The sequence below is a fragment of the Papaver somniferum genome, chromosome 3 (genome assembly GCF_003573695.1).
Source record: "Papaver somniferum cultivar HN1 chromosome 3, ASM357369v1, whole genome shotgun sequence".
In the NCBI taxonomy this organism is placed as follows: Eukaryota; Viridiplantae; Streptophyta; class Magnoliopsida; order Ranunculales; family Papaveraceae; genus Papaver; species Papaver somniferum.
The window spans coordinates 146,047,857-146,119,945 of record NC_039360.1 but is presented as its reverse complement, the minus strand read 5'-3'; the positions used below and the strand labels follow the sequence as shown (position 1 = coordinate 146,119,945).

Here is a 72,089-nt window from a genome sequence, read left to right as displayed (position 1 = left end):
CCACATCATGGTTTTCTGGAACACCGGGTATTTTGATCGTTCTCTTTTTGCTAATGTAGCAACAACTTCCATCTCCGAATGTTACAGGACCTCCTTCATAGTCAACCGATGATACAAACCAAGTGAGATCTCCTGTCATATGTCGACTACATCCACTATCAAGAAACCATTGAAAAGTTGATGTAGATATTAAAGCAAAGGCAATCATACTACTAGTACTTCTCGATTTAGAGTTTCCTGGTAGAGTTGTATGAACTTTTAGGGAGTCATACAGTTGTTTAGCTTTCTTACTAAGATTACTTGCAACATTAAGACTCTTTTGAAAGGACATACAAACTTGTTGTATATGATCGGATGGACCACAACATGAGCCTATGCTTTGAAGATTATCTGACTGGTTCCTTGTTATCAGTTTTGTCAACATCCTGTCGTTGATTACTATCTGACTTATGACTTTTCATGAGAGAGGAACAACTGAGATTTTTCAACCTTTCAAGGGAAGTATTTCTGGATATCAAATCCTTAAAAATCCCAATTTCAGCAACAAGACCATAGTTGATCCGGATTTGTTCATCCAACCCTTTTTGAAGAGATATCAGTTTGTCAGACCTTTTCTTGCGGTTGTTTTTCAAACCTGGTGAAGCGTTAATTGAGACTTTATAATCCATAGAGTCAGATCGCAACAAACACGGACTTGTTAGGTCTTAAACGTGTTTGCATGCTCTGATACCAATTGAAAAAGCGGGGGTCTAATAACACCACCCAATATTTCGATTAGCAATATGTATGGACTAACTCCGAAACACTTTGCTAGAGAATCAACTAGACAGTCAGACATAATCTAGATAGAAAGTATCTCAAGGAGTTATTTTCTCAATCTCTCGATTTGATCTTTGCTCAAGCAAATAGAAATCTGCGAGTCTTTATCAAAGAGAGATAACTTGGACGGTACCAAAGACCAATGTCCAAGGATCAATCAATATCAATCAACAACCAAAGGTTGGATTTCCAATTGATGATCAAGAACGCACAACCTGTATTATTTCAATTATATAAAATATAATGCGGAAAAGAAATAACACAAACACCAGAAATTTTGTTAACGAGGAAACCGCAAATGCAGAAAAACCCCAGGACCTAGTCCAGATTGAATACACACTGTATTAAGCCGCTACATACACTAGCCTACTGCAAACTAACTTCGTACTGGACTATAGTTGAACCCCAATCAGTCTCCCACCGATCCAAAGTACAGTTGTATTTCTACGCCTCTGATCCCAGCAGGATATTGCGCACTTGATTCCCTTAGATGATCTCACCCACAACCAAGAGTTGTTGTAACCCAAAATCACAGACTTGATAATACACAGATCTGTCTCACACAGAAAAGTCTATAAGAGGATAAATCTGTCTCCTACGGATAAACCCTAGGTTTTGTTCCGTCTTTAGATATAAAATCAAGGTAACAGGAACCAATTGATAATCCGGTCTTATATTCCCGAAGAACATCCTAGATTAATCAATCACCTCTCTACAATCCTTCCTGACTACACAAGCGGATTGTCGAGGAATCACAAACATTGAGAAGAAGATGTTTGTGACTTCTTTGTCTTGCCTATCGAAGAACTCTCACTATCTCAAGACAATAAATCGATCGTACTCGTACGATAGAAGATGCAAGATCAGATCACACAACTACGATAAAGTGGTATCGGTCTGGCTTCACAATCCCAATGAAGTCTTTAAGTCGTTAACCTGATTTTAGAGAAGAAAATCAAAGGTTAAAGGAGATCGAATCTAGCGGGCGCACTAGTAGCACACAGACGTGTGGGGATTAATTTTGCACAATGCTAGATGTCTCCTTTATATAGCCTTCAAATCAGGTTTTTGCCTTAGTTACAACAATCCTTATTCACCGTTAGATAAAAACTTGATTTAGATTCAAGCTAATATTTCTCAACCGTTAAATCGAAAACTTAGCTTGTCACACACACTCGGGTAGACGTTTCCCGGATTCGTGAAACCATGCCCAAACGTGTACGTGTATGTTGGTTCAACATATTAACCCAAAAGGTTAACCATATGAGCATTTCATATTAACCTTGTTCTTCTTCACCATAACTAGTTCAATTGACTCAAATAAACTAGTTAAAGAGTTGTTCAATTGCTATGAGATCTTATGTAACTACACAAAACACAATTGAAACAAAGATGATTCGATTCGATTGAATCGACTCATGAACATTACATCCACGGTTTGCATAAAGCATTCGTTAGTAATTTAATGTTTCATGTTCATCGCACATCTTTAGATCATAACCTCTTAAGTTCACAAACAAGTTCGCAGACTTAAGTTAATCGGTTGAGTTTTCCAAACTCAACAGAAATTCTCGGGATGAGAACTTCCGCCAGTTCGCAGACTGGGTTCGCGAACTCAGCACACACACGAGTTTTGGAAAATCCCAGCAGAAACTCTCGGTCGAGAACTTCCGTCAGTTCGCGGACTTGGCAAGCCAATTCCACAATCCTCCCGATTTCTCTTGATCAACAAAGGTTGAAAACTTCGGTTCAAGGAATACATGGTTATGTAATCTAAACTCTCATTTCAATCATTGAGACATTCTCAGAGGACTCTATGTAGCCGTTATTCACAGACCGATTCACGTGAATTCTAATTTCTCGAGCAATCTTCACCTCTAAATCCTTTGGTAGCTAAGAATAACCAGGTTAGTTCTTCTAAAACCTTCCATTTTACTGTGAATTCTAATTTCTCGAGTTTCAATTTATACTATCTTGTCAATCTAAATTTTGCTTGCCATACCCTAAATTTTTTATGTTTCTCATATCCTGCTGTTTCTTATTTTTGGCAATTCGTCAATATTGCAGCTTGGAATTGTCAAGGCCTAGGCCCTAAGCATACCAGACAACAACTTGAAAAACTGGTTTTTTCCCTAAATCCTGACATTTTATTTCTTTTTGAAACAAAAAAAATTGAAAAATTTTGTGGAAAAAACTTTGAAAAAATCTATGTTTTACAATTTGGTTTGTCAAGATTCTATTGGTACTGCTGGAGGTTTAGTTGTTGCTTGGCATAAGTCCACTAAACTTAGAGTTCTTCACGTTCAAAATAACCAAGTTAACTGTAGTATTTGGGATGAAAACACTAAATCTGAATGGATCCTCACTTGCATGTATGGTAGCCCTTATAAAGATAGTAGAAAAGATGGATCTTGGAAATTAGTAAATCAAATGGGTGAAACTATGAATGTGCCTTGGTTAGTTCTAAGTGACCTTGATATTATTATTCATAAGGATGAAAAAAGAGGTGGCAATCCTGCTAATGATGCTGACATTAGAAAATTTTCTGCCATGTTCAATAACCTAGGTCTTAAAGACTTAGGTTTTATAGGATTCCCCTTCACTTGGTCTAATCACCAGGATGGTGATTCCCATATAGAAGAAAGACTTGATAGAGGAATGGAAAATGGGAAATGGATTACACAATTCCCAAATGCTAGTTTCAGACACTTAAATCACTCAGGTTCTGATCACTCTGCTGTTCTTCGAAACACCTCCATTCCCTGTCAGAATAGCTCTAAGCCATTCAAATTTTTTGGTCTATACCAAGAAGAACAGAAGTGTAGAGACATCATCAAGTCTTCTTGGGACAAGAAATTTAATGGTTCTAAAGCTTTCATTTTGGTTAACAGACTTGCCAATGTTAAAAAGGAAGTCAGTCTGTGGAATAAACTTGAATTTGAGAAAATAAAACACAATTTGGTCCTCTTAAATAGAAAACTTGAAACTATAATGGAAAACCCCAATATTAGGATTAATGATCAAAACCTTATTAATACTAAAGCTGAAATCCAAAAGCTCGATGATTATGAAGAAGAATTTTGGAAAATTAAAGGTAGGGACAACACCATAAAGCTAGGGGGATAGAAATACCCATTACTTTCACCAAAATGCCATCATAAGACAAAGAAGAAACAATATTAAGGGTCTGTATGATAGCAATAGTATTTGGATTGAGGGTAGAGATAACAAAGCCAATTGTTTGAACGTTTATTTTGAAACTCTCTTAACCACTTCTAGGCCTGTCATTAATAATGATATTGTGAATCTGGTTCCTCCCTCCATTACCGACACTTAAAATAGTAAACTCATGGAACCTCCCTCTGAAATTGAGATCCATGATGCTTTATTTGGTATGCCACCTAACTCTAGCCATGGCCCCGATGGCTTTCCGGCTTGTTTTTTTCAAAAAAATTGGAATATAGTTAAAAAAAGATGTCATTGAAACTATCCTAGCTTTCTTCAACATTGGTCATATGTTAACTAAACTTAATTCTACCTATATCTCCCTCATTCCCAAGGTCCTTCACCCAACTGTCCCTAGTGACTACAGACTTATAAGTTTGTGTAACCTTGTTTATAAAATTATATCTAAAGTCATAGCCAATAAAATTAAACCCTTCCTTGACAGACTTATTTCTCCATATCAATCTGCTTTTGTTAAGCAACGTCTTATCTCAGACAACATTCTTGTTTCTCATGAGATAATACATGCTATGAGAAAGAAAAGGAAGAGCAAAAGTGATTTCATGGGTTTAAAAATTGATATGTCTAAGGCCTTTGACCGTGTGGAGTGGAATTTTCTTATTTCCATTCTTCGAAGGATGGGGTTCTGTGATGCTTGGTGTAACCTTATTTACCAATGCATTAGCACTTGCCAATCTGCTATCCTGGTAAATGAGGTGACTTGCAAACCCTTTAAACCTTCTCGTGGGCTGAGACAAGGGGATCCCTTATCCCCTTATCTCTTTATTCTTTGCATGGAGTCATTCTCTAGGACTATCTCTAATGCAGAAGAAAATGGTCTGTTCTCTGGTTTCAAAATTAACAAAAATTGTCCTTCTATCAGTCACCTGCTCTTTGCAGATGATTGCTTAATTTTTGGCAAAGCCACTACTAGTCAAAGCCAAAACCTATTAAAAATCCTTGAGGATTATGGCAGTACCTCAGGGCAGATGATCAATTTCTTTAAGTATGGAATTTTCTTTACACCTCACATACCCAACAATAAAGGTAGAGATATTATCAATATCCTTAAGGTTAAGAAAATCAGGTTGGATGACAAATACTTGGGTGGTCCTCTTTTCACTAACAGATCTAAAGTTGCTTGTTTTGAAAATATTTATGAAAACATGGAAGGTAGATTAAAAGGATGGAAAAGTGAATCCATGTCCCCTCCTGGTAGAGGTATTATGGCCAAAGCAGTCCTAGAGTCTGTCCTAATTTATACTATGTCCACTTTTATTTTGCCTAAAACCACTATTAAGAGAGTTGTCAACATTATTAGGGATTTTTGGTGGGGTAAACTTGGTCCTAAAAAGGGTTTTTATATGGCTAGCTGGAGGGGTTTGTGTAAAACAAAAGAAAAAGGAGGTAATGGCCTTAAAAAACTGGATATCATGAATTTATCTTTGATTGCTAAAAATGGTTGGAGACTTTTCCACCAACCAAATTCTGTTGTTTCTAAAACTATGAAGGGTAGATATTATCCTACTACTCATCCGTTCCACGCTACTTGTAATGACGGTTCTTCCTGGGATTGGAAAGGGGTTTACAAAGGTCTTATGATTATTAAAGATCATAGCATTTGGAAAATAGGAAATGGATGTCAGGTCAACATATGGAAGGATAATTGGGTTGCTGATGATGAAGGTAAACCTATCAGATTAGTTAGTTTAGGTGTCCACGATGATTTCAATCTTGTAAAGGATCTTATGAATGATACTGGTTGGAACTTGGAAATCCTTAATGCTCTGTTTGCTTGGGATGTTGTCACCAAAATCTTAACTATTATCCCTTAGAAAGACTCTGAAGATGTTTTAAGATGGATCGACAACCCCCAATGAAAATTCTCTAGTAAATCTTTATATAATCTTCTGGATAAGAAATCTGATCAACCAAATGACACTTTACCTGTAAAAATTGGTAAGTTACAAGTTATTCCTAGAGTCCAGTTTTTTACTTAGAAATTGAAAAACAATATGTTACCCTTTAGTGGTATCCTGGCTAGGTATAGTCATCATGTAAACCCTATTTGCACTCTATGTAATAGTCATATTGAAACAGGTGAGCATTCCTTAATGTATTGTTGCTTTGCTAAAGCTGTTTGGGCTCATTGCTCAATAAACCTTGAAATTGTATTTACCGGTTATAACAATTTAAATTATTGGTGTAAGAGTTGGTTCTTGAGTGGGATCCCTCCAACCCAATGGGGGTCTTGGGCAAGTTTGTGTGCAACCATCTGCTGGTTTGTCTGGAAAGCCTGGTGTGATTCAGCTTTCAGAAATACCAATCCATGCCCAAGACAGACAACAACTCAGATTATCAGTCACTTGAGCTTGTCCAATCAACAACTGCAGGGAGCAGACAATAGACCAGCTACTAGGAGTCTTGACGATGAGGCTCTAGCCTCAACACTGAACTTATCCTTTGCATATAATGCGGTCTATGATTCTATTACGGGTCTAACAGGAATTGGTGTTTGTATTTTAGGTCCAACAGGAGAAACCCTCGGCAGGAAAACCAGAGGGGTCAGATCTCATGACAGAGAAGAGGGAGAATGTTTAATTGCACAGGATGCTCTGGATTGGGCTGCCCAACTCAATTGCAGAGTATTATACTTACTGGGAAGCAACAAGAAGATCATCAATGCAATGAAAGGTGAAAGTAGAAGCACAAGTTGGAAGACCAATGAACTTCTAGATAATCTAATTTTAAGCTTAAACTCTTTTGAACAAGTTATATGTAAAACTACTAAGATTAGTAACTCCTCCGATCTACACAGACTATGTCTAGTCGGAGTGAGATCCCAAAGTCCTCAAGTGTGGGAGGCATCTACTCTTACAGCTTTTTGTCAGTAAACTCTTTTTTATCTATAAAAAAAAAACAAAGTTCGAAAACTTCGGTTCAAGGAATACATGGTTATGTAATCTAAACTCTCATTTAAATCATTGAGACATTCTCATAGAACGCTATGTAGCCGTTATTCACAGACCGATTCACGTCAGAGCAATTCTCAAAGTGATTAAAACTTTTCATGACTTTCGTCACTAGGTGAAGATAAACTTGATCAAAGCGAAACGCTTTACCAACACACGATTTCGAGATAAAAGATAAGCAATGAATGCTCAGCTCAAAATGTCAAATGTGTATGATATAGTCTATATAGCATACGACTTTTGTCTCATAAGAAGTATGAGATATAAGAGATATACTTTTGAGCGATAGATAAGTTCAAGTCTCCATATACGTTTTTGTTGATGAAGTTCCCCAGTTCCTTGTATAGATCTTCGTCGTTGTATGATGAATCGCCGTGAAGTCCTTGAGCTCAACTATATTTTTCTATCCTAGTCTGAGACTTAGCTATGTAGGCTAGAAATCAAGACTTATAGTTTTGATCACTAACATTGACAAACATGCTTGAGATAGCAACGCATGCGAGGTTGACCGAGCTATGCTCTAACAAAGTGTGACAGTTGCTGGAGTCAATGAGTGGGGAAGTGGAAATCGTGTTAAAACCAATTGCTCATCGTGCGGAGACTTGGTTGATTTTCCATACACTACTTTTCTAACTCCTCCAACTGATTCCACGACTTGCTCACATTCTCATCGTGTGTATGAACACACTTGCCGTAGACCGCCAGACCAAAACCCTAGTTAATATCCCCCCATGTAACACGATTGATGTTTTTTGATTGTGAGTCTGCAAGGAAGATGTGTATTTAGTTAGTCAGTTGCTGACTTCATGGGACGATGAGTCCTTGTATTGTTGAGTCGAACATGATTTGCAAATGTTCTAAAACTCATGAATAGAACGTGTCTGTTGAGACAAAGGTACAATTCTCGAGTAAATGTTGATAGTTAAGGTGAGCAAATATTGCTCATTCGATGGATTGTTGAATATTGATAGTTGAACCAATATTCCTTAGTCTGAACCAATATTGCTCATCTGAGCAAATGTTGCTCGTTTGATGAATTATTGGTAACATGACCAAATAAAATATTAATTTAAAATACTGACAACTGAACTGAGTATTAAAATGTTGATCACGGGATCAACGTGAAATTATTAGTGTTTGAATCTGCTCAGAATTATGTTTTGCAGAGCTTTGGATTCGAAACCCTAATTTTGATCAATTGCTGATCAATTGATGATTTATTGAAAATCAACCACAGAGTGAATGAGGGACCGGCTACATGGGATGACGGATCGACCATGTAGCGCCTAGATGCTCGAGTGAGCTAATACCAAAGTCTCTGGAAGACCAGTTGGTGAAAAGATGATTAAATGCTGGTTTAATCATTCATTAAAATAATGTTCGTCTTAACCTTAGGTGATAAAACCTAATAAATTATGAAGAGATGAAGGACCGACCAAGGGGTCATGAAACCGGCCTTGGTTGGTCATGGGATCGACTTACGATCGTTTTATGAAATTCCAAATTGTTTGGAAGAGTTTGAACCTAATGTAAACAAATTAGGTCAAATAATGAAAAAGTGTGGGACCGGCCTCTTGCAAGCCAAAGAGCCAACCTTGGTCGGTCAAGGTAATATGCTCATGTCACCACAGTGTTTGTGCCTCAGTCCTAAGAATTTTGATATTTTCTGGCGTGCATTTGAACAATCATTTGAGAAAGGTTTTTGCTCAAACTGAGGAAACTTCATAAGATGAAGGAAATAATAATAATAAAATAAGGAATCATGAAGTGTGGGACCGGATATGGCCAAGGCATGGACGGCCGGCCAATAAGCCCGGTCCCATGGCACTTTTCCTAATTTTATATTGTTTTCATGATTTTAGGGAAATACCATGAAATCAAGGAGTTTGTTGAAATAAAGGAGTTTTCCTTAAAGTGAAGGAGTTTCCATGAGATGAAGGAAACAATGATAATTAATAATAATAAAATAAGGTGCGTGTGGGCCGGCCACATACTAGGGCATGGTCGGCCGGCTAGGGCCCAGTCCTGTGAGTCTTCCCTAATTTTATGTCTTTTCCTTGATGTGAAGGAAATATCATGAAACCAAGGAATTTCATGGGATGAAGGAAATAATAATAATAAAATAATAAGGAATGCAAGGTGTGGGACCGGCCACAACTAGGGCATGACCGGCCTGCTAGTAAGCTCGGTCCCGCGACACCTTTCCTAATTTTTATTATTTCCTTGATACGGAGGAAACACCATGAAACTGAGGAGTTTCCTTAAAATGAAGGATATTTGTTCAAATGAAGGAATTTTCATGAGATGAAGGAAAAATAATAAAATATGATAAAATAAGGAATTAGGTGTGTGAATGGCCACGACATGACTGGCCGGCCAGTGGGCCCAGTTCCCTAGGTATCTGACTGGTCGGCCAGTGGGCCCAGTCCCCTAGGTATCTGGGGTTTCCTTCCAACTCTCTTGACCACGGTTGCTGGCTTATTTCCTATCATTGACGAGATGGACAAGAAGAACTTGCGGGATGTCAAGAATAAAGATCTTTATAGATGGAGTGATATGATTTCGAATTGTGAGCTCTTGAAGTTCAATGTAGGCTGGCTTCATCGTCTTATCGAGATCATCAAGATTGATAGGTTTGTCGTTGTTGCCAACATGATTTCCTCGTCGACTGCTATCATGGAGGAAGAGAGACCATTAGCTTTGGAATCAGTGAGGGTTGACAAAGCAATTGAAGATCTGAGGATATGAAATGAAAACTTGCGAACGAAGTTGAAGATGATGTCCAGTAAGAATTATCTGTTATTGGACGGTGTGATCTAGATGAGCATTTATGATTGTTGTTTTCGAATAGGTTTAGGCTTTTTCTTTAGGTAGAATAATAAATCATGGTATGAAGGAATTTTGTTCATTTATGAAATGTTTAATGAACAAAGGAGCATTTTGCACGCTCTTTGGAGGAACATAAATTACATTTTGAAAAATGCTTGAAATGATGAAAAGGTAATTGTTTTCTACGGATCAGACATAATATGCTTTGAGCCATTTACCGTTGATTATATTTCCTTCCACTCCTCCATCAATAGCTAAGATCTTGTAATATCCACTGGATACTGCCTTGATGACTACATATGGTCCTTCCCATTTCGGAGAGAACTTGGGAGCAGACATATCTTGTTTAATGTGCTTTGCTGTCTTTAATACCAAATCTCCTACTTGGAATGTTCGGGGTTTTACCATTTTGTTGTAATCTCCGGAGATCATTTGTTTGTATGCTTCCACGTATTTTTCTACCTTAGCCCTCCTCGACTCAAGCATGTCTAGTTCAGCGATTTTTGAGTTGGATACTTCGGCTTCATCCCATTGTACTCCACTAGCTATTGCGATCCTTGCTGAAGGAATTTTGATTTCTACTGGGAGTATGGCGTCGGCTCCATAGACGAGAGAGTATGGTGAAGTTCCGATCGAGCTCCTTGGTGCGGTCCGATAGGCCCATAAAGCCATAGGCAATTGTTCATGCCACGTTCGAGGATTATCATGAATTGTTCGGCTGAGAATTCGGATCAAAGTTTTGTTGGTGCTCTCTGCTTGTCCGTTTCCTTGGGGATAGTACGGTGTGTAGAAAACTTGTTCGATGCCGTATTCCTCGAGCAATTTTGTCACGTGCTTGTTGGCAAAAGGAGTTCCATTATCGGTGACAATGCATTTAGGAACACCGAATCTACATATTATGTATTCTTTGATGAAGGCTGCAATCGTGACTCCAGTGGTGCTTCGAAGAGGAATAGATTCAACCCATTTGGTAAAATACTCAGTTGCAGTGATGATGTATTCATGCTGCTTCGAAGATGCTGGATTGATTATCCCGATGATATCCAGTCCCCAGCTATAGAAAGGCCATGGACTATTCGAAGAATTCAATGGGAGACAAGGAGTGTGGATGAGATTACCATGGACTTGGAATTGATGACACCTCTGAACGTGCGCAACTGCATCGTCTTCCATGGTCGGCCAATAATATTTCTCATGAATTTGGAGAAATAATTTCCTTTTTCCTTGATGTTCTCCATCATGCATTTCTTTTAGAATTATTGGGATTTCATGCTCATCTAAGCATCTGAGAAGTTCCCACCAAAGATTTTGCGGTATAAGATTCCATCAAGAAAGACAAATCTTTTAGCCCTCTGAATGAGTTTGATTGTTTCTTTCTTTTCCAATGGAAATTCATTGTCTCGAAGGTACTTGATGTAAGGTTCCCTCCAGTCCCCAGTGTGATGGGATGTCAAAGCTTCTAAGTGATGAGGAGGCGTCTAGAAATTGGGACAAGATCTTTGCAGAATTATTCATTGAGTCTCCATGGAAGGCCAATAGTATCCCATCCTTTGAAGCTTTCTGTAAAGTGTTACTAACAATGTCTGTCCGTAGATTACTTCATGTATGCGTTTGAGTTGTTCGCCTGCTTCGTCGTTTCCGAGGCATCGTGATAAAGACCCATCAGGATTTCGATGGTATAACGCTCCGTGAAGCAAGAAATAATTCTTTAATTCCTTGAGACTGACTTTCCCTTCTGAAAGAGAACTGCTCAATTCATGAATAATAGGCGCTCCCCAATCATTTGCTTGAATGTCTTCAACTTGAGCAAGCTAGGTAGATGACACAACACGCTTCTGTACTATGATTGTTTTCTCTGCTCCTTCGAATTTCAGCTTGGAAGCGAGAGTTTCTAGGCAGTCAACATGCCTGTTGTTAGTTCGTCCAGTATGGACAATCGTTGCATCAGCAAAATGAGTTAATATCCGCTACGCTTCAGTTCTGAACGGGACGAGCGTGATTTCTTTGAGAGAGTATACTCCATTCATTTGATTGACCAGTAGTTTTGAATCTCCTCTTATCTCAAGGTGTGTTGCTCCTGCTTGCTTGGAAAGGGACAAACCTGGTAAGAAAGCTTCATATTCTGCTGAATTGTTGGTGCAGTGAAAATCCAACTTGAACGAGTGTGAGAAGACTTCGCCAGATGGAGATACTAGCACTACGCCCGCTCCTCCAGTGTCGTTTCTAGGGGTGGAGGATCCGTCAAAGTATAAAAGCCACGTCTCTTCTTTGATAACTAAGACTTCCGGAAACTCGCCAGGCACATCTTCATGTAACATTGTTGCATCTTCTCCTGGAAAAGCAGCGAGCAAGTCTGCAACTGCTTGGCCCTTGATTGCTTTAGGAGGTACACAAGCTATGTCAAACTCTGACATCTGAAGTAGCCACTTTGCTGGTCTCCCTATCAGGGCTGGCTTTGATAGTAAAATATTTATTGGGTCGGCTTTGGAAACGAGCACAACTCTGTTGGATAACAAATAGTTCCTGAATTTCTGGATTGCATGCACCAATGCTAGACATTCTCTTTCGGATTTTGGGTATCGGAGTTGAGCGTCTCTCATCGTACGACTGAAGTAGTAGATCGTACGCTCGATACCTTCTTCGTCTTCTTGAGCAAGAAGTGCTCCAATAGCGACATCACTAAAAGCTGTGTAAAGTATTAGTGGTCGTCCTTGCACCGGAGATTTCATGACAGTGGGTGATAATAGTATCTGCTGTATTTTCTGGAATGTTTCTTGTTGGATGGTTGTCCATGTAAAACTTTCTCATTTCTTCAGTAAAGGGGTGAATGAAGCAATGAGTTGAGCCAATCCAGGAATGAAGCGTGGAACATAATTCACCTTGCCCATAAAACTCCGGAGTTCCTTCACAGTGCATGGAGGAGGCATGGTAGTAATATCTTTCGTCTTGTCTGGATCGACTTTGATTCCTTCTGCAGTGACCAGGAATCCTAAAAACTTTCCGGAGGAAACACCAAAATCACATTTCAGAGGATTCATCTTTAATTTGTATTCTCTGCATCTTTCAAAAACTTGTCTCAGAACTTCAAGGTGGGATGCTCGAGTCTTCAACTTTACCACCACATCATCAACATTGTTTTCCACTTGCTTGTGCATCATGTCGTGGAATACGGCAGTCATAGCTCGTTGATAAGTAGCACCTGCATTCTTGAACCCAAAGGGCATCACAGTGTAGTGAAAATTCACAATGGGAGTACGGAATGCGGTCTTGTTGGAATCATGCTCGTACATCTTGATCTGGTTGTATCCACTGTAACCATCCATGAATGAGAACATACCGTGACCACTGGTTGCATCAACGAGCATATCAATGTTGGGCAAGGAAAAATCATCCTTCGGACAACATTTATTCAGATTCCTGAAATCAACACATCCTCTGATTTGACCATTTTTCTTCTTGACAGGAACAACATTTGTTAGCCATGTTGGATGTTGAATAAGTTTGATGAATCCTGCTGCTAGTAGTTTCTGAATCTCGACTTTTATTTGCTCATCGACTTCGTGTCTGAACTGCCTAGGCAGTTGTTTGACAGCTTTGGATCCAGGAGTGATGTGCAGATGATGTGTGACTAATTTATCGTCTAGACCAGGCATTTCTTCGTACGTCCAAGCGAAGACATCCTGATACTCTTTCAACGGATTTATCAGTTCCATTCGTTCCTCCGGTGACATCGTGGAACTAATTAAAATTGGCCTTGGATTATCCTCCCTCCCGATGTTGATTGTTTCGAGATCATTAGTGGTGGAATCAGTGTCGTCTTGCAATTATCATGGAGCATCTTGAATCTCTTCATCGAGTGATGGTTCGCTCTGACATGATTCTTCGGGGCGGGGATACTTTTCATCGTTCTCCCCTGTTAATTGCTAATCTTTGCGTCGACAGTAAATGATCCTCCCCTCCGTATCATGAATGCCTATGAAATTAGATCCCAGAGTTGAGACCTGATCCCTACGGTGCTTAATCGGCGTAGCAGATGACTTGGTCGATTTAGTACCTGAGGATGATGGTTTGTCAGCAACTTCTTCAATGGACTTCCAGCTTTGGAGTGGAGTACTGTAAATCTTGCTTGGAGGTTCGGGGATGCTTTTTTGAGATTCAAGGAATTAAGCATCATAAACGGGAGCATAAGGAGATGATGATGCCGCGATGCGAACAATCTTGTTGTTGAGAAGAGCCTTCATGCATTGATGGTACGTCGAGGGAACCACCTTGTTATTATGGAGCCAGGGGCGTCCGAGTATCATGTGATAATCAGGTTATTGCTCAATCACATGAAACTTGACTTTTGATTGGATAGGTCCTACCTTCAGGTTTACATATGTATATCCATACGTATGGCTCTGACTTCCTTCAAAGCCTGTCATCAAGATGGGATGACGGATAATTTTGTTCTGTGGGATCTTGCCCCCCTTGAGAGTCTTCATAGGAATAATATTTGTAGAAGCACCTGTATCAACGAGATCTCTCTTGAATTCAGAGTCTTTGATAAAACCGGTTACGTATAAGGCTCGATTATGCCCTTCATCTGCCATGCGATCTTCTTCTCCAAAGGTAATATTGTTGATCGAATGTTCAGACATCATGGATGCTTCCTCGACTGCTAGAGACGATGGAGTTAGCTCTACGTCAGAGGATATTTGGTTGAGTGCAATGAACGTGCTCGTACGTTGATCTCTGGAGAAGTATAGGATTTCACACAGATTTTCAATCAGGTGTGTAACTTCCTGGTCCACCGGCTTCTCATAAGTAGTGAAACTGTTGGTTTGAGGAGAATCAGTAGAGTTTGGACGTTCCACCATTTTTGCTCCCAAGAGCCTTGTCAATTCCACCATACAGGTGAAGAGGTTATCGATTGCTTCTTTCAATCGATTGATGTATCCATCCAAAATTCCTTGCCTTCGTGCCAATTCTGCCAATGACGGGATCTCTCCATCGGATGCATCAATAGAGAGAAAAGGAGTAGTGAAGTAAGAATGATGAACGTTACCAGAGTCGTTCGAACGAGCATGAGGAGCGTTGCTATTTGAAAGACTCTGGTGAGAACCTGGAGTTTCTGAAGTAGACCTAAGACCAACCATTTTTATGAGAACTGTGATTGCAACCGAGAGAATAATCTCCCACTGTGGTCGCCAATCTGTAGATAGGAAAAAACGAGTTGCTGGTTTTTAAGGAATTGAGGAGATGACCGTGCGGAGGAAACTCATTGAACCGAGCGAACTGTCTAACCTCACACAGATGCACTGCAAAAAGGGAGTGCTTTGAATTCTAGAGATTAATCTGTAGGACTCCGGCCTAAACCAAGACAATGACCGTTCCAGAGTCAATTCGGTCACAAGAGAGGATGGGTCGATCTGTAGGAGGGAAGCTTAGAAATGTGTGAGATCAATGGTGATCGAAATTATAGGTGTGGTGTGTATTCTGCGTGAAGAAATAAGATAAGTTCTGATTGATTGAATTTGCTCTGTTGAGAGTAATTGTTTCAGACGATGAGTTCGTGTACTCTTGTCTTTACGAATTGTCTGTTTGACGAAAGAGTGTCTTCCTTTTCAATCATGATTCAGAGACTTATTTATATTGCTAGAATTGTAAACACCTTGATCCCATGAAGTGTGACAGTTGCTAGAGTCAAAGAATGGGGAAGTGGAAATCGTGTTAAAACCAGTTGCTCATCGTGCGGAGACTTGGTTGATTTTCCATCCACTACTTTGCTAACTCCTCCAACTGATTGCACGACTTGCTCACATTCTCATCGTGTGTATGAACGCACGTGTCATAGACCGCCAGACCAAAACCCTAGTTAATATCCCCCCATGTAACACGATTGATGTCTCGTAATTTTGAGTCTGCAAGGCAGACGTGTATTTAGTTAGTCAGTTGCTGACTTCATGGGACGATGAGTCCTTGTATTGTTGAGTCGAACGTGATTTGAAAATGTTCTAAAACTCATGAATCAAACGTGTCTGTTGAGACAAAGGTATAATTATCGAGTAAATGTTGATAGTTAAGGTGAGAAAATATTTCTCATTCGATGGATTGTTGAATATTGATAGTAGAACCAATATTCATTTGTCTGAACAAATATTGCTCATCTGAGCAAATGTTGCTCATTTGATGAATTATTGGTAACATGACCAAATAAAATATTAATTTAATATACTTGCAACTGAACCGAGTATCAAAATTTTGATCACGGGATCAACGTAAAATTATTAGTGTTTGAATCTGCTCAGAATTATGTTTTCAAGAGCTTTGGATCCGAAACCCTAATTTTGATCAATTGCTGATCAATTGATGATTTATTGAAAATCAACCACGGAGTGAAGGAAGGACCGGCTACATGGGATGATGGATCGACCATGTAGCGCCCATATGCTCAAATGAGCTAATACCAAAGTCTCTTGAAGACCAGTTGGTGAAAAGATGATTAAATGCTGGTTTAATCATTCATTAAAATAATGTTCGTCTTAACCTTAGGTGATAAAACCTAATAAATTATGAAGAGATGGACCGACCAAGGGGTCATGAAACCGGCCCTGGTTGGTCATGGGATCGACTGACGATCATTTTATGAAATTCCAAATTGTTTGGAAGAGTTTGATCCTAATGTGAACAAATTAGGTCAAATGATGAAAAAGTGTGGGACTGGCCTCTTGCAAGCCAAAGATCCAACATTGGTCGGTCAAGGTAATATGCTCATGTCACCACAATGTTTGTGCTTCAGTCCTGAGAATTTTGATATTTTATGGCGTGCATTTGAGCAATCATTTGAGAAAATATGATGAAATCAAGGTTTTTGCTCAAACTGAGAAAACTTTATATGATGAAGGAAACCATAATAATAAAATAAGGAATCATGAAGTGTGGGATAGGCTATAGCCAAGGCATGGCCGGCCGGCCAATAATCCCGGTCCCATGGCACTTTTCCTAATTTTATGTTATTTTCATGGTTTTAGGGAAATACCATGAAATCAAGGAGTTTGTTGAAATAAAGGAGTTTTCCTTAAAGTGAAGGAGTTTCCATGAGATGAAGGAAACAATGATAATTAATAATAATAAAATAAGGGACGTGTGGGACCATCCACAACTAGGGCATGGTCGGCCGGCTAGGGCCCGGTCCTGCGAGTCTTCCCTAATTTTATGTCTTTTCCTTGATGTGAAGGAAATATCATGAAACCAAGGAATTTCATGGGATGAAGGAAATAATAATAATAAAATAGTAAGGAATGCAAGGTGTGGGACCGTCCACAACTAGGGCATGACCGACCAGCTAGTGAGCTCGGACCCGCGACACCTTTCCCAATTTTTATTATTTCCTTGATACGGAGGAAACACCATGAAACTGAGGAGTTTCCTTAAAATGAAGGATATTTGTTCAAATGAAGGAATTTTCATGAGATGAAGGAAAAATAATAAAATAAGGAATTAGGCATGGGACTGGCCACGGCATGACTGGTCGGACGGTGGGCCCAGTCCCCTAGCGGCTTAGCTTAATATTTTATTATTGTTATTTTTCTTCCTATTTTGCATAGGTTCATCGTTCCTTCGTATTTTTGAATGCTCGTTCGTGCATTCAGGTGCTCGTTCGTGCATTATTGCTGAATACACTTGCACCATTTTGGTCGGGGCTTACTCGATAGCGGCTCAGATGCCCGTACGCTGAATATTAATCACTAACCCGTGGAATTCTGGGAAGAACCACAAATTGAAGTAATGAAATATTATGAAGAACGTAGAATATTTCAGAATGTTCGGTTAATGAATTTAAGGATTATATATAATTAGTTGATGGCTCTATACTAGCAGGCATGCTGTCTAGGAGCACTAATTATCTGAGATTCAAGTAATATGAGTTTGTTGAAGCGTCATATTTCTTTTATATAGTCAGAGAAAACATTGTTGCATCCTGAAGACGTTATTGCTCTATACTAGCAGGCAAGCTGTCTAGGAGCCGTCTAATCTTTCGTTTCTATATAAAAATATTTACTGAAATTTCTCAGTTTTATGAGATATGTCGTTTCCTCAACTGAGAGACTACACATCTACATATACTCTGAGAGATAGTATTCTCAGTCAGAGGTTCTTGCGGCATGAACTTTCATGCTTCAATGAGAGACATGAGCCTCAATACTCATCTGATTGCTGGATCATGATGTACAATTATGGTTTTACGATTTTAGCCTTTGTCGAAAATCCACCATCTACAGGAATGAAACAGTTTAAGTCAAAATATTACTAACCTCAAGAGGAAGGATGATGGCGTCGATGTATCTCTTTACTTCTTCGCATTCTTCAAGTCTTCGAGTAATACTTGTATGTCTCATATCCTAATAACTTTCTAGCTAACCTATACGAAGTTGACTCTAGTAAATAATCAAGCGACTTTTTAAATGAGTCTTTGTTCACTAAATTATGACAACCAAACTTGACATACAAACGCTTGGTGGGTTCAACCGTGCAATGCTCTAACAAAAACCGAAACTACGAAAGTAGTTTCAATATGTTATCAAGGAAACAATTTCCCGAAGCAATTTTCCCTAAAATCCAACAATTCCACTAAGGTACTCAATTCCCTTGTTGGACCGATTGTGTATGTACAATCGCTTGTTTCAATAAGACCAAATGAAAGATCAGAATTAACTTTATTCTCTCATCAGGCTCTAATTATTCAGACAATAACTTAGACCTTTCCCTTTAGACAAGAAAAACACTAGGTTAGTTAACTAGTTTTTCTTGTCAAGGCATTCCGTTATACTTGAATAAGCGAATCCTTCAATTGATAAGTCTAACTAAGATCAGAATTAACTTAGTTTCTCTTATCCGGAATCAATTGGACTAAACAAAAGATCTCGTATTTTTGTTAAGCCACAAACAATAGATACAAACCAAAATAAATTGACTTGCACAATTTTTTAGTAATCGGAAGCAATTGAAACAAATATATACGTTACAACACCTCAATTGCACCGAGTTTCGTTAAGTAAAAACACTTGATACCCAACAATAAAGAAGATACCAAACAATAAGCCAAATAAATTGACACAATTTTTCTTAACTGGAAACAATTGAATCACATAAACAATACAGTGGAACATATTAATTGTACCGAAATTTTGTTAAGAAAAAGCAAAATATATGCAATATAAATAGGAAAACGATTAACTAACAAATTCGTTACCTCAATTTCCGCAACCACTACTCCCCAGAAACATATATCATTAGGCGCAAGTTCAAATATGAACTCTCCCCCAGTATGTTGTCATCGTCTTGCAAGAACAAAAGAACAACAACAAAATCAACCTTTACCAGAGAAAGGTTGAATCGGTTTTAGGTAATGCGTGCCAATAGCAAAAGTTGAAAACCCGAAACACATATGTTATGCTAAACACAGCTCATGCAAATACAAATTGATTCAACACATTGTGACTTTTTACATATGAGTCTCAATCGGAACACCTTATGATCCTTTGATAAAGCCTACTAACATGGTCTAGAACTTAATCTTGCTAAATCAAAATGCCACACAAATCATAAGGGTTTCACCATATGAGATTGAATATTAAGGTTAATGAAAACTGAAATCAGACATCTCATATACCGAAAACACATAGCAAAAAAATATAAACATTCATTCACAGGATATGTAATCGATAACTATCACACATAAATTATAAAATAATAATTTTATTCAAAATAATTGATAGTTTTATTCAAAAAGACCTTATACAATTCATGATATAAATCAAAACATTGATGTTTATTTCCTAAGCACAATCAAATCTCTTCATGATATTGAGATCTCTTTCGCTTGATAGGAATAATTCTCCGCATTCCGTGAAGAGATCCTTGATCGAAGAATAATTCCTCAACCTTGAGTAGGTTAGGTTCTCCTTCGTTTACTCTTTTCAGAAGTAATTCTTGTTGCTTGACAAGATGAACTTGAACAAGTAGATATTTCTCAAGAGAACGCTTCAGCATCATAACCTCTAATTTTTTTTCTGCACAAGTTCTTGCCATTTTGTGCAGCTCTTTCTGATAATCGATCATGGAATATGAAAGATTGATATGATTTCAAGAGGTGGTTCCGATTCTCTTGGAGTTATAGAACCCAGAAGGATTACAAGCCATCTTTTTAGCATACCTTTCCGAAACTCTTGCAGAGAGCTTTGCATGGTAATCTGTATTGTACATAATTCTTGTTCCGAGAGAAAGAGACAAGGATTACTGAAAATTATACATCAATAGTTTCCAAAAACTTGGTCACCGACTATGGAAATAAAAAAAAAATCTCCATTAATATAAAAGAACCGAAATTTTTCAATACTAAAGATTTTAAGAAAGTGCCTTCTTGTGAATATTTCCATAGATCTCGCAAGTTTTAGACTATTGTGCTATATACATTGAACTCAACAAACAACAGTTTGAGCACTTCATGAGTCAGTGTATATAATAAAGATACTAAGTATCTAGTCGAGACAGACTATTCTCTTCAACAACTGTAGAAAATCTTCTTTTATCCGTTATCTTAGGAATCTTATTCCTCTTATAAGACAGACCAAACTTATCATAGAAATGACTATCATCAAGATATGTGGGTATTACCTTATGTATTGATGAACTGGAGAATTTGTAATATTCCTTTTTGTTTGGTTCCACTGTCTTCTTCAGTACCCATTTCCATGAGTTGCTAGTCTTTAGATCCTCTTTCCTTTTGTGATGTACTACTCTTTGAGATATCTTTTGAGGATTCTTGTAAGAACTTTTTGATCTGAGAAAATCAGAATTATGTATGATAGCTTTCGAAAAAGGTATCATGTTACAACCCTGACTAGAAGTTCTTCCTCAGAGCTTGAACAGGCTGATTGTTGACAATCTCTTATAACATGACCTCTATTTCCACAATGAAAACATTGTTTGTTGCTGTTTTTCTTAAGATCCCAGTCTTCTTTTCTTGATCAATGTTTTTACTTAGTTTCTTTTCCAAGGATTGAATCTTTGAAGAAGATGCGATCTTGTGAAATTCCAAATCAGCTTTCAGGGTAGTTAGATCAAGAATGAGTTGATCATTTTCAGCTTTCATAAGACACAAGTATTCTAGAAGATTTCATTCTCTTCCTAATGCAAGAGTGAGTTCGGTTGCACATCAGAAAATTTGTTCACTTAGTTCATTAGTTGAGATGTTTTTATATTCACAGAACCAATATCTTCTTTATCATTATGAATATATTTTTCAGAATCTGAATCATTGATTGTGAATACAGTGCTCAACTTAACCTCTTCTTGAGAACATACATACATATTTTTCAGAAGAGCAAGTAGAACTTGTGGAAGAAGCCCCTTTTAAACGTTTTCTAAAATTAAACCCATAGAGAGACTTGCTCAAATCTTGTGATACGTTAACTGCGTCTGTTTTCGATTTTACCTTACCTCTCTGTAGACTCATTTCTTATAGGTTGGATCGCGCCAAAAACAGATTGTTATATCTTTTCATTTTTGTCCGCTCTGATACCAATTGAAAAGACGAGAGTACCCAAATGCGCCACAATCTTTTTGTTTCAACCTATAAGTCCTCTATCGAATGTGATCATCTATGGACAAAATCGAGACAATACGATAATTCGGTCCACACTTCGTGTGATCGTCTATAGATACAAGATCGAGACAATACGACAACAAGATAACTTGTGTGATTGACTATGGATACAAGATCGAGACAATACAACAACAAAGTGTGTTACTTGATAATAGGTAACAACCAAACTCTATAGGATCACTATCAAGTATTACGGAGTTAACGTAAAAGTGTAATTTAATTTTAATTATAAGAAAAATAACTATAATTGAGAAATAGAGATATAAATGATACAACAAGATTTTGTTAACGAGGAAACCACAAATGCAGAAAAACCCTGGGATCTAGTCCAGTTTTGAATACTCTGAGAATTAAGCCGCTATAAAAAATCTAATACCAACTTCGTATAGTTGAGACCAAGCAGACTACCCCTAGCTACTTAGTTCCCTCGGTATCCTGCGCCTTCGACTTCTAGAGTCACGCACGTGAATAGAAAGTCCTTTGGATCGTATTCCAAACAGCAACGGAAGAATCTGTTTGGTAACCACTCCAACCAATCTTGCTACAAGCTATAGATGAGTCGTTGTCAAAGGCTCTTATGTTTAATCTAATAAACTCCTTTTTCTGGTTAGATCAATCTATCCAATAACTACCGAACTAGTCAAGTTTAGATTCGCACTCTATCGATATGGATCTCAAAGAGAAATATAGAGAATGTCGATCTCACGCAACTAATCAATCGAATCTATCAAAGATAAATCGATTCTAGTTGGATCTCATCCGATCAAGGTTTGTGCACTAAACCCACAAGATACGAAAACTATTAAGAATTCTTCTTCGTCTTCGTCTTCAAATCTTATTTTATTTTCAAAACCTGCACAACACTACTTGAATCTCTTGTGATCAATCACGCATAGAACGGAGTATGTTAACAATGGATTATCACAAGATATCTTTCGATCTAACAATAGTTCTAAAGATCATGTCTGTTAGAGCATAGCTCGGTCGACCTCGCATGCGTTGCTATATCAAGCATGTTTGTCAATGTTAGTGATCAAAACTATGAGTCTTGATTTCTAGTCTACATAGCTAAGTCTCGGACTAGGATAGAAAAGTGTAGTTGAGCTCAAGGACTTCATGGCGATTCATCATACAACGAAGAAGATCTACTCAAGAAACCGTGGAACTTTATCAACAAAAAGGTATGTAGAGACTTGAACTTATATATCACTCAAAAGTCTATCTCTTCTATCTTCTACTTCTTATGAGACAAAAGTCGTATGCTATATAGATTGGATCATACACATTTGATATTTCGAGCCGAGTATATCTCGCCTATCTATATCTCGAAATCATGTGTTGGTAAAGCGTTTCGCTTTGATCGGGTTTATCTTCACCTAGTGGCGAAAGTCATAATGTTTCAATCACTTTGAAAATCGCTTTGACGAGAAATAGTGTAACAACTATATAACGTCCTCAAAGAATGTTTCAATGGTTGGAATGAGAGTTTAGCTCAATATAACCAATGATGGATATAAGCATTGTGTGGAAACACATATGTGCATAAGTCTTATTCCTTAATCCGAAGTTTGCGAACTTTGTTGATTGAGAGAAACCGGAAGAATTGGCTTTACCAAGTCCGCGAACTGACGGAAGTTATCTTACCAAGAATTTTTGCTGGGATTTTCCAAAAAATCGTTTGCGTGTTTAGTCCGCGAACCTAGTCCGCGAACTGGCGGAAGTCTCCTTGCCGAGATTTTCTGCTGAGTTTGGAAAACTCTGCCGGTTGTCTTAAGTCCGCGAACTTGTTTGCATACTTGAGTGGGTTATGATCTAAAGATGTGCTCTGAACATGAAACTTAAATTACTAAGGAATGCAGTATGCAAACCGTGGCTATAAAGTTCATGAGCCGATTCAATCGAATCGAATCATCTTTGTTTCAATTGTGTCTTGTGTAATTACATAAGATCTCATAGGAATTGAACAACTCTCTAACTAGTTCATTTGAGTCAATTGAACTAGTTATGGTAAAGAAGAACAAGGTTAATATGAAATGCTCATATGGTTAACCTTTTGGGTTACTATGTTGAATCATCATACACGTACACATTTGGGCACAGTTTTCACAAACCCAGTAAACGTATATCTCAAGTGTGTGTGACAAGCTAAGTTGTCGATCTAACGGTTGAGAAATATTAGCTTGAATCTAAATTAGGTTTTCATCTAACGGTGAATATTGATTGCTTTGTATCTAAGGCAAAACCATAATTTGAAGACTATATAAAGGAGACATCTAGCATTGGGCAAAACTAGTCCCCACACGTCTGTGTGATACTAGTGCGCTCGCTAAAGTCGATTCTCCTCTAACCTTTGGTTTTCTTCTGTAAAACCAGGTTAACGACTTAAAGACTTAATTGGGATTGTGAAGCCAGACCGATACTACTTTTATCGTAGTTGTGTGATCTGATCTTGCATCTTCTATCGTACGAGTACAATCTTATTGATTGGCTTGAGATCGTGAGAGTTCTCCGATAGGCAAGATAAAGAAGTCACAAACATCTTCGTCTAACTGTTTGTGATTCCTCGACGTCCTCTTGTTTATACAAGTAAGACTGTTGTGAGGTGATTGATTAATCTAGGTTGTTCTTCGGGAATATAAAACCGGATTATCAATTGGTTCCTGTTCACCTTGATTTCATATCATAAGACGAAACAAAAACCTAGGGTTCTTCTGTGGGAGACAGATTTATCCTTTGATAGACTTTTCTGTGTGAGACAGATTTGTTTATTATCAAGTCTGCAATTTTGGGTTGCAGCAACTCTTGGTTGTGGGTGAGATCATCTAAGGGAATCAAGTGCGCAGTATCCTGCTGGGATCATAGGCGTAGGGAGTACAACTGTACCTTGAATTAGTGAGAGACTGATTGGGGTTCAACTATAGTCCATTCCGAAGTTAACTTGGAGTAGGCTAGTGTCTGTAGCGGCTTAATACAGTGTGTATTCAATCTGGACTAGGTCCCGGGGGTTTTCTGCATTTGCGGTTTCCTCGTTAACAAAACTTCTGGTGTTCGTGTTATTTCAATTTCCGCATTATATTATTTTATCTTTATAATTTGAAATAATACAGGTTGTGCGTCGAAGTTTAATCAATTAGAAATCCGACCTTGTTGTTGTTGATTTCATTGATAAACACTTGGATATTGGTCTTTGGTACCGTCCAAGTTATTCCTTGTGTTTGATTAAAGACTCGCTGATTTCTATTAGCTCGAGTAAATCAAAACAAGAGAGAGATAATAACTCCTTGAGATACTTTTATCTATATTGAGTGTGACTGTCTAGTTGATTCTCTAGCAAAGTATTTCGGAGTTAGACCATACAGATTGCTAAGCTAAATATTGGGTGGTGTTGTTAGACCCCCGCTTTTTCACTGTCGACACTTCGATCTAGTTTGAGTGAATCTTATATCAGAAAAGAAGATTCTCAAGCATAAACAACTAGGTGTAATCAAAGTTTCAACAACTGTTATTCAATTAAATCAAATCAAAAACTAATAACACTACAATTATCTAGTTTCCCACCAACGTTACTCGTAGAGCTTCTTGATCCCACAGAAGTCTTTAAACGAGCGGTCGTAAGAGATTTCACCTAATTATGATACTTTCCTCTCTGAATAGACGGCTCCACCAGAAACAACAAGAAATGAAGTTTGCCTGGATTTTATGATAGTTTGCTAGAAATCCAAACTTAGGTATTTATAGACCAAGGATGTTTGGACACCAAGGAATTTCCAAAATCGAAAATATTCTCAAGATATGCAATTAATGGAAAAATTCAGTTTTCATAATTCCAATAAATGCTTGTCCAATATTTCCGAAATCTCTCAATAGAAAATCTCCAATTAGTAAATGCACATTACTAATTTTTATTCTCTAGAGATATGCATAATTGCTGGTAATTAAAGCATATAAAACCAAAAAACTTAATTAAAAGATTCTTAATTTATTTCCGCATAGGATCAACTTGAGTACCAAGGAATATCTTTGAACAATAAATGATAACAATTAATGCTCGTGTTCAAAGTATGTTGACATCTTTTCACTATAAATCCTTATTTCATATTTACACGGATTTGCTTTCTTGGAAACAGTTATACCACACTTCCAAACAAGTTTAAAATTGGTTTGCCAGTATTGCAAGACTACTATGTGATTGGTTATACCAAATCACAATGGTTAGTTGTGATCGGTCCTTCCAAGTCACATACATGGGTTTGGATCGGTTATACCAATCACTAGGATCGGTTATACCTAAATATGGTACCTACATGTGATCGGTCACACCAATTACCAGGACCGGTTACACCAATTACAAGGATCGGTTCCATCTACACATGGTATTTACTTGTGATCAGTCATACTAGTTACGAAGACTGGTCACACCAATTACAAGGATCGGTCACGCAACACTTATGATCGGTCACACCAGTTACTAGGATCGGTCACACCAATTACAAGGATCGATCATACCATCACATGGTGAGTACTAGGATCAGTTACACCAAAATGATCAAGACCGGTCATACCAAATCATAAGTCTAGGCATTGTGATCGGTTATAGCAAGATACATAACCTGAGTTAAGATCGGTTATACCAACTCACACATATTGGTCATCCAAAGATATGCAATGAATAGCAAGACCAATAATCCTATTGATTTCTCTTTCGATTCACAAAATAAGTTTATGAATGTACTTCCTTTAAACAAATATAAAAAATTGTTTTGTGGGATGAAATCTTCACCATAACCCATTTACATAATCATAACACTATATTCAAGATTATGTTGATGTCATATCTACGAAGTTCAAAATATAAGCATTATACTTCGTAGTCTAATTCCTTAATATTATGATCATACTATTATGATCGTGTCACATCACTAGAGTATCATCTACAATATATACAGCTTCGCAGTTATGTTTTCAATATGCACGACTTGAAAGATATGTTAGGAATGAAAAAAGTTCAAGTCAGTATTACTAACCTCAAGTGGAAGGATGATGTCGTTGTTGTAGTTCGTTACTTTTTCACATTCTTCAGGTCTTCGGAGTAATACTTGTATGTCTCAACATTTATAGACTTTCTAGTCTAACCTAAACGAAGTTGACTCTAGTATTTAATCAAGCGACTCTTGATGAGTTTTGATGCTAAAATATGACAACCAAACTTGACATACAATGTTTGGTGAGTTCAACCGAGCTATACTCTAACAAGTAAAGCACAGACTAACGGGGAGCATATCATCTTGCTGTGTAGTATTCTATACTACAAAAGAGGAATAACAAATAGGTTCGGTCTGAATATCTACCTAGCTTTCCTTTAGGGGAAGTAAAGTTTTTGTTATTCAAATGCATCAACAACACCATTTATTTTTGAATATGTGCAGGTTATGAGCTGTTGAAATATGGAATCAAGCGTATGAAGAATGATTTAAGAGAATGTTATGTAATGTAATATCTGTATCTTTTAATTCGTGTATTCTTCATACGTAATAGAGTTTTGTCACTAAAATTGACAAAGGGGGAGATTTTTAGAGCATTGCTCGGTTGAACCCACCAAGCATTGGTATGTCAAGGTTGGTTGTCATATTTTAGTATCAAAAATCATGAATCGCTTGATTTGATTACTAGAGTCAACTTTGTTAGGCTATATTAGGAAGTTAAGAAATGTTGAGTCATACATGTATTATTTTGAAGACCTGAAGATTCTAAAGACGTATCGCCAACGACGATAATATAATCCTTCCGCTTGAGGTTAGTAATACATGACTTGACTTGTTTGCATTTATATATTTTAAGCTTTCAAGTCGTTTCTGATTGCATAACATGCGAAGTTATATATATATATATGAAACACTAGTACAATAGACTTTAACATCATATTGTGGTCAAATTGTCAAGAAAAATATACCAATAGTGATAAGTGCTTTATATTGGTATATTGAATTACGAAGTATAATGTTTATCGTTTGGACTTCGTAATTGCAAAATCGCCATAATTTTTGTACTCGTTACTAGATTGTGTAGTGAACATAGGTTTGATTTCGTACCTAGAAAAATACGTTTAATTACATGAGTTTAAGGAAGTATACGTACGAACTTGTTTCGTAGTTGCAAGAAACTTAAAAGGATTGAAGGTCCGATTTTCATTGAAGATATTAAGGTTGAGCCGATCCTAAACTATACAGGGAATCAAGGTAGAACCGATCTCTACCTATATTGGGAGTCAAAGTATAACCGATCCTAACATGTTTTAGGAGTCATGGTAGAACCGGTCCCAATAAGCAAAACTGATTTCTCTAAGTCACTTACATTTTAGGGTTTGTGTGATTTGGAAATTGGGTTTGAAAAATAAGAAAGTTCAAAATGTCGACATAATGAGTAATTTGAACATGTGCTGAAATCTTATTTCTTAATTGTTCAAAAATATTCCTTGATACTCAAAGTGAGATCCCAAACCGAAATAGTAGAGAATCTTTTGATTTGATTATGAAAAAGTAGAATTGCATTGTTATTTTAGTTTCCAATTATTGATTTGATTGACTAACAATTGTTAACTCTTTATTGCACCTAGTTTGATTATTCTTGCGAGCCTTCTCTTCTGACATAAGGTCACTCAAGCCAAATCAAGGGATTAACGTTGACTGGTGATCATCCATTCTTAACAGATTCTGTTATGTGCTTGATCGATCATAAGTCAAGAATCAAGTTTGTTATTGTGCAGGTACAAAAGACTATTGAAGATTGGAGACAAGACAATTTCTCTTATCGGTTTCGTATCTTTTTGAATTGCGTTTTGCACAAACTTGATCGGCTGAGATCCGACTAAATGTAGTTTATCTTTTGACAGACTTATTATCGACTAGTCGTATTTAAATCGACAAGCTGTCATTTGGTGGTACTCTTTAGTATATCCGAATCTGGTAGTTATGTTTGACTCGATCTGGTTAACTTGTTTAATCCAAATTTTGAAAGATCCAAACCTGACAAAGGAGTTTAACTGATTTTAAATAGAAAATCCTTTGTCACACTCAATATAAATATCTCTGATTGATTTCCTGAGATAAAAGAGGGGTTACCAAACATATTAGTCCGTTACTGTTTGAAAGATGATCGGAAGGGTTAAGTGCTTAAAGTCTTTAGAGAGACTGAAGCAACTTAAGATAGTGGACTCTATCTTAGGATTCACGTGCGTGGCTAAATTGGTTGTAGGCGTAGGGATACCGAGGAAACTAGGTAACTAGGGGTAGTTTAATTACTTGATCTCAACTATACGAAGTTGGTAGTGTCTTAATATAGCGGCTTAATTCTAGGAGTGTCCAAAACTGGACTAGTCTCGAGGTTTCTCTGCATTTGCGGTTTCCTCGTTAATAAAATATTGTTGTGGGCTTTTACTTTACTTTTCGTATTATAATTTGTTTAAGTTATAATTAAAGTAATTGCACTTGTGCGTTAATCCCAAACACCTGGGTTGATCCCTATAGTTTAAGTTCAGTTTCGAACAAGAAACTATATACCAAGTGTATACCTTGTGGTTGTCATCTTCTTGTTAGTCTCTGTCTATATTAGATCACGCAAGGTATATGACTAATAGGTTAATATCGGAAAGATTGTGGTGTATTTGGTATCCTCTTCATTTCAGTATATTTAGAAGTTTCATTTTCTAGTTGCACATAATAGTGATCCCTAGAATTACACCTATGTATTTTAGTCTTCTAGGATTTATATTATCATTATTTTATTTTTTTCTTGATCGGTGAAGAATTTGGTACTGGCGAGCTTCGAGCTCAAATTTATGGTATCATCACCTAGTGACTTTACCACTACATTACAATGATATCCACAGATTCATATCAAGAATATAAAACAAAGCATGGACAACTTAGCTTAGATAAAGGACGCTCTGGATTCATTATTGGGAAAGCTAAATCGATGGTTGTGGTTGTTTACATCATTATTGTATCATTAAATTTTTATAATGAATATTTTATCAATCTCTCATTGTAAATGTGTTATAATTATGTTAATAAATATAGTTTCATTAAATAATTTTATTAATTTTTCATTATAAATATCTTCATACATCATAAATATCTTATAATTATCTTCATAAATGAACTTTCATTGAATATTTTATTAGTCTTTCAGTATAAATGTCTCACAATTTTCTTAATTAATATACTTTCATCATTAAATATTTTATTAATGTTTCCTTATAAATATCTTATGATTATCCTAATAAATACTTTCATTAAATAAATAACAAATTTGTTAATAATCATATCAATTGGGTAGTGTTTGTGGGTGGTGGTCCATGAAACCGGTGATGATGGTGATGAGGTAGTGGTGATGGGCGGTTCTGGTGGTGGTAGTGTAGCTGGTCAGTCTGGTAGTCAGGTAGTGGGGAATTCTTACTCAATGTGAAAATAAGCGGGTTACAATACCAAAAAAAAATTGTACAGGCTGCCCGCAATTTTCCCTAAAAACAACCAGAGAAAAATTTAACGATAATAGGGTAATGTATCTGCTATTAGGATAGTAAAGGTTTTCAGTTGGTCCCACTACATGTTTCACTCGGTCCTTTCATCGAGACACCTATTACGATCAACCTAGCAATTCTCAAAAAAAAAAAAAAAAAACAATGGAAACAAATTGTCACTATATATAGAGCCAACAAAAAAACGTCAATGGTCAAAATTGACATAATTCTTCTTTTACTTATTATGGAGGTCGTTCCGCTACGATACAAGTGAAACTATAAACTAGCTTATAAAACAGAGTTTAGAAAACTTAGGCAAGATAAGGGACGCTCTGGATTCATTCTTGGAAAAGTTAAATCTACGACTGTTAAATGATCAGTTTAATTAACTTCCAATAGTAAATATTCTATTGATATTTCATAATAAATCTTTCTCCAATTAATCAAATAAATACATTTTCATTAATACATTACATAATAAGTTTATTTTATATTAAATCAATAGACATTAATGGTGGTTGTGATGGTGGGAGGGGGCGGTGGATCGGCGGTGGGGATATGGTGGTGGGTGTTGGTGAGAATGGTGGAGGTGTAAGAAGTAGTTGTAATAGGATGAGATAGGTGTCTTAAGGTAGAGAAATTATTTTGTTACCCTTGGTTAATTCTTTTTTAATTTGATATTATTATTATTTTCTTTTATTTCTTTTATTTATTTTTATATCAAAATAAATATAAAGGCCATATTTTTCCAGGGAAAACATAAATCAATAACATTGGTTTTAAGATTTGTCAGATCGGGTCAAGGCTACACGCGAATCAATTGTAATAGATAATTTAGTTTCTCATATCTCTTTCTATTCTCATTTTTCTTGTCATGATTTATGTTTCTGCTATTTCTTCTCGACTTCATGTGATTAGGCATGCTTGAGAAATAGTTCATGGTAATAGGTAAAGAGGAAGATAAGTAGATAAGAAATGAAAAAGATCAAGAATTACAGATTATTAAACTTTAGGAAAATAAATAAACACAAATCTATTTAAATTTGGAATAATTTATATCAACAGAGGAAGAAAAGTAATTCTTGAAGCTAAACAGATTTTGTAAGATTAATCTGATTGATAGACAACTTACGCAAGATAAAGGGCACTCGGGATTCATTCTTGGGAAAGCTAAATCTACGGCTGTAAAATGATTAGCTTAATTAACTTTCAATAATAAATGTTTTATTGATATATTTCATAATAAAATATTTTTTTAATTAATAAAAAAAATATATTTTCGTTAATATAGTACATAATAAATATATTTTATATTAAATCAGTAGGCATTAATGGTGGTTGTGATGGTGGGAGAGGGTGGTGGATCGGTGGTGGGGATAATGGTGGTGGGTGTTGGTGAGAATAGTTGAGTGATGACGATAATGGTGGTGGTGATGAAAGAAGTAGTGGTAGTGGGATGAGAAAGTGTCCTAAGGTAGATAAATTATTTAGTTACCCTTGGTTAATTATTTTTATTTGATATTGATTTTTATTTTATTTTTCTTTTATTTATTTATTTATTTTAAATAAAAATAAATATTAAAGACCAGATTATTCTGGGGAGAAGATAAATCAACAGCTGTGGTTTTAAGATTTGTCGGGTCGGGGCAGGAAAGAAGATGAAACCTATAAAAGAAATTGACCCTATACAAGGCTACACGCGAATCAATTGTAATTGATTTAGTTTCTCATATCTCTCTTTATTCCCATTTTGTCATGATTTCTGTTTCTGCCGTTTGTCCTCGACTTCATGAGATTATGCATGCTTGAGAAATAGTTCATGGTAATAGGTAACGAGATCCAGAAGATAAGTAGATGAGAAACGAAATGGATCAAGAATTACAGATTATTAAACTTTAGAAAAATGAATAAACACAAATTTATGTAACTTTGGAATAGTTTATATCATCAATGGGAGAAAACTAATTGCTGAAGCTAAAAGATTCCGTAAGATTAATCTGATTGATTTTGAAATAATTTTGCGTTTTCAGTTTTGTTACAAATTTGGTGAACGACCTTTGATGATTTATTTGTTTTCGAAGTAGGGACACTACTTAGTTTTGAAGAAATGAATGATGTAGTCCAGAAATGAACTCCATATAAAAAACCTAAAAAACAGAGTTCATTCCAGAAATGAACTCCATATAAAAACCTAAAAAAACAGAGTTCATTTCAGGAATGAACTCCATATAAAAACCTAAACACACAAATCTTCATCTTCTTCATCATCTTCATCGATTTCATCTTAAACAGCAGCAACAAAAACAAAACACATAAATCTTCATCTTCAAATAACAGCAACATCGTATTCATCATCTTTAACAGCAGCAACAAACAACAGATGCCCAAAAAGAACACAAAACTTCATCATCTTCATCGACTTCAACATCATCATCAACAACATCAACACCAGCAGAGAAGAAAAAACCCTAAAACTCCGTCGTTCATCATCTTCTTCGTCGTCTTTATCATATTCATCGTTTTTCATCTTCGTCTTCAACAACAACAATCATCGTCTTCAACAGCAGCAGATCTCGAGAAAGTCTTTATCATCTTCGTCGTCTTCAAACAGTAGTCGGTCAAATCTTCAAATCAAGATTCATTGTCTGCAGCATAAACAACAGCAAAAAAGAAAAAAGAAAAAAAATGGAGAGAAAAAAAAAACTAGATCTGAAATTGAAATATAGAGGAGAGAAAAAGAAAATCTGAAAATAAGATATTTTCTACTCCTTTTTTTGTATATATATGGTCCTTGTAGGGTATTTTTACCACTACAAGGTGACAATTACATCATCCATGACGTCATCTTAGGACCAAACTATAATTTATATTTTTAAAAGTGAAAACTATTGTCGGACCCAGTTTTGTAGATTTTTCCACTATGAAACCCACCGTCGGAAAAATTTCGTTCGCGCCCCCAATTTTTTGGTAAAAATTCTTCACAGACTCATAATTCTGTAAAATTGTATTTTCGTTTTTTTTCATTCCCAACTAACTTCTATATAGAAAGGCGAGAATTTCCTTCAAAATTAAAAAGCCTCTGGTATGTTGCAGATTGTTCTTTGAATCTTCTTTGGCAGCACATATACACTAAGATCTCGATTTTCATCGTTATCATCATCACCATCATTTACATCTCAGATAACTAAGAAAGAAAGGAAAATGTCTGAGCGTGATAAGCGGCTACGAAAATACATTAATAGAAACACGATAGCAGTTCAAAGTTTATGAAATCATCCGATGAATCGTTTTGATTATAAGAAATTGATCAACCAAAAAAGAAGGAAAAAAAAAAAGAACATAACACATTTGATCAAATTTCTTCATCGAAACATCAATTTATGACCTACACCAATGATTCTTCCCACACCCATTCTTCAAAATTACTATGAAATGCAACGAAAAGAAAATCAATCTCAGCTTAAACTTATTTCACATAACGCCTATGTTTTCCAAAAATAAAAATAAAAATCAATTACATCAAATTTGCTCATACTTGTTGGAAATTCTTCTGATTCTTCCAAATACAATGATCATCTATTACTGGTTGCTCAAAATTTCCATTGAATCAATCGAACTGCATCATTTTCAATTGCAATTTCTTCCAAATTGGAAAATGCTTTTAAGAGTTAGTGCCGTACTGAGCTTTCAGAGAACAATAACGGCCTTAACCTTACTTAATTAATCATTTAAATCTGAAAACTGTCAATAGTGGTGCAATATTCTCTAATTTGGATAAGGTTTAGAAAAGAGGCGAGGAAGAAGAAAGACGGACAAGAATACTAAGGATTAGGTTTGTTTCATTTTTTCTTATACAAAAAAAAAAGAGACTAATTTACCCTACTACACTTAGATATGTGATGCACCTGTCTCTCATCTTGCATCCGCTTTCTACACTCGTGGAAACAAATATGTAGGAATTACCAATAGGTACCATTATAGTGTTCTTAGAGCAACCACAGCCATGAGACGGACCAAATACCAAAAGTAAGACTAAAAACCAAAAAAATTTGGTATTCTGGGTGTTCAAGCGCAGTGGTAGAACACCAAATTTGGTGAAGCGTAACTTATACACACGCCCGATGTCAGACGGAAATTATATTCACGTTTGTTGATTAGGCGGCTTTATATTATGCGTTTGAGTGAAACGTAGGTATAATGCGCGTTTGATTGAGGCGTAGGTATAATTAACGCCGGATATGGGACGGGGATGGTAAGTGCGTCTACAGGGACGGGGATTAAAAGTGCGTCCCATTCATACGGAGATATAAAGTGCGTCCCATTCAGTCTGCAATGCCAGTTCTCCCTCCTTACATGCCACACATCTTTTCTTGCCAGCAAACAGCGGTCTCATCTTGTCCAATAGTAGCAGTAGTAGTAATTACAACAGCAGCAGCAGCTGCGTGGTAGTTGCTGCTGGTCTTTTACCTAGTGGTACTGCTGAGCAATCACCACCATCATCTCTAAACAATCTCAAGGCGTGTAGCTTGCTAAGAGGATCAGTTAGAGTTAGAAGAGCAGAACTCACATACATAGGGGCAACGGATGATGACAGCTAACTGGACCAGTCTTTGGGTGAGTGACTAAGGGGAAAGAAGGTTCTTTGTGGTAGGTCGAGGGAAGCACCTTTGACATGCTTGCAAGTTGATCTTCTCTTATAGTGGATGTTGCTAACAGACGCTCTTTATAAATGCGCCTCACCTAAACGCACATTAAAGATACGCCTAGACAGAGACGCTCAAAATACATGCGCCCAGCCCAGGCGTTTTTTATAACTGCGCCTCATTCATACGCTTTCTATACATGCGTCCCATTTCAGGCGTAAGTATTAACAGCGTCTGACGCGTTTGAAGAGGGCGGAGTTTATACATGCGCATGACTCATACGGTGATTAAACTTACGCCTGATTGTATACGGTGATTAAACTTACGCCTGGTATCATACGCTCCTAATACTTCCGTCCCACTATATCTTTTTTAGTCTGGGTCGACGACCACATTTGGTCTCAAACCCTAAATTTGGCGACCAAATTTGGGTTTACTCCTCACCACTGCGGCACTTTCGGGGACCAAATTTGGGTTTAGTACCCAAATTTGGTCGTGACTGTGGTTGCTCTTAGTTAGTGGCAGGTCCATCCATTAAAGCCCACTAATCAGAGGTCCATAATTAAGAGAAAACATGAAAATGGACCAAATTTTTTAAGCCCGGGTCCTGTACACGTGCGGGACAAATTGTACGAAATTTCTAAATACCTAAACTACCCTTCCAATCCTACATATATTAAAGCAGTCTATTTCAAAGTTTCTAAAAAAAAGTTCAGCCGATTATTCTTGGGAAAATTCTGCTCTCTTTCTTCTTCTGGATTTGGGACTAAGGTTTCTGAAGATTTCTTCTGCGATTTTTAACAAGTATGTTGCTTAATCTTTTCGTTTCTTCTTTCTGCTACAGTTTAATGGAGATAGGTTGTGTTCTGTTTTTTTTTATGATTCTTGTTCGTTTTTATTCAGTTATTTGGTTAGATTGTTAAGTTTTTAGTTTATTTTAGCTTTCGATTTGATTATCTTTCTGTTTTCTTTTCAAAATCAGTTTTGTTTTCACTTTCAGATCGTATTATCCAGCAGTACATATATGACATACTCATTGTTTCTGCTACAGTTTTTGAATCATTATAAGATTTGAATTTTGGATCATGGAGATCGGTTGTGTTCTGTTTGTTTTTTATGAATCTTGTTCGTATTTATTCAGTTATTTGGTTAGATTGTTAAGTTTTTAGCTTATTTTAGTTCGATTTGATTATATTTCTGTTTTCTTTTCAAAATCAGGTTTGTTTTCACTTTCAGATCGTATTATCCAGCAGTACATATATGACATACTCATTGTTTATGCTCTTGGATTCTGTTTCTTGCATAGATCTTTCACTTTTTTTAGTTTGACCCATCAGTACGTATGTGAAATACCGTATTACGTGCTTCGATTCTGCTGTTTCTCCTAGATTCTTAATTATTTTTGTCATGCAGTTGATTTTGTAGTTCATGAATCTGCAGTACATATATGGCATACTCATAGAAACTGCTCTTAGAATCTGTTTCTTGCATAGATCATGGAGATCGGTTGTGTTCTGTTTGTTTTTTATGAATCTTGTTCGTATTTATTCAGTTATTTGGTTAGACTGTTAAGTTTTTAGCTTATTTTAGTTCGATTTGATTATATTTCTGTTTTCTTTTCAAAATCAGGTTTGTTTTCACTTTCAGATCGTATTATCCAGCAGTACATATATGACATACTCATTGTTTATGCTCTTGGATTCTGTTTCTTGCATAGATCTTTCACTTTTTTTAGTTTGACCCATCAGTACGTATGTGAAATACCGTATTACGTGCTTCGATTCTGTTGTTTCTCCTAGATTCTTAATTATTCTTTGTCATGCAGTTGATTTTGTAGTTCATGAATCTGCAGTACATATATGGCATACTCATAGAAACTGCTCTTAGAATCTGTTTCTTGCATAGATCTCTCACTTTTTTTAGTTTGACCCATCAGTACGTATGTGAAATACTGTATTTTAATACTGTTGCATCTTTGTGACATTTGCAGGTTCAAAACATGTATGATGCAGAGTGTTCCAATCCAAATACCTACTGCTATGCATACATTTATTATAATCATCATCATTTTGCTGTCAAAGTGCCTGTGATTGCTGACTTTGCTGTGTTTTTGCTCCTTTTTTAGTCTTACCCTTCAGTACTTATGTGAAATACTGTAATATGTCTTTCGATTCTCTTATTTTTCATAGATCTGTCACCTGTTGTTGTCATACTGTTGATTTGTAGTTCATGAATCTTCAGTACATATATCGCATACTGATAGGAAGTGCTCCTTGTTATGTTTAAGGAGAAGTGAAGTAGATGCAGGCATACAGTGGAGCTGCAATAATGGGTGCTGCTGTACAACAACCCAATCTTTTTACTAAAGGTTCTTCAACTTTTTTTCCCAAGTTGGGTACTACTACTGCGGATAGATTACCTTCTCAAGTTAGGCAGACCCTGAAGTACGTTCAATAATTGATAGTGAGAATCGTCAGTTTAACACTTGGAGCTCATTGCTTCAGAGAATTTTACATCTCGCGCAGTGATGGAAGCTGTGGGTTCTTGTCTCACAAACAAGTATTCAGAAGGGCTTTCTGGTAAAAGGTAAAGATGGTGCTTAATGTTGTATTTTTTCCCTGTATTTGTATTGAAATGCATTTGATCATTTCATTCTGCAATGTAGGTATTATGGTGGCAATGAGTACATTGATGAGCTAGAGACACTTTGTCAACAAAGGGATTTGTTCATGTAACTGGCACAGGGTATGGATCTTCATGGAGGTCACTTGTCACATGGATTTATGACTCCTAAAAGACGGGTATCGGGACTTCGATTTATTTTGAATCGATGCCCTACCGTCTTGATGAATCAACAGGTGCTGCTCTGCACTCTTATATTGTGTAATGACTATGTGGTCTATTGTTGTTCATTTATAATTCGTTGATAATTTGCATTCATTACCAAATTCACTTGCAGGCCTTATTGATTATGATATGCTTGAGAAAACTGCCACCCTCTTTCGACCAAAACTCATCATTGTTGGTGCTAGTGCTTATCCTCGTGATTTCGATTATCCTCGAATGAGAAAGGTATACACATATATTTTGATTGTCAACAGTTGTTATTCTTAGTGATCAGAGAATCAGACTAGTTAACCCATTACGCACACCTAATTCCCTTTCCTGCTATGTTTCTTGAATATTGCAGATTCTGTTGGGGCTTTTCTCATGATGGATATGGCTCACATAAGTGGTCTCGTTACTGCATCTGTACTTGCCGACCCATTTGAATACTGTGATGTTGTAACAACCACCACTCACAAGGTACACCTAGTCACATTCATGAAGTCTGCAAGACTGCAACTACTGACACCAACACAAGCATCATTTGTTTTTATTGGTTTAGGTTCAAGGGTCTTGTTGTTTACTATGTCTTCTGTTTCAATTTGCAGTCATTACGAGGTCCCAGAGGTGGCATGATTTTCTTCAAGAAAGATCCTGTTCTTTGGGTTGATATGGAATCTGCGATTAACAATGCTGTTTTCCCAGGGTTACAGGTAACTAAAACTGTAGCGGTTATTTGTGATTTATCATTGGTTCAACATTATAACATTTTTTAGGTTTGTTACAGTTGTTTTTCGTGTATGAATTGACAGTACATATATGGCGTACTGATACAAAACTCTTCTAATTTTGTTTTATTTGAAGTTTTTCCAATTTTTTTTGGTTCGATCCATGAGTATGTATGTATAATACTGATAGGAAGTGCTATTTGCTGTGTTTTTGCTCATTTTTTAGTCTTACCCTTCAGTACTTATGTGAAATATTGTAATATGTCTTTCGATTCTCTTATTTTTCATAGATCTGTCACCTGTTGTTGTCATACTGTTGATTTGTAGTTCATGAATCTTCAGTACATATATCGCATACTGATAGGAAGTGCTCCTTGTTATGTTTGATTCAGTACGTATATGAAATACTGAAATAGATGCTCTTTGTTATGTTTGATTCAGTACTGGAATTGGATATGGAGATGATCTGGAGATGCAATTCAGAACTTATTGCAAGAAATGACAGATTTTGAATGATAGGAACAGGAGTTGTTGTTGGTTCAGATTTGCAAGCTTGTGAAATTGGTGGTGGTCTTGATGAAGTTACAAATTGGTTGTGACGTGTGTTTCAAAGAAGGTGTGCTGCAAATGGATTTGGAGGAACATAGAAGGTTGGGTTGCTACATTGTATGATCCTACAATGTATGTGATGTAATACGTTTTCTAATTTATTTATCATTGATTCTTACAGATTTGTACTCTACCTGGAAGCAGTGCAGCAAATATGTACTCGAATTTGTAAGCATTCAGATATATAATCGGATTTGTAAGCAGTACGACAGATATGTACCCAGACAGATATGTACTCAAATTTGTAAGCAGTGTAGCAAATATGTACTCGAATTTTTAAGCAGTGTACCAGATATATACTCAAATTTGTAAGCAGTGTAGACACACACGTTTGGTAGTAATGGGCATTATGGACATTTTCATGTTTTAATTAATTTTGGACCTCCGGATAAAAAAAAATTCCGGTTGGACCCTACTATAAATAACTATATGGGCCTAGGACCAAACAATAAATTTTCCAACAAATATACCCCAAATATAAAGGGGTACATCGAACTTGATAGTTGACATACCAAATTTAGGCAGACAACATGGTGTAACATGGTTATACATGAAGGGTACCCATGCATGAATTAGCCCAACCCTTTTATATGGGTGGTAGTGGTTGGTCATAATGGTTGAATAATTTGTTATGTAGCTATGAAAATGGTTGCATAACCTGTTATGCATCTATAAAAATAGTTGCATAACTTTTTATGCAGTCCAGAAAATAGTTGCATATAGGGCTGGCAATGGATAGCCGAAATCCGAGATCCGTTTCCGAAAATCCGACATCCTATAGGATTTAATCCGACATATTGGATATCGGAATCCGATAAGCTATCGGATAATACCTCTTATCGGAATCGGAATCGGATTGGGGTCCTTCCGTTAGGTTAATATCCGACATCCGATAGCCTAGGGGTGTACTTGTAAGTTCCTACCCCTAGGTATTATCTGTCGGGAGAATAACCTAATCAAAGTCTCAGACTCTTTAGTGTTACTCATTTTTTCTCATTCTCTAACACAGAAAACTCAGAAAGATATTCGTGAATCGTGATTTGATCGAGAGAGAGGGACTGAGTGATCGATTTGATCGTGATTTGGTCGATAATATTGATGATCAGAGACTCTCACTTAAGAAGTAAGTCATTAGTCATGAATCTAATCGATTGTTTCGAAGTTAGTTTTTTTTTTCCCCAAATCGATTGTGTATTTGCATGTTTGATGTTTGAATATATCAATTGTTAGAATCAATCATGTATTCATGTTCTTCTTTTATCTTTTTCATTACAACTGAATTCAGATGAAATTAGGGTTTTCGATTTGATTTGAATTTAGGGTTTTGAGTTGTTTGATTGATTATCAATTTTATATCAACCAACGATACCCTTAAGCTGCTATATATTGTTGTTGCTCCAAAGGAATTTGAATCTTCCTTTTAGTTTAATTTTGTCATTTCTATGTTAATATGTCAACTGATTTCAAGAAATCTTTGTGAGATTTTGCCCCTGCTACTTTCATTTTTATACTATTTGGAATCACTATTTGTTGTCTGCATCACTATTTGTTTTTCTTTCTAATTGATTGTTTCTGTTTAATCCCTTTTTATGTCATATGTACATTAATGAACTCATGAACTGTGTGTTTATTTCTGGGTTGTCGTTGTTCTCAGAATGTCTCAAAGTGAAAAAGCATCCAATAGAGTTGGAAATCCAAGCTGCAGTCAACCAATTTCCCAACAGCCAGAACAAGAAGATCAAAGTGTTGCTCCTGCTTTCTTTAGCAACTCTTCAGCTCCTGCTTTCTTTAGCAACTCTGTCTCTCGATGTAAGAGGCCCAGGTACAACTAACCCAGATTATGCTACTTTTCTGTTGGAAAATGATGAATATGATGTTCAAAAATCTGAGTTAGAGACGTACTTAGAAGAACCAATTCTTCCAACTGTGTCACCCCAAGATGAATACAATTTTGATATATTGAGTTGGTGGAAGCTAAGTGCCACTAAGTACCCAATTCTATCAAAGATAGCAACGGATGTGTTGGCTGTTCCGGTGACCAGTGTAGCATCAGAGTCCATGTTCAGCGATGGTGGAAGGGTTCTAACAACACACAGAGCTTCATTAATTCCAGAATTAGTCCAAGCACTTATATGCTTAAGTGATTGGCTGCCAGGCTTCTTTGATGCAGGTAAATCTTCTTTTCCTTTGCTTAGTTCTTTTCCTTTGCTTTTCTGTGATGCATCATGTACCATTAGCTGATCGAACAACAATTGAATCTTTCATTTTCTGCAACAACCAAGGAAAGCATAACCATGAGCATGACCATGAGTAGCATGAGTATGGACAAACATGTATAAACCCTGTTGCTAGTATAACTCCACCTGCAAATGCGCTTTTATCATAAAGAATATATTGTTTCGTTTGTTTCGTTTTGTTTCGTTTAAACCCTGTTGCTAGTATAAACCATGTTTGCTTCTCTTTTGTTTCGTTTTTCCCCATTTCCGTCACATGAACACTCCGCGGAGACCAGTACTGGAACAACCATTAATATGAGAACCTAAACTGCTTTGAATTCAGTTTTTGGTGTTACAGTGTAGAAGATGTCTCTCATGTTTAAGACTATTTGTTTTTCTTTTCTAATTGATTGTTTGTGAATGCAGATATGGAAGTCATCGACTGAAGTTGATGCAATGATGCAACATATAACCAGGCATCCAAGGAAGATCATCACTAGCAAGTTGTTTGACATTATTGTTAATTCTATGTACAAGAAGACATGGTTTTTTCTCTTTTGCTGTTGTGTACTTTAGTTTGCAGACTGTTTGGTTGGGTGTTTGTAGTTTTTTTCTTCATGTGTGATGTGACTGAGACGCTGGAGTAGTGTTTGTGTGGGTTTTTCTGTCTTTCAGTTAAGCTAACACTTGAAAATTCCATTAAATTTCAGATTTTGCTTCTGTCTAACAAAACCGGATATTAACGGATAAAAATCCGATATCTGATAGGTTAACCTTAACCTTATCGAATTGGATTTTTGATATCCGTCGGATGTTATCGGATATCGGATATCCGATAACCCTTAACCTTAACCTTATCGGTATGGCCAATATCCGGCGGATATTTATCCATTGCCAGTCCTAGTTGCATAACACGTTATGCAGTAACCTTTTTTTAGTATCAAAACCAACAAAAAAAAAGACTGCATAACTTGTCATGCACCTACAATAATATCTGCATAACATGTTATGCAGTCGAGAAAATGGATGCATAACGCGTTATGCATCAACTTTTTTGTAAGCACTGAAATAAAAAATTGATGCATAACTTGTTATGTAGTCGAAAAAATTATTGTATAATTCATTATACGTCTTTTATTTTTAGTGATGTTGTTTTTTTAGGCATATATATCGGTTTAGTGGTTGCATAACTAAATTAGTAGATGCATGAACCAAAATATGGTTGCATAACATTTTATGCATCTTTTTATTGTGTCTGCGTAATGTGTTATGCATCTTTTTTGGTGGCTGCATAATAATTATGTATTAAGTTTTCGAAAATTTTGCCTAAAATGATGATCAACTCTGATTTTTTCGTGAAAAACAAAAATTTGATATTGTTGTTTGTACTCGTTGTGTATCTCTTAAAAAGATTTCCAACGATATAAAATTTGTAAAATTCCAAGGCGCGGTTTTTTAGATATGTTATATCCAAGTTGCATTGCCAATTATACCCCTGATGCATAAGCCGTTATGCAGACGTTTTTCAAAATTTCCTATAATTATGAGTGTCACAGAATTAAAAATTAATTGTGGGCTTGACAATGAAAATATTATTTCTTTTGGATCTGCGTCTAATTTTCACTTTTTAAAAAAAAAAACAAACAGACAGTTGACTGAGTCCACTGAACTAGACTCTCTCTAATATATTATTCCTATAACTATAAGGTATTTCCTACCTAGTATTAATATATAAAAGGGTTGGATCCCCAACCTCCTTACGAGCAAAAGCTGAAAAATCTTCCTGGATCATTATACATAAACGACATGGGCGAGGCGGACATGCTTGTTAATGGGTCCAATAAATTTCGTCCCACCACTCCCACTCCCAGATACAAATTCATTCAGAGGGAACACCGGAATACAGTTATCATCACTAGCATCATCATAGTTGTGATTATCATTATCATCATGATGCGTGAGAGGAGCGTGCTTACTTGAATTTATGACAAAACAAAAAGAAAAAGCACCAGTACCATTTTCTGAACACCATAAATAATCGAGTAATTAACAAACATACCCACAGAATATTTTTAACTTTATCGCCATTTTAATGAGTACACTTAGTGGGTCCTGGTCCCGCGGTGTTTGGAAGATGGTGATATAATCTCGGGCTACGTGTCTAAAATTTCTAATTCCTACACAGAAAATGGACCAACCCGATCGACTGTTTCCCATCTGAGAGACAATTATTTGTCTCGGACAACCCACTATAGAATTTGACCATCTTATCCTATTCCTACCAACCTCCAATTTTCTTCTTTTTCTTTGGTTACCAACTTAAAACCTACTCACTTTTTCTTTACCTACCAAATCTCACTTACAGTTAGACAGCATAGTGGTTTATCGTGCTGTACTTTGGGTCGGGTTTACATACGGATAAGGGTTGGGTAGCTTGAGTTCAGGGACGGGCTTACTTACCAGGCAATTCCGGTAGGAGTTGACAGAAAACCTTAACCTGGATGGAAAAAATTAGAAAATCCCACAGTGGAACGATATTTTTATATTTAATAACCATGTTGACATTGGATGACCACTCAATCGGACAACTCCACAAAAATACATATAACAAACGTAATGATTAGATGTCTCCATGTTCATTTTTCCAGACATTCCATTCAAATAATGATATCTTTGAGTATTACATCGATAATTTAAACGATTTTAGAAATGGAAATTTTTTTGAACCCACAGTGCGAGTTCAAAACGGAATTTGCAGCATCATAGCCGTTGGATGATGGGATGTGTCATCATTAACTTAAGGACTTAACCACAGTTATATATTTGGATTTCTAAATCGGAAAAAATATATTTATGTATTAACAGAGACGAAATCATACTGATAAAACAGAGACGAAGTCATACCGATCAAAAGAAAATAAAGACAAAATCATCTCACGAATTCAATGACGACTAATAACTAAATTAACTATTGATCAATCATTAGCAAAACACAGGAATGCTTAACACTGAATCTCTCGGTAGTGATAGGTTTCAAGAAGAGATGGAATAAAACAACATACAAATTTTTATTTTTAAATACCATAAGACCTTCAATGGTGAAATTCCTAGGGGAACTACTAATTAGTATTTTGATTCTGTCGATCAACCAAGGAAAGAGTCGCTCATCAAATTACGTAGATCAGTTGTATTTGATATTAAACTAATCAGTTCTGCTGACATGATGGTTTTTTTCCATCATACTTGGTTCGTAGGGGAATTTACCATTGAATTATTAGTTATACTTGTCAAACTTATTTTAATAGGAGAAGTATAAACTCATCAGAAATGAAGTTGTTGATGGTAGAAAGGTATTGATGGTATGATAGATTCTCAGATTTGATATGGTCCAGTTTTTTTTTTTTGGGTAGAATGATCCAATTTTGTTGAACTGTTGGGCTAGTACTATTAGATTTTTTGAGAATATTTGGTACAAATACGCCATATATTTATCAAAATCCTATACATAACCATAGCTAAATTTTCAGTTTGATGATGTCACATCCTCATCATCGAACGACTATGATGGTGCGAAATCCATTTTGAACTCGCAATGCTGGTACAAAATTTTTTCCTCCAGAAATTATGATACAAACAATTTTCTTAAACTTTGTAGTAACTTAAATCTAACTGACTAATTAGCAAAGACTAAAAACAAGCTCAAAAATTCATTAAATAAACATGTAAAATCTGTTATTTCTAAAATGGGGTGAGGGGCTGTGTGTATAAGGATAACTATAAACACATGTAAAATCTGTCATTTCACCCTATCGGCTAAAATGGATCCGGTTGCATACGGGTCGAACCGACTCATACACCGAACCAGCAGCTTAGTGTTGAGCTAATCATTCAGATTTTCAAAGCAAAAATAAAGAAAAGTAAAAGTGAGGGGGGGTAAATTCGTAAGTCAAAAGTAGAAGGAAATCTGTTAATTAAGGAATGAAGCATGAAAACCATTTTGTCTCAGTTGTCCCTCTCTTACTCTTCTGATCTGCTTTGAGTGCTGAGCTCTCATCACGCTCCTTCCATCCTTATAAAAACATTGCATTTCACAGCTTTACTTGGCATCTATCCCTCTCTCTCTCTCAGTCTCTGTCTCCATCATAATCGTCTTCTTCTCCACTTAAATTCTCATAGACAAATAGATATTGACAAAACTTACTTTCCAACCCAGTTCTGACTGAGATTGTTGTAGAGAGAAATGGATGAGAGACCAGAGATGGAGTTAATGTCAATACCAACAACACCACGAGTATCAACACCGGAGATATTAACACCAACGGGACAGAGATCACCAAGAAGTATCAGACTAGGAGGATCGAAAGATCAAACAAAATCATCATGGACACCAACTTCACTAATATCACCAAGGTTTTTAAGCCCGATAGGGACTCCAATGAAAAAGGTTATAGTTAATATGAAAGGTTATTTAGAAGAAGTTGGACATATTACTAAACTTAATCCTCAAGATGCTTGGTTACCTATTACTGAATCTAGAAATGGTAATGCTCATTATGCTGCTTTTCATAATCTTAATGCTGGTATTGGTTTTCAAGCTCTCCTTTTGCCTGTTGCCTTCTCCTATCTTGGCTGGTAAACTCTCCCACTCACTCTGTTTTTGCTCTGTTTTTGATTGCTAATAGTGTTGGATTCTTTGTGGCTAAAGTAATAATAATGTATGAAAATTGTATAGCCTTTTTTAATGGGTTTGGCTATGTTTTACTTTTAATATTCAGATTTTGCTACACTTCCAGTTCCTTCTATTTTTGAGATGTTCATTTATTTAATTGCTATTTCTTGTTTTGACATTAATTTATGGGATTATTTTTTGGGTGTAAATTTCAGGAGTTGGGGAATAATCGCTTTGACAATAGCTTACTTCTGGCAACTGTATACACTGTGGGTTTTAGTCCAGCTACATGAAGCAGTTCCTGGGAAGAGATACAACAGATATGTGGAACTTGCTCAAGCAGCTTTTGGTGAGATCTCTTGCTCTCTTTCTCCAGAAAACATTTGATTGGGTTGCATATTTGTTATCTCTTTATAATGAGGTTAATTTCTATTTGATCAGGAGAAAGGCTGGGTGTGTGGTTAGCTTTATTTCCAACAGTATATCTATCAGCAGGAACTGGAACAGCCTTGATTCTCATAGGGGGAGAAACCATGAAATTGTTCTTTCAGATAGTTTGTGGTCCTGCTTGTAGTTCCAATCCTTTGACGACTGTCGAGTGGTATCTGGTTTTCACTTCTCTCAGCATTGTTTTGTCTCAACTACCGAATCTTAACTCGATAGCTGGATTATCTCTAGTCGGAGCGATCACAGCCATTGTGTATTGCACAATAGTGTGGGTTCTTTCTGTATCTCAAATGAGACCGCCGTCCATGTCTTACCAGCCAATTTCTTCGCCTACAGCAACTGCTTCAACCTTTTCAATATTTAATGCTTTAGGGGTTATTGCCTTTGCATTTAGAGGACACAACCTAGCCCTTGAAATTCAGGTAATGGAGTTATCGTATTAGTAATAATATATGCTTGCACTTGTTGAAAACTTCATTGAGTTATTGAAATGCTAAAGAAGATTACACTTTGGAATCTTTCAGGCGACCATGCCGTCTACTTTTAAGCACCCTGCACACGTGCCCATGTGGAGAGGAGCCAAGGTTGCCTATACCTTAATTGCTATGTGTGTGTTCCCTGTCGCCATAGGAGGATTCTGGGCTTATGGAAATCTGGTAACTGCACTTGTTACTTTAATGCAAACCGATATCCAGATTCAGGGATTTCCTTGAAAACTATCACATTAGTACAAAAAGGGTACAGCTGCTATAACATCTCAGAACATTTATAATACATGGATATATAAACAGAAATCTACCCTTGATTATCATTCCATAAATTACAGGGTATAGTGTGATCCCTCCAGCTGAATTTTAGATGAAAGTCGCATCTTATGTTAATCTGTCAGCTAATAGAAATATGATAAGATCTGTTCCAGTAGATTGTTACTTCCGCTCATTGAATCATCGGTTTGTTGGATGTAAATGTGGAAAATTTATTCAGTGCTTGGGTTGCTGTTTATGATTTTAGAGCTAGAAACACATGTGTATACTTGAGTTTGTTTTGTGTAATCAAAATCCTGATATGCTATTTTCTTCTCGTATAGATGCCTTCGTCAGGAATTCTAAATGCCTTGTACGGATTTCACAATCACGATATTTCGAGAGGGCTTCTAGCAACAACTTTCCTCTTGGTTGTGTTCAACTGTCTAAGCAGCTACCAGATCTACTCAATGCCCGTTTTTGACAGCTTTGAAGCAGGATATACGAGTCGCACGAATCGGCCTTGCTCCATTTGGGTGCGATCTGGTTTCCGAGTTTTGTGTGGTTTCATTTCCTTCTTCATTGGAGTTGCATTCCCTTTTCTCTCTAGTCTTGCTGGTCTCTTAGGAGGTGTTACTCTTCCAGTAACATTTGCTTACCCCTGTTTCATGTGGGCTCTCATAAGGAAGCCCCCAAAGTATAGCTTTAGTTGGTATCTCAACTGGACCCTTGGTTGGTTAGGGATTGCCTTTAGCTTGGCCTTTTCTGCTGGAGGTATTTGGAGTACGGTTAACAATGGTCTTAAGCTTAGGTTTTTCCAATCTAACTAAAAGTTTAATGTAAGAAGAATACTTTAAGAATTTTGTGTGAGATTCTAGTCTGAAAGACGATCGAGTACTGTAATACTAGTAATAGTATTTCAAGTTGTTCATTGATATTTTTGTTTTGGATATAGTATCACTCTATCTGCCTGCAACTAGTCCGAAAGGAGAGCCCCAAGCAAAACAGTAACCATAGCAGAAGGTCCAAACTCAAGCGGTAGAACTGTTGAAGTACCACCAGTAAGCCAGAAAAACTTGAGCTACCCTCCTTTGTTTATGGATGCAACTGCTAAGCCAAGTTAGCTTAGAAATGTTGTTTTTAGGCTTGGCTGGTGCACTCTTTTTCGAACCGGAGGTTGGCTTGTTTACTTAACTGGATAGTCAGTGCTTGCTGGTCATGGAGTGGTTATGCATTGCACTTGTTGGCTTGACTATTCCACTCGTTACCAGTAAATTCAAGCCAAGAGCCCAATTCTATGCTATCTAAGACACCTGGAGTTTGAAACTTTTCATTTAAAAATTTGAGTTTTTTTTTTTTTTTTTGAATGCATGGGGTTCATGAAATTCAATATAATGCTAACTCAAAACCACATTAGAATGAGGGTAATTTCCATAAACCTAAAGACGCTTTTAAACACTAAGAACTGAGGTTAAGCAATCGACCAGTATTGACTTGCATTCTGTGCATTTTCATCCCTGCTATAAAATGACATCAGTGAATAATGGAAAGATTCAGAACTGCGGATTTAAAATCTGACTAGTTGAGTGTTTAAAAAGTCGAGAGGCCTTCCATTACAAAGACTAGAAAGCTTCCTTTTCAAGGACCAAGCAAATTGCGAGTCTCTTTGAAGACACTCTCAGTTGAAAGCATATCTTTATAGCAAGAATCAGAATATAGCCGTCCATTCTAGCTAGGTAGTAGTGTGAAGCTTTTGGAACCCAAGACTTTAAACTTGATTTTTATTTTCTTTAATAATCAAAGTTCAATTTGATACCAAAGAACGCAAGTAGTGGTGGTGGCAGTCGTTGATGATGTCCACACATCATTATTGAGCATTTTGTGTTCTTGATACCCGATAGCTCTTTCTTGTAGCTTCGTTAAAATAAGAACAAAAGAAGAATGTAATGATCTAGACATGTAACCTAATCCCACTAGATTTTATTCTTATTTTATCAGAACATTAGCCGAATTTGGGTTCAGTTAATTAAGAAAGAACAACCAGTCAATCAACCCATTTAGAAGTTGAAGGGAATTGAGGGCTCCCAAGCCAAGTTCATTAGCGCTATAAATTCACCATTATATCTTTAGAGCTAGCGAAATTCAAAAACAAATTGATCAAGTTCACCAACGCTATTGAGTTTTCCATTTCATTTTTAGAGCTAGCAGATCGCAAAAACTAGAAGCAAGCACTCATGCATATTGGTCCGGTATATTGGCTTCTTCATGGGTATTTGGTGTATTCCATCTCTTGCACACTGGACCAAGAAGTTGTAGCCAAGTTGATCACTCCATGATGGTCCGTGTGCAAGCCATGGAATGCGTTAATGATTTCATGCAAAATAAGCATAGTCGCATAGAGTACTCCATTGTTATACTGTAGAGGTAAGTAGGAAGACTAATCTAATTGATATAATGGATTCCCAGTGTTGCAGCAATATTACGCATTATCTTTTGTTTGTTGACCATGATGACTCTTGGCACATGTTTAGCAATAAGGACCCATGTCCGTAAACAATGTCCGACTTAGTTTTACAGCTAGAGTTAGCTTTTGGACTTGTGATTCGTGTTACCAGTAATCAATTTAGTCAAAATAACCAATCAATGAATATAATTAGAGTTAGCTTTTGGACTTGTGAGTTTTCTTTAGATCCAATGAATATAATTATTCATGTCGGATCTTGTACCATAAGAATTAAGTAAGTTAACCCAGTTCACCACTGTAATCAACTATATATCCTCGGTAAGGTAATAATAATCATAGACCTGGGACTGAGATTAGATAATAGTATGTGCTCTCTATAGTGTGATGATATGATATTAAACCAAATCAACATGATAATCTACTAAAGAGAGACTGAGAGAATAGAAAATATCTTGTTAGATTATCATGTTTCTTAACAGTGAAGTGAAGGGTTATCGAACATCTCATTGTCTCTGTTAACTGCACTTTGTTTAATTGGTCTGTGCACACTAAGCTTTTTGAGGGTTACTCTCTGAGTACTCTTATCTGTAATTGGAATGCTGTTATAGGAAAATAGCTAACTGTACTCTCTTTTCTTCTTTCATCTCTTTGATGAGTGAAGCTTTTCAATAATCTACTAAAGAGAGACTGGAGAGAATAGAGAATATCAGGTTCTAGTTTTTCACAACCAACTTAACAGTGACAATTGGGAAATTTAATCTTTGGCTCGAAACATTGCTGCAGTTGAATGATAAGTGATTGCAAATGTCGAACAAGATAATTTGTAAAGGGACGGAATTGTGTTTGCTGAAAAAACTAATCAAATATCATTGCTCATCAAAGATAACATCTGACTCACCTATTCTCTCTTCCCCTCCCCAATTGTCGTCCGACTCAATTTCTTCATCTATTTTTACCCCAAAATAACTACAATTAAGATAGAAAATGCAGAAGACTACACATATATATCCTATTTCCATTTTCACTTAACAAGTAAAAATAAAACAAAATGACCCCTAAAACTCAAAGATATTCACGAGTAACACCCCACTAAAATCAACACCAAAATAGAAATTAAGACCCACCACTGTAAAAAGTAAAAGCCATCGCCGCCGTTAATCAAGCCTTCTGATCTCTTCTCACCGTTGAAGTAGAAATTCCAAGATCAGGCCAAGCAAAACAATCTCCATGTCCATCAACAAACCCACCATGATGACGATGATCTCCACCGTTCCCAATTTGCCAAGTCTCGACGGAATCAGTAACATTAGCAGCACCACCATCGCCACAGTCAGGGTCTACATCACCAGCAACATCAGTCAGTGGCCAAACACTTCGACCCATTTCGAAACCCGTCATTTCTTCAAATCCAGAACTCAAACCTAGACCAAACCCACCAAGACCTAAAAACCCATGAGATGCAGCAGAAGCAGAAGAAGGATAGTGACCAGTACTAGCACTAAGCAATGAAGTAAAACTCCCATTAACGTTAACATTATTTAAATCTAATAAATCGTGACAGCGTAACGGTAAAGGTAGAGGTATAGGTGCCATTAATCCTTTAGTAGTAGCAGCAGCAGCAGCAGTATCAGCTGTTGTTGATTCGGAAATAACGGTAGTGTTGGAATTATCATCAGTTGAAACAGGTTTAGCATTGATAACTTTGCTGTCTGAAGAAGATGAAGTAGGTGATGGAGAAGAAGAAGAAGAAGAGATAGTACGAGAACGTTTAGCGCCTTTTCGGGTTCCACCACCAACGGGAATATTTCGCAGAGTACCACCTTGAGTCCAGTAACGACGACATGATTTGCAGAAATGACGAGGTTGAGCTAGATTATAGTTGTTGTAGTAACAAAACTTGGTGTTTGTTGAATCACAACGTGGGCATGGAATTATTGGCATGTTTTCGTTTCCAGCCGGCGCCGGATTTTGTTGGTTTACAGGAGGTAATTCACCGGAATCCGACGGCATTGTTTCGATCGGATGAAGTTTTAGAAGGGAGAGAGAGAAGTGTGAAAGAAATGAGAATGAGGGAAGATTTAGATGCGCGTAGTTTATAGAGGGAGAAACTAAGGAGTCAGAGAGGTTGTGTTTGAACTTTGTTGGAGAGTTTTATAGACAAGACTGGTCTCTGTAAAGCAGAGTAGTAGTAGTGTAGGACTACTGTAGGAGTACACTACCCTATGAAGATTTTATTCTTGGCTTCGATTATGGTTTTTTGATATTTTTTTTTTTGTTCTCTTCCCTAGTGAGCCTGAGAGTCTACATTACCCTTTGGTGAAATTGTCTTGAAAAGCCTCTTATCCTATACCAAAGATGACACCAATAATCTCCAATGTTCCACGTGAAAATTCTTAACCTTTGTTATTCCTTGTTAATTACTACTGTATAATTTTGTTTTTAAGAATAAGTACTATGTAAAGAATAACAAAGGTTATTTGTGAAGTGCAAAAGAGGGTTCAAGAACAACGCAAAATGGGTCATTTGTCCAAATATTTTTAAATCACGATTCAAATGGACGAGTAAAAAATAGTTTGGGTGAAATGGCCCAAAAAAAAAATAGTAAGGATGAAACCAGTTTCATCCTAGCTTAAATTTAAAAAATAACAAGGATGAAACTGGATACATTCTGTGTAAATTAAAAATAAGAAAAAATATTTGAAAATGGGCACGATGAAACTGGTTACATCTTGTCTATTTTTACATTTTTATCCATTTAAACAGTATCAAAATCTAACTGTCCATCTCACCCAAAAATTGTTAATTTTTGATTTTTTTAATCAATTTTGTATAAGAACAATCGATTTAAAAGGGTTCAAGGGGATCCGGAGAATCCTTTTTTTGTTTTTATTTTTATTTTTGATGCATAACCAAACCATAACTTACTACTACTATTCATATAATTTTTTGCTACTATGAACTGTGCAACTAAATTGGATAGACAATCCTTTTCATTGATGGAAATCGTCACCTCAAAATCATTTTGCCAATTATATATCAATCCAATGTACCTAGCTACCTAATGAAGTTCTAGAGACCGAGTTAGAGTTTTCTTTCTTTTGCAGCAAGTGAAGACTAGTCTTAGCATGTAATGACCCCATCATCACATGGCGGGGGAAACGGAGATCCTAACTGGCCATCAACTTATGGAATTACTTCCGACGAAAAATCCGACTCGATGTCGTTTGAAGGCAAAGTTGAGTGGGGGATAATATCGTCAATTACAAATGAACCAAAATTCTAACATATGAACTCGAGAGCCTAGTTAGTAAGTTCGCGAATGATTCGCGAATCATTCGCGAATTTTTCCGTATCACGAATTTTACCGTCTTATTCGCGTACGTTTGCAACTCCGAACCCAAGTCGCGTATTATGTGGCATTCCCGGATTATTCGCGAATCGTTCACGAATTTTACGTATCCCGAATGATACGTCCGCTTAATTCGCCATAAATTCTTTAGCTTTTACTTTTCAAAGACCCCACTTTCTGGGCTTTACTGACTCCCGAGCATACACGACCGAATATTAGACGTGTTGTAATTTTTATGAAACAAAAACGACTGAAGAGATTTGAAGGTGAAGGTGAGAGAGATCTCAAACTCACTAACCAAGCATCTAAACCACCGTACGACGTCCTCTTGGATAACTAATGTTGTATATATTATTAATATCATCATATTAAGTTTATTTTTTCTTTAAATAACCCACACATATGCATAAAAATTGGTCTATGACCTTATAAATACAAATTATTTGTTATATATAGATACCGAATTTTCAGAACCGAACTCACATTTATAAATCGAATTATACACATACGTATGCCGTTCCGACTTACTAACGAATCACGTCCCATTGACCGAATTTTGGACCGAATCTGAATTTTACAAAACCGTATAATACTCGTACGTTTGACGTTCCGTACGTTTACCGAATCCCGAATTGCTAACTAGGCTCGAGAGATAGATATGGTGAGAGAGAATTACCGACAGCATCATTGATGTCGGTTAGCGTGGGTGGAAATAATTGGAGAGAAGCATCAGATTCCACCTCCATTTTCTTCCTCCGCCGGATTTCTCGGTTATAGTAATTTTCTCACACTCCCTCTCTGTAATTCATTTCAATTTGTAGCACTATACACCGTTATTATCCTACAACCTCCTCATCCACCCAATTATCACCTAACGCGTGTTATTTTTTTTTAGTTTGAAGTGCATATCCTGTTTTATGGAAAAAAGATGAGACAAAGTCTAGTCCACTCTGAATTTTGGTTCAACTCTGTTACATTGACTGACTCAGACTGAATAAGACAGGATCATCTTCTGATTTTGAAAAAGACTCGTGTCGGGTACGGGTTTGATATGAGAACTGTTGAATACTGAGATTCGTTTATCACGCGTTTTACCGAATCAGCACGCCGATTTTCAGGTTCCTCCCTTAACGTACTGTTTGATTCAGATAACGAGCTTTAGAGGTAGGTCCTTGTTACCTACCTACCATTTTAACGGCTAATAAGTAGATGTATTGTTCATCATTATGCATAGTGGGTCTACGTATAGGACTGGTGTCGTACGTTTTGGGGTCATTTTCCTGCTATTTTAACAGTTTTGTGGCCTGGCTTAATCGGGGGCCATCCGAATTAATTGGGGGTCATGTATTAGAGAACAAAAAAGTTCATCAGAACTTAAATTGGGTCACCCTTATAAAAATATTTTTTAAATGACTAAAATACTCCTAAATGATTAGTATTAAAATTTAATTAATTAGTGATAATCTTAATTAATTAGCGATAATCTTACTTAATTAAAGTTTATTTTTTTTCTTTTTTCCAGATTTTTTGTCTGCAATTTTTAGTCTAACTTTTTTTTTTGTCCAGATAGTATGAAAAATCGTCAGGGTATTAAAAATTTCATTGACGACCCTCAACAGTCGTTAATGTTTAGACTGTTTAAGTGACAACTCTAAACTGTCGAAGATTCATTAATGGCGGAAATTTACGACAGTTTTGGATCGTCATAAAAATGATCAATTCCCTGACGATCCTTTGGAAGGGTCGTTACTGTTTTGGTTACGTATTTGACGACTTAAACAGTCGTTAATGTCGTTATACACTGTCGTTAATCTCTAAAAAGAATCGTTAGTGTATGACAGTTTAGAGTCGTTATTGTTTTGATCATGATATATGACGACCCTAAACTGTCGTTAATGCCGGTGAAGGGTCGTTAATGAAGATCGTTACTTGAATAAAAATATTAATTAAGGATAAAATAGTATATTCATCTTCTGATTTTTACACTCCTGAAAAATTTTGGGGGCAAACAAAATTCCATGACCCCCAATTAAGCTAGGTTTTGTGGGCCTAAATGGGACAACATATTAGAAAATCACACCGTTGATTATTATCCCTAAGATTTTATATACTTAAGTTACGATTTAGAAGCTGGTGGTTTTTTTTTATCAAAAGACTACGTGCAGGAGGTATTGGGATATGCTTGCGGTAATCTTGATTACAGGTGGAAATATCATAGTGGTTGGAAATCCCAAGGAGTTCTAGTAGGAGTATCATTTTTTCATTTGAAGCATGTTTTAGTACAATGCAAAATACTAACGCTATCCTGTTATCTACATGTCGTAGAAAATGAGTTTTAATAAAAAGCTTTTATGGTTTTGGTGTGGTTTGATCTAATGACCTAAGGGTTTAAGGATACTTACTCATTTTTTGGGTGAATGAAATAAAACCTTTAGTCCCACATTGTGGAAAAATAAAGAGGAGCTCCACTATATAATCACACTCTTTTGTATGTATTGCAAAACGTGGATGGAACCGGTGGGCAAAAAATACATGTTTTAACCCATGCAAAAAATACATGTTTTACCCCATGCGATATGCGCGTATGCCATGCACCAAGTCCCTTTTCTACACGGATTTCTTTTTTGGCGAGTTTTCTTTAGAAAATTAATTCCCAAATTAATTCTTAAGAGTTTTATTTATGGGTAAATTCCTTTTACGTGTTTTACTTGTTTTTGAAGAAAACCAAAACCTAACTTGATTTCCAAGTATTTCATCCTATAAATACAACTCGAAATTCTGTTTTAAAAACACACAAGAAGTAATTCTTTTTATCATCTTCTACCTTTGTTTGTGCGGCGTTCTAAAAAATACATGTTTTAACCCATGCAAAAAATACATGTTTTACCCCATGCAATATGCGCGTATGCCATGCACCAAGTCCCTTTTCTACACGGATTTATTTTCTGGCGAGTTTTCTTTAGGAAATTAATTCCCAAATTAATTCTTAAGAGTTTTATTTATGGGTAAATTCCTTTTACGTGTTTTACTTGTTTTTGAAGAAAACCAAAACCTAACTTGATTTGCAAGTATTTCATCCTATAAATACAACTCGAAATTCTGTTTTTAAAAACACACAAGAAGTAATTCTTTTTATCATTTTCTACCTTTGTTTGTGCGGCGTTCTAAAAAATACATGTTTTAACCCATGCAAAAAATACATGTTTTACCCCATGCAATATGCGCGTATGCCATGCACCAAGTCCCTTTTCTACACGGATTTATTTTTTGGTGAGTTTTCTTTAGAAATTAATTCCCAAATTAATTCTTAAGAGTTTTATTTATGGGTAAATTCCTTTTACGTGTTTTACTTGTTTTTGAAGAAAACCAAAACCTAACTTGATTTGCAAGTATTTCATCCTATAAATACAACTCGAAATTTTGTTTTAAAAACACACAAGAAGTAATTCTTTTTATCATCTTCTACCTTTGTTTGTACGGCGTTCTAAAAAATACATGTTTTAACCCATGCAAAAAATACATGTTTTAACCCATGCAAAAAATACATGTTTTAACCCATGCGATATGCGCGTATGCCATGCACCAAGTCCATTTTCTACACAAATTTATTTTTTTGCGAGTTTTCTTTAGAAAATTAATTCCCAAATTAATTCTTAAGAGTTTTATTTAGGGGTAAATTTCTTTTACGTGTTTTACTTGTTTTTGAAGAAAACTAAAACCTAACTTGATTTGCAAGTATTTCATCCTATAAATATAACTCGAAATTTTGTTTTAAAAACACACAAGAAGTAATTCTTTTTATCATCTTCTACCTTTGTTTGTGCGGCGTTCTAAAAAATACATGTTTTAACCCATGCAAAAAATACATGTTTTACCCCATGTGATATGCGCGTATGCCATGCACCAAGTCCCTTTTCTACACAGATTTATTTTTTGGCGAGTTTTCTTTAGAAAATTAATTCCCAAATTAATTCTTAAGAGTTTTATTTATGGGTAAATTCCTTTTTACGTGTTTTACTTGTTTCTGAAGAAAACCAAAACCTAACTTGATTTGTAAGTGTTTCATCCTATAAATACAACTCGAAATTCTGTTTTAAAAACACACAAGAAGTAATTCTTTTTATCATCTTCTACCTTTGTTTGTGCGGCGTTCTAAAAAATACATGTTTTAACCCATGCAAAAAATACATGTTTTACCCCATGCGATGTGCGCGTATGCCATGCACCAAGTCCCTTTTCTACACGGATTTATTTTTTGGCGAGTTTTCTTTTGGAAATTAATTCTTAAGAGTTTTATTTATGGGTCAATTCCTTTTACGTGTTTTACTTGTTTTTGAAGAAAACCAAAACCTAACTTGATTTGCAAGTATTTCATCCTATAAATACAACTCGAAATTCTGTTTTAAAAACACACAAGAGGTAATTCTTTTTAGCATCTTGTACCTTTGTTTGTGCGGCGTTCTAAAAAATACATGTTTTAACCCAAGCAAAAAATACATGTTTTATCCCATGCGATATGCGCGTATGCCATGCACCAAGTCCTTTTTCTACACGGATTTATTTTTTGACGAGTTTTCTTTAGGAAATTAATTCCCAAATTAATTCTTAAGAGTTTTATTTATGGGTAAATTCCTTTTAAATGTTTTACTTGTTTGTGAAGAAAACCAAAACCTAACTTGATTTGAAAGTATTTCATCCTATAAATACAACTCGAAATTCTATTTTAAAAACACACAAGAAGTAATTCTTTTTATAATGTTCTCCCTTTGTTTGTGCGGCGTTCTAAAACATACATGTTTTACCCCATGCAAAAAATACATGTTTTACCCCATGCGATATGCGCGTATGCCATGCACCAAGTCCCTTTTCTACACGGATTTATTTTTTGGCGAGTTTTCTTTAGGAAATTAAATCTTAAGAGTTTTATTTATGGGTAAATTCATTTTACGTGTTTTACTTGTTTTTGAAGAAAATCAAAACCTCACTTGATTTGCAAGTATTTCATCCTATAAATACAACTCGAAATTCTGTTTTAAAAACACACAAGAAGTAATTCTTTTTATAGTCTTCTACCTTTTTTTGTGCGGTGTTCTAAAAAATACATGTTTTAACCCATGCAAAAAATACATGTTTTACCCCATGCGATATGCGCGTATGCCATGCACCAAGTCCCTTTTCTACACAGATTAATTTTTTGGCGAGTTTTCTTTAGGAAATTAATTCCCAAATTAATTCTTAAGAGTTTTATTTATGGGTAAATTCCTTTTACGTGTTTTACTTGTTTTTGAAGAAAACCAAAACCTAACTTGATTTGCAAGTATTTCATCCTATAAATACAACTCGAAATTCTGTTTTAAAAACACACAAGAAGTAATTCTTTTTATAGTCTTCTACCTTTGTTTGTGCGGCGTTCTAAAAAATACATGTTTTAACCCATGCTAAAAATACATGTTTTAACCCATGTTTTAACCCATGCAAAAAATACATGTTTTACCCCATTCGATATGCGCGTATGCCATGCACCAAGTCCCTTTTCTACACGGATTTATTTTTGGCGAGTTTTCTTTAGAAAATTAATTTCCAAATTAATTCTTAAGAGTTTTATTTATGGGTCAATTCCTTTTACGTGTTTTACTTGTTTTTAACTTGATTTGCAAGTATTTCATCCTATAAATACAACTCAAAATTCTGTTTTAAAAACACACAAGAGGTAATTCTTTTTATCATCTTGTACCTTTGTTTGTGCGAAGTTCTAAAAAATACATGTTTTAACCCATGCAAAAAATACATGTTTTTCCCCATGCGATATGCGCGTATGCCATGCACCAAGTCCTTTTTCTACACGGATTTATTTTTTGGCGAGTTTTCTTTAGGAAATTAATTCCCAAATTAATTCTTAAGAGTTTTATTTATGGGTAAATTCCTTTTAAATGTTTTACTTGTTTTTGAAGAAAACCAAAACCTAACTTGATTTGCAAGTATTTCATCCTATAAATACAACTCGAAATTCTATTTTAAAAACACACAAGAAGTAATTCTTTTTATCATCTTCTCCCTTTGTTTGTGCGGCGTTCTAAAAAATACATGTTTTAACCCATGCAAAAAATACATCTTTTACCCCATGCGATATGCGCGTATGCCATGCACCAAGTCCCTTTTCTACACGGATTTATTTTTTGGCGAGTTTTCTTTAGGAAATTAATTCCCAAATTAAATCTTAAGAGTTTTATTTATGGGTGAATTTCTTTTACGTGTTTTACTTGTTTTTGAAGAAAATCAAAACCTAACTTGATTTGCAAGTATTTCATCCTATAAATACAACTCGAAATTCTGTTTTAAAAACACACAAGAAGTAATTCTTTTTATAGTCTTCTACCTTTGTTTGTGCGGCGTTCTAAAAAATACATGTTTTAACCCATGCAAAAAATACATGTTTTACCCCATGCGATATGCGCGTATGCCATGCACCAAGTCCCTTTTTTACACAGATTAATTTTTTGGCGAGTTTTCTTTAGGAAATTAATTCCCATATTAATTCTTAAGAGTTTTATTTATGGGTAAATTTCTTTTACGTGTTTTACTATTTTTTGAACAAAACCAAAACCTAACTTGATTTGCAAGTATTTCATCCTATAAATACAACTCGAAATTCTGTTTTAAAAACACACAAGAAGTAATTCTTTTTATCATCTTCTACCTTTGTTGGTGCGGCGTTCTAAAAAATACATGTTTTAACCCATGCAAAAAATACATGTTTTACCCCATGCGATGTGCGCGTATGCCATGCACCAAGTCCCTTTTCTACACGGATTTATTTTTTGGCGAGTTTTCTTTTGGAAATTAATTCTTAAGAGTTTTATTTATGGGTCAATTCCTTTTACGTGTTTTACTTGTTTTTGAAGAAAACCAAAACCTAACTTGATTTGCAAGTATTTCATCCTATAAATACAACTCGAAATTCTGTTTTAAAAACACACAAGAGGTAATTCTTTTTAGCATCTTGTACCTTTGTTTGTGCGGCGTTCTAAAAAATACATGTTTTAACCCAAGCAAAAAATACATGTTTTATCCCATGCGATATGCGCGTATGCCATGCACCAAGTCCTTTTTCTACACGGATTTATTTTTTGACGAGTTTTCTTTAGGAAATTAATTCCCAAATTAATTCTTAAGAGTTTTATTTATGGGTAAATTCCTTTTAAATGTTTTACTTGTTTGTGAAGAAAACCAAAACCTAACTTGATTTGAAAGTATTTCATCCTATAAATACAACTCGAAATTCTATTTTAAAAACACACAAGAAGTAATTCTTTTTATAATGTTCTCCCTTTGTTTGTGCGGCGTTCTAAAACATACATGTTTTACCCCATGCAAAAAATACATGTTTTACCCCATGCGATATGCGCGTATGCCATGCACCAAGTCCCTTTTCTACACGGATTTATTTTTTGGCGAGTTTTCTTTAGGAAATTAAATCTTAAGAGTTTTATTTATGGGTAAATTCATTTTACGTGTTTTACTTGTTTTTGAAGAAAATCAAAACCTAACTTGATTTGCAAGTATTTCATCCTATAAATACAACTCGAAATTCTGTTTTAAAAACACACAAGAAGTAATTCTTTTTATAGTCTTCTACCTTTTTTTGTGCGGTGTTCTAAAAAATACATGTTTTAACCCATGCAAAAAATACATGTTTTACCCCATGCGATATGCGCGTATGCCATGCACCAAGTCCCTTTTCTACACAGATTAATTTTTTGGCGAGTTTTCTTTAGGAAATTAATTCCCAAATTAATTCTTAAGAGTTTTATTTATGGGTAAATTCCTTTTACGTGTTTTACTTGTTTTTGAAGAAAACCAAAACCTAACTTGATTTGCAAGTATTTCATCCTATAAATACAACTCGAAATTCTGTTTTAAAAACACACAAGAAGTAATTCTTTTTATAGTCTTCTACCTTTGTTTGCGCGGCGTTCTAAAAAATACATGTTTTAACCCATGCTAAAAATACATGTTTTAACCCATGCAAAAAATACATGTTTTACCCCATTCGATATGCGCGTATGCCATGCACCAAGTCCCTTTTCTACACGGATTTATTTTTGGCGAGTTTTCTTTAGAAAATTAATTCCCAAATTAATTCTTAAGAGTTTTATTTATGGGTCAATTCCTTTTACGTGTTTTACTTGTTTTTGAAGAAAACCAAAACCTAACATGATTTGCAAGTATTTCATCCTATAAATACAACTCGAAATTCTGTTTTAAAAACACACAAGAAGCAATTCTTTTTATCATCTTCTACCTTTGTTTGTACGGTGTTCTAAAAAATACATGTTTTAACCCATGCAAAAAATACATGTTTTAACCCATGTTTTAACCCATGCAAAAAATACATGTTTTACCCCATGCGATATGCGCGTATGCCATGCACCAAGTCCATTTTCTACACAAATTTATTTTTTTGCGAGTTTTCTTTAGAAAATTAATTCCCAAATTAATTCTTAAGAGTTTTATTTAGGGGTAAATTTCTTTTACGTGTTTTACTTGTTTTTGAAGAAAACCAAAACCTAACTTGATTTGCAAGTATTTCATCCTATAAATACAACTCGAAATTTTGTTTTAAAAACACACAAGAAGTAATTCTTTTTATCATGTTCTACCTTTGTTTGTGCGGCGTTCTAAAAAATACATGTTTTAACCCATGCAAAAAATACATGTTTTACCCCATGTGATATGCGCGTATGCCATGCACCAAGTCCCTTTTCTACACAGATTTATTTTTTGGCGAGTTTTCTTTAGAAAATTAATTCCCAAATTAATTCTTAAGAGTTTTATTTATGGGTAAATTCCTTTTACGTGTTTTACTTGTTTCTGAAGAAAACCAAAACCTAACTTGATTTGCAAGTATTTCATCCTATAAATACAACTCGAAATTCTGTTTTAAAAACACACAAGAAGTAATTCTTTTTATCATCTTCTACCTTTGTTTGTGCGGCGTTCTAAAAAATACATGTTTTAACCGATGCAAAAAATACATGTTTTACCCCATGCGATGTGCGCGTATGCCATGCACCAAGTCCCTTTTCTACACGGATTTATTTTTTGGCGAGTTTTCTTTTGGAAATTAATTCTTAAGAGTTTTATTTATGGGTCAATTCCTTTTACGTGTTTTACTTGTTTTTGAAGAAAACCAAAACCTAACTTGATTTGAAAGTATTTCATCCTATAAATACAACTCGAAATTCTGTTTTAAAAACACACAAGAGGTAATTCTTTTTATCATCTTGTACCTTTGTTTGTGCGGCGTTCTAAAAAATACATGTTTTAACCCATGCAAAAAATACATGTTTTACCCCATGCGATATGCGCGTATGCCATGCACCAAGTCCTTTTTCTACACGGATTTATTTTTTGGCGAGTTTTCTTTAGGAAATTAATTCCCAAATTAATTCTTAAGAGTTTTATTTGTGGGTAAATTCCTTTTAAATGTTTTACTTGTTTGTGAAGAAAATCAAAACCTAACTTGATTTGCAAGTATTTCATCCTATAAATACAACTCGAAATTCTATTTTAAAAACACACAAGAAGTAATTCTTTTTATAATCTTCTCCCTTTGTTTGTGCGGCGTTCTAAAACATACATGTTTTACCCCATGCAAAAAATACATGTTTACCCCATGCGATATGCGCGTATGCCATGCACCAAGTCCCTTTTCTACACGGATTTATTTTTTGGCGAGTTTTCTTTAGGAAATTAAATCTTAAGAGTTTTATTTATGGGTAAATTCCTTTTACGTGTTTTACTTGTTTTTGAAGAAAATCAAAACCTAACTTGATTTGCAAGTATTTCATCCTATAAATACAACTCGAAATTCTGTTTTAAAAACACACAAGAAGTAATTCTTTTTATAGTCTTCTACCTTTGTTTGTGTGGTGTTCTAAAAAATACATGTTTTAACCCATGCAAAAAATACATGTTTTACCCCATGAGATATGCGCGTATGCCATGGACCAAGTCCCTTTTCTACACAGATTAATTTTTTGGCGAGTTTTCTTTAGGAAATTAATTCCCAAATTAATTCCTAAGAGTTTTATTTATGGATAAATTCCTTTTACGTGTTTTACTTGTTTTTGAAGAAAACCAAAACCTAACTTGATTTGCAAGTATTTCATCCTATAAATACAACTCGAAATTCTGTTTTAAAAACACACAAGAAGTAATTCTTTTTATAGTCTTCTACCTTTGTTTGTGCGGCGTTCTAAAAAATACATGTTTTAACCCATGCTAAAAATACATGTTTTAACCCATGTTTTAACCCATGCAAAAAATACATGTTTTACCCTATTCGATATGCGCGTATGCCATGCACCAAGTCCCTTTTCTACACGGATTTATTTTTGGCGAGTTTTCTTTAGAAAATTAATTCCCAAATTAATTCTTAAGAGTTTTATTTATGGGTCAATTCCTTTTACGTGTTTTAATTGTTTTTGAAGAAAAAACCAAAACCTAACTTGATTTGCAAGTATTTCATCCTATAAATACAACTCGAAATTCTGTTTTAAAAACACACAAGAAGTAATTCTTTTTATCATCTTCTACCTTTGTTTGTACGGCGTTCTAAAAAATACATGTTTTAACCCATGCAAAAAATACTTGTTTTAACCCATGTTTTAACCCATGCAAAAAATACATGTTTTACCCCATGCGATATGCGCGTATGCCATGCACCAAGTCCATTTTCTACACAAATTTATTATTTGCGAGTTTTCTTTAGAAAATTAATTCCCAAATTAATTCTTAAGAGTTTTATTTAGGGGTAAATTTCTTTTACGTGTTTTACTTGTTTTTGAAGAAAACCAAAACCTAACTTGATTTGCAAGTATTTCATCCTATAAATACAACTCGAAATTTTGTTTTAAAAACACACAAGAAGTAATTCTTTTTATCATCTTCTACCTTTGTTTGTGCGACGTTCTAAAAAATACATGTTTTAACCGATGCAAAAAATACATGTTTTACCCCATGCGATGTGCGCGTATGCCATGCACCAAGTCCCTTTTCTACAGGATTTTTTTTGGCGAGTTTTTTCTTTTGGAATTAATTCTTAAGAGTTTTATTTATGGGTCAATTCCTTTTACGTGTTTTACTTGTTTTTGAAGAAAACAAACCTAACTTGATTTGAAAGTCTTTCATCCTATAAATACAACTCGAAATTCTGTTTTAAAAACACACAAGAGGTATTCTTTTTATCATCTTGTACCTTTGTTTGTGCGGCTTTTCTAAAAAATACAGTTTTAACCCATGCAAAAATACATGTTTTACCCCATGCGATATGCGCGTATGCCATGCACCAAGTCCTTTTCTACACGGATTTATTTTTTGGCGAGTTTTCTTTAGGAAATTAATTCTTAAGAGTTTTATTTGTGGGTAATTCCTTTTAATGTTTTACTTGTTTGTGAAGAAAATCAAAACCTAACTTGATTTGCAAGTATTTCATCCTATAAATACAACTCGAAATTCTATTTTAAAAACACAAGAAGTAATTCTTTTTATAATCTTCTCCCTTTGTTTGTGCGGCGTTCTAAAACATACATGTTTTACCCCATGCAAAAAATACATGTTTTACCCCATGCGATATGCGCGTATGCCATGCACCAAGTCCCTTTTCTACACGGATTTATTTTTTGGCGAGTTTTCTTTAGGAAATTAAATCTTAAGAGTTTTATTTATGGGTAAATTCCTTTTACGTGTTTTCTTGTTTTTGAAGAAAATCAAAACCTAACTTGATTTGCAAGTATTTCATCCTATAAATACAACTCGAAATTCTTTTTAAAAACACACAAGAAGTAATTCTTTTTATATCTTCTACCTTTGTTTGTGTGGTGTTCTAAAAATACATGTTTTAACCCATGCAAAAAATACATGTTTTACCCCATGAGATATGCGCGTATGCCATGGACCAAGTCCCTTTTCTACACAGATAATTTTTTGGCGAGTTTTCTTTAGGAAATTAATTCCCAAATTAATTCCTAAGAGTTTTATTTATGGATAAATTCCTTTTACGTGTTTTACTTGTTTTTGAAGAAAACCAAAACCTAACTTGATTTGCAAGTATTTCATCCTATAAATACAACTCGAAATTCTGTTTTAAAAACACACAAGAAGTAATTCTTTTTATAGTCTTCTACCTTTGTTTGTGCGGCGTTCTAAAAATACATGTTTTAACCCATGCTAAAAATACATGTTTTAACCCATGTTTAACCCATGCAAAAAATACATGTTTTACCCTATTCGATATGCGCGTATGCCATGCACCAAGTCCCTTTTCTACACGGATTTATTTTTGGCGAGTTTTCTTTAGAAAATTAATTCCCAAATTAATTCTTAAGAGTTTTATTTATGGGTCAATTCCTTTTACGTGTTTTAATTGTTTTTGAAGAAAAAACCAAAACCTAACTTGATTTGCAAGTATTTCATCCTATAAATACAACTCGAAATTCTGTTTTAAAAACACACAAGAAGTAATTCTTTTTATCATCTTCTACCTTTGTTTGTACGGCGTTCTAAAAAATACATGTTTTAACCCATGCAAAAATACTTGTTTTAACCCATGTTTTAACCCATGCAAAAATACATGTTTACCCCATGCGATATGCGCGTATGCCATGCACCAAGTCCATTTTCTACACAAATTTATTATTTGCGAGTTTTCTTTAGAAAATTAATTCCCAAATTAATTCTTAAGAGTTTTATTTAGGGGTAAATTTTTTTACGTGTTTTACTTGTTTTTGAAGAAAACCAAAACCTAACTTGATTTGCAAGTATTTCATCCTATAAACAACTCGAAATTTTGTTTTAAAAACACACAAGAAGTAATTCTTTTTATCATCTTCTACCTTTGTTTGTGCGACGTTCTAAAAAATACATGTTTTAACCCATGCAAAAAATACATGTTTACCCCATGATATGCGCGTATGCCATGCACCAAGTCCCTTTTCTACACAGATTTATTTTTTGGCGAGTTTTTTTCTTTAGAAAATTAATTCCCAAATTAATTCTTAAGAGTTTTATTTATGGGTAAATTCCTTTACGTGTTTTACTTGTTTCTGAAGAAAACCCAAAACCTAACTTGATTTGCAAGTATTTCATCCTATAAATACAACTCGAAATTCTGTTTTAAAAACACACAAGAAGTAATTCTTTTTATAGTCTTCTACCTTTGTTTGTGCGGCGTTCTAAAAATCCATGTTTTAACCCCATGCAAAAAAACATGTTTTAACCCATGCAAAAAATACATGTTTTACCCCATTCGATATGCGCGTATGCCATGCACCAAGTCCCTTTTCTACACGGATTTATTTTTGGCGAGTTTTCTTTAGAAAATTAATTCCCAAATTAATTCTTAAGAGTTTTATTTATGGGTCAATTCCTTTTACGTGTTTTACTTGTTTTTGAAGAAAACCAAAACCTAACTTGATTTGCAAGTATTTCATCCTATAAATACAACTCGAAATTCTGTTTTAAAAACACACAAGAAGTAATTCTTTTTATAGTCTTCTACCTTTGTTTGTGCGGCGTTCTAAAAAATACATGTTTTAACCCATGCTAAAAATCCATGTTTTAACCCATGCAAAAATACATGTTTACCCCATTCGATATGCGCGTATGCCATGCACCAAGTCCCTTTTCTACACGGATTTATTTTTGGCGAGTTTTCTTAGAAAATTAATTCCCAAATTAATTCTTAAGAGTTTTATTTATGGGTCAAATTCCTTTTACGTGTTTTACTTGTTTTGAAGAAAACCAAAACCTAACTTGATTTGCAAGTATTTCATCCTATAAATACAACTCGAAATTCTGTTTTAAAAACACAAGAAGTAATTCTTTTTATAGTCTTCTACCTTTGTTTGTGCGGCGTTCTAAAAAACATGTTTTAACCCATGCAAAAAATACATGTTTTACCCCATTCGATATGCGCGTATGCCATGCACCTAGTCCCTTTTCTACACAGGATTTATTTTGGCGAGTTTTCTTTAGAAATTAATTCCCAAATTAATTCTTAAGAGTTTTATTTATGGGTCAATTCCTTTTACGTGTTTTACTTGTTTTGAAGAAAACCAAAACCTAACTTGATTTGCAAGTATTTCATCCTATAAATACAACTCGAAATTCTTTTTAAAAACACACAAGAGGTAATTCTTTTTATCATCTTGTACCTTTTTTGTGCGGCGTTTTAAAAAATACATGTTTTAACCCATGAAAAAATACATGTTTTTACCCCATGCGATATGCGCGTATGCCATGCACCAAGTCCTTTTCTACACGGATTTTTTTTGGCGAGTTTTCTTTAGGAAATTAATTCCCAATTAATTCTTAAGAGTTTTATTTATGGGTAAATTCCTTTTAATGTTTTACTTGTTTTTGAAGAAAACCAAAACCTAACTTGATTTGCAAGTATTTCATCCTATAAATACAACTCGAAATTCTGTTTTAAAAACACACAAGAAGTAATTCTTTTTATCATCTTCTCCCTTTGTTTGTGCGGCGTTCTAAAAAATACATGTTTCATCCCATGCAAAAAATACATGTTTTACCCCATGCGATATGCGCGTATGCCATGCACCAAGTCCCTTTTCTACACGGATTTATTTTTTGGCGAGTTTTCTTTAGGAAATTAATTCCCAAATTAAATCTTAAGAGTTTTATTTATGGGTAAATTCCTTTTACGTGTTTTACTTGTTTTTGAAGAAAATCAAAACCTAACTTGATTTGCAAGTATTTCATCCTATAAATACAACTCGAAATTCTGTTTTAAAAACACACAAGAAGTAATTCTTTTTATCGTCTTCTACCTTTGTTTGTGCGGCGTTCTAAAAAATACATGTTTTAACCCATACAAAAAATACATGTTTTACCCGATGCGATATGCGCGTATGCCATGCACCAAGTCCCTTTTCTACACAGATTAATTTTTTGGCGAGTTTTCTTTAGGAAATTAATTCCCAAATTAATTCTTAAGAGTTTTATTTATGGGTAAATTCCTTTTACGTGTTTTACTTGTTTTTGAAGAAAACTAAAACCTAACTTGATTTGCAAGTATTTCATCCTATAAATACAACTCGAAATTCTGTTTTAAAAACACACAAGAAGTAATTCTTTTTATAGTCTTCTACCTTTGTTTGTGCGGCGTTCTAAAAAATACATGTTTTAACCCATGCTAAAAATCCATGTTTTAACCCATGCAAAAAATACATGTTTTACCCCATTCGATATGCGCGTATGCCATGCACCAAGTCCCTTTTCTACAGGGATTTATTTTTGGCGAGTTTTCTTTAGAAAATTAATTCCCAAATTAATTCTTAAGAGTTTTATTTATGGGTCAATTCCTTTTACGTGTTTTACTTGTTTTTGAAGCAAACCAAAACCTAACTTGATTTGCAAGTATTTCATCCTATAAATACAACTCGAAATTCTGTTTTAAAAACACACAAGAAGTAATTCTTTTTATAGTCTTCTACCTTTGTTTGTGCGGCGTTCTAAAAAATACATGTTTTAACCCATGCTAAAAATACATGTTTTAACCCATGCGATGTGCGCGTATGCCATGCACCAAGTCCCTTTTCTACACGAATTTATTTTTTGGCGAGTTTTCTTTTGGAAATTAATTCTTAAGAGTTTTATTTATGGGTAAATTCCTTTTACGTGTTTTACTTGTTTTTGAAGAAAACCAAAACCTAACTTGATTTGCAAGTATTTCATCCTATAAATACAACTCGAAATTTTGTTTTAAAAAGACACAAGAAATAATTCTTTTTATCATCTTCTACCTTTGTTTGTGCGGCGTTCTATAAAATACATGTTTTAACCCATGCAAAAAATACATGTTTTACCCCATGCGTTATGCGCGTATGCCATGCACCAAGTCCCTTTTCTACACGTATTTATTTTTTGGCGAGTTTTCTTTAGTAAATTAATTCCCAAATTAATTCTTAAGAGTTTTATTTATGGGTAAATTATTTTTACGCGTTTTACTTGTTTTTGAAGAAAACCAAAACCTAACTTGATTTGCAAGTATTTCATCTTATAAATACAACTCGAAATTCTATTTTAAAAACACACAAGAAGTAATTCTTTTTATAATGTTCTCCCTTTGTTTGTGCGGCGTTCTAAAACATACATGTTTTACCCCATGCAAAAAATACATGTTTTACCCCATGCGATATGCGCGTATGCCATGCACCAAGTCCCTTTTCTACACGGATTTATTTTTTGGCGAGTTTTCTTTAGGAAATTAAATCTTAAGAGTTTTATTTATGGGTAAATTCATTTTACGTGTTTTACTTGTTTTTGAAGAAAATCAAAACCTCACTTGATTTGCAAGTATTTCATCCTATAAATACAACTCGAAATTCTGTTTTAAAAACACACAAGAAGTAATTCTTTTTATAGTCTTCTACCTTTTTTTGTGCGGTGTTCTAAAAAATACATGTTTTAACCCATGCAAAAAATACATGTTTTACCCCATGCGATATGCGCGTATGCCATGCACCAAGTCCCTTTTCTACACAGATTAATTTTTTGGCGAGTTTTCTTTAGGAAATTAATTCCCAAATTAATTCTTAAGAGTTTTATTTATGGGTAAATTCCTTTTACGTGTTTTACTTGTTTTTGAAGAAAACCAAAACCTAACTTGATTTGCAAGTATTTCATCCTATAAATACAACTCGAAATTCTGTTTTAAAAACACACAAGAAGTAATTCTTTTTATCATCTTCTACCTTTGTTTGTGCGGCGTTCTAAAAAATACATGTTTTAACCCATGCAAAAAATACATGTTTTACCCCATGCGATGTGCGCGTATGCCATGCACCAAGTCCCTTTTCTACACGGATTTATTTTTTGGCGAGTTTTCTTTCCCAAATTAATTCTTAAGAGTTTTATTTATGGGTCAATTCCTTTTACGTGTTTTACTTGTTTTTGAAGAAAACCAAAACCTAACTTGATTTGCAAGTATTTCATCCTATAAATACAACTCGAAATTCTGTTTTAAAAACACACAAGAAGTAATTCTTTTTATAGTCTTCTACCTTTGTTTGTGCGGCGTTCTAAAAAATACATGTTTTAACCCATGCAAAAAATACATGTTTTACCCCATTCGATATGCGCGTATGCCATGCACCTAGTCCCTTTTCTACACGGATTTATTTTTGGCGAGTTTTCTTTAGAAAATTAATTCCCAAATTAATTCTTAAGAGTTTTATTTATGGGTCAATTCCTTTTACGTGTTTTACTTGTTTTTGAAGAAAACCAAAACCTAACTTGATTTGCAAGTATTTCATCCTATAAATACAACTCGAAATTCTTTTTTAAAAACACACAAGAGGTAATTCTTTTTATCATCTTGTACCTTTTTTTGTGCGGCGTTTTAAAAAATACATGTTTTAACCCATGAAAAAAATACATGTTTTACCCCATGCGATATGCGCGTATGCCATGCACCAAGTCCTTTTTCTACACGGATTTATTTTTTGGCGAGTTTTCTTTAGGAAATTAATTCCCAAATTAATTCTTAAGAGTTTTATTTATGGGTAAATTCCTTTTAAATGTTTTACTTGTTTTTGAAGAAAACCAAAACCTAACTTGATTTGCAAGTATTTCATCCTATAAATACAACTCGAAATTCTATTTTAAAAACACACAAGAAGTAATTCTTTTTATCATCTTCTCCCTTTGTTTGTGCGGCGTTCTAAAAAATACATGTTTCATCCCATGCAAAAAATACATGTTTTACCCCATGCGATATGCGCGTATGCCATGCACCAAGTCCCTTTTCTACACGGATTTATTTTTTGGCGAGTTTTCTTTAGGAAATTAATTCCCAAATTAAATCTTAAGAGTTTTATTTATGGGTAAATTCCTTTTACGTGTTTTACTTGTTTTTGAAGAAAATCAAAACCTAACTTGATTTGCAAGTATTTCATCCTATAAATACAACTCGAAATTCTGTTTTAAAAACACACAAGAAGTAATTCTTTTTATCGTCTTCTACCTTTGTTTGTGCGGCGTTCTAAAAAATACATGTTTTAACCCATACAAAAAATACATGTTTTACCCGATGCGATATGCGCGTATGCCATGCACCAAGTCCCTTTTCTACACAGATTAATTTTTTGGCGAGTTTTCTTTAGGAAATTAATTCCCAAATTAATTCTTAAGAGTTTTATTTATGGGTAAATTCCTTTTACGTGTTTTACTTGTTTTTGAAGAAAACTAAAACCTAACTTGATTTGCAAGTATTTCATCCTATAAATACAACTCGAAATTCTGTTTTAAAAACACACAAGAAGTAATTCTTTTTATAGTCTTCTACCTTTGTTTGTGCGGCGTTCTAAAAAATACATGTTTTAACCCATGCTAAAAATCCATGTTTTAACCCATGCAAAAAATACATGTTTTACCCCATTCGATATGCGCGTATGCCATGCACCAAGTCCCTTTTCTACAGGGATTTATTTTTGGCGAGTTTTCTTTAGAAAATTAATTCCCAAATTAATTCTTAAGAGTTTTATTTATGGGTCAATTCCTTTTACGTGTTTTACTTGTTTTTGAAGCAAACCAAAACCTAACTTGATTTGCAAGTATTTCATCCTATAAATACAACTCGAAATTCTGTTTTAAAAACACACAAGAAGTAATTCTTTTTATAGTCTTCTACCTTTGTTTGTGCGGCGTTCTAAAAAATACATGTTTTAACCCATGCTAAAAATACATGTTTTAACCCATGCGATGTGCGCGTATGCCATGCACCAAGTCCCTTTTCTACACGAATTTATTTTTTGGCGAGTTTTCTTTTGGAAATTAATTCTTAAGAGTTTTATTTATGGGTAAATTCCTTTTACGTGTTTTACTTGTTTTTGAAGAAAACCAAAACCTAACTTGATTTGCAAGTATTTCATCCTATAAATACAACTCGAAATTTTGTTTTAAAAAGACACAAGAAATAATTCTTTTTATCATCTTCTACCTTTGTTTGTGCGGCGTTCTATAAAATACATGTTTTAACCCATGCAAAAAATACATGTTTTACCCCATGCGTTATGCGCGTATGCCATGCACCAAGTCCCTTTTCTACACGTATTTATTTTTTGGCGAGTTTTCTTTAGTAAATTAATTCCCAAATTAATTCTTAAGAGTTTTATTTATGGGTAAATATTTTTACGCGTTTTACTTGTTTTTGAAGAAAACCAAAACCTAACTTGATTTGCAAGTATTCATCCTTATAAATACAACTCGAAATTCTATTTTAAAAACACACAAGAAGTAATTCTTTTATAATGTTCTCCCTTTGTTTGTGCGGCGTTCTAAAAAAATACATGTTTTAC

General features: G+C 35.2%; 2 protein-coding genes and 1 long non-coding RNA gene across 3 annotated transcripts; 2 read left to right on the top strand and 1 right to left on the bottom strand.

The window, feature by feature from the left end:
- The first annotated feature begins 34,412 nt into the window (after positions 1-34,412).
- LOC113357630 lies at positions 34,413-48,736 on the top strand. Its single transcript, XR_003363736.1, has 3 exons — positions 34,413-34,627; positions 37,249-37,251; positions 48,724-48,736. It is a non-coding gene; the product is annotated as an uncharacterized LOC113357630 (long non-coding RNA).
- LOC113357629 (lysine histidine transporter-like 8) lies at positions 45,035-47,846 on the top strand. Its single transcript, XM_026601068.1, has 5 exons — positions 45,035-45,667; positions 45,920-46,053; positions 46,146-46,573; positions 46,676-46,807; positions 47,239-47,846. Exons 1-5 carry the CDS (start codon positions 45,276-45,278, stop codon positions 47,722-47,724), a joined length of 1,572 nt encoding a protein of 523 aa, XP_026456853.1. The 5' UTR covers positions 45,035-45,275; the 3' UTR covers positions 47,725-47,846.
- Positions 48,737-50,200: 1,464 nt separating the features above from the next.
- On the bottom strand, positions 50,201-51,489 carry LOC113357628 (dof zinc finger protein DOF3.4-like). Its single transcript, XM_026601067.1, has one exon. The coding sequence runs from the start codon at positions 51,366-51,368 to the stop codon at positions 50,517-50,519; it is 852 nt and encodes a 283-aa protein (XP_026456852.1). The 5' UTR covers positions 51,369-51,489; the 3' UTR covers positions 50,201-50,516.
- Positions 51,490-72,089: the final 20,600 nt, after the last annotated feature.

Coding starts and splice junctions, on each gene's coding strand:
- LOC113357629 (XM_026601068.1), top strand. CDS start 45,276: ATGGATGAGAGACCAGAGATGGAGTTAATGTCAATACCAACAACACCA. Junction 45,668..45,919: donor GCCTTCTCCTATCTTGGCTG/GTAAACTCTCCC, acceptor TGTAAATTTCAG/GAGTTGGGGAATAATCGCTT. Junction 46,054..46,145: donor ACTTGCTCAAGCAGCTTTTG/GTGAGATCTCTT, acceptor CTATTTGATCAG/GAGAAAGGCTGGGTGTGTGG.
- LOC113357628 (XM_026601067.1), bottom strand. CDS start 51,368: ATGCCGTCGGATTCCGGTGAATTACCTCCTGTAAACCAACAAAATCCG.